Consider the following 66,232-nt stretch of genomic DNA (forward strand, 5'->3'; position numbering starts at 1 on the left):
CATGATGTAATGTGCACCACCTAAATGACTCTTCGAGACTTTAAAAGAGAAATTATGCAGCAAATGCGTTTTTGCTACATTTCTAAACTTTCTTCTGGACCTGTTTGGTTTATGATTTCTGATATGAGGAAAGCATGGGCTTGAAACTAAATAACTAATGATAAGTAATAATGCGAAAGGGTGCTAAATGCTGATAATGTTTCAGAGTTTCGCAATCTTTCTAGCTGCAAAGGTCAAGCTATTTTGATCGTAATTCTAAGAAATCTTGGCGATCATCAATGTAAACAATTCTTAGAAGTCAGACAGTGCCGCACGTCAAACCTCTTGTGATTGGCCAATGCTACATGTATCAGTCTGATAAATACGATATCTGATCACAAGACTTCATTGTTGGAGCCGTTTTCAACTCCAAAGCTTCGTTGTTGACGGCCTTTATCATGGATATACAAACCTTGCTAAACAATCTTCAGAAGAAGAAGTTTCCTGTTCTGTGTGCATCCTGTTCTGTGAAGGCTCTTTCACCTGCCCTTTTCACTGTGTCGAATATGACAAGTATCTTATAGTGTCAGACAGTCATGAACACTGTATCAAAGTGTTCAGTAGGGATGGGAATTTTCTGTACAAATTTGGAAAGCAGGGGGAGGGAGACGGGGAGTTCAATGACCCTTGTTACTTGTCAGTTAACAAAGCAGGACATCTGATGGTCTGTGATTCAGGCAATCAGAGGGTTCAGGTGTTCGAACTGAGTGGAAAGTTTGTAACAAAGATTGGAACAGAAGGTAGCGGGTTAGGAGAGTTTAATGACCCATTCTCTACAGCAGTTCTTAGTGATGGTAGGATAGTTGTGTCTGACCGGTATAATCATCGAAGTCAGATATTTCAGTAGCTTTGATATCCACCCAACTGTAACGTAACACGAATCAATTTCCTTAGTGATTAACATCTGCCATCAGTTGGTTTAGAAAACGATTTTGATCTACAGTTGTATTTGTCAACTTTTAGTCATTTGGGGGTCCATGTAAGTCTATAAGTAACAAATTTAGAATGTAACCTCACTGCAAAAGAAATGTTTATTGAAGTGTCTGGAAGTTTAGACGAAAAACAGAGATCCTTTTTAATTAAAATGTCAGGGGTTCTTAACAAGATATTACCTTACCCATGGGAAACAATTTGTTTTTAACGAGTACCTTAAGCTGAACTGTTGTAAATATCAGTTTACCAAAATTACTTTAACATTTTTTTAAAGAATTCATATTTAGTTTACTTAGCAGGTATTGTATCGTTTCATTTGCTGTAAATAAATAGTGGAACATGTTTTCCTTCATATTACAGTAAATTTGTGTAAATTTTGTTACCAAACATAGAAATAACTGCACATTGTAACCTGTATTTTTATCTGTATCTTTCACAAAAACATTGCCGGCAAAACACAAATTTGTTGTAAATAAGTAGTATTGTATATTGTGACAAAAATAATCTGTGATATTACTGATGATGAAAAGTTTGATCTATAACCTGATCATACACCCTTGTAAAAGGCAATGAAATGTGAATAAAAAGTAGTTTTTATTCTAGACTTTTAACTGGTTACTAGGTCATTATTGGGAACAGTTTTTTTTGTAGGGGCGTGATATGATTACCTTTTAATTGATTATCACCTAACTAGGTGATAGGCTTTTGACTTGGAACGATAACATGTATCACGTACTGGATATAACCGTAAATATACAAGAGTCAAAACGTCAATGAGCTATTAGCCAATTTAGATATGGTATTTTATATCTCTAAAAATTTTTTTGATTTCCGTTGAAATTTGTTTTTAAATTTGAATATTTATAGTTGCAGCCGTTGAGCAAGACTAAAGGTGCGTCACGCATTCAATCGAGTGGAAACGTTGCCTGAACTTATACACCCCCCCCCCCCCCCCCCACCACCACCACCACCACCACAACTCCCCATTCGAGGGAGAGGTCAGCTTCGAGCCAAAGTGGCGCATACTGCCGGAGCTTATCCCGGTTTCCTTAGCATTAAGCAGCTAGGAGTATTTCTACTCCTCCCTGGATGGGATGCTAGTCAATCGCAGGGAGTAGCCAGCTTCGGGCACGCTTGGGGGACCTTCGGGCTCCGGATCTAATTCGTGATTCGTCGGTTGAGAGGAAACGCTGGAAAATTCCTGTACCATCTAGGGGCTGTCATCATCCTTCCCCTCCTCCTCCCCGGCCCTAGTTTCCTTCGCAGCCGTTACTTGGGATGTCACGCAACGCTCTCCCAAAGTAACGGCTGTGAAGGAGACTACCCCGGCCTGGGTCGCCCGAAATAATAGACAAAAGGACCAAAAATAGTTTTTGTGGCCTCCGTTATAACGGTCGAATATATATAAGATCTTAGTTGTCTTGGGCTCTTGGGAACGTCACGCTATCTTGTAAATTCGTGTGAGAGGAGTGCGTTACAGGCCTAAAGAATGTTTGTCTCTGGTGTCTCTTCCTGTTTGTTGGATGATTTTACAAAATCCTTAATATTTTTTGGGGGTTTTCTGGCAGATGATCTGGTATCCCCAATACAACAGAGTGGGACCAGTATGCCTGACAGAATCAAATTTTCCTTCCTTTACAAACTGTTTCGTCACTGGACGGGCAATAACCGAGAGCAGTAAGCAAAATCAATCCCAGGTGTGAAGCTCTGCTAAGCCAGGGAAGTGAGCAATATGTAGGCTTGATAACAGGCCCATGGGTGAGCGCCAAGGTCAGGGAAGGAGAAAAATCGAGGCAGTTATTTGTATGTATGCGACCATCCCAGACATGTATGAATTCATCTTCAGTTCGTTTGCAATATACGATTGGTGCGCAACGAGCGAAGCAGTGTTTATGGTCTTACTTAGGCGCCTAAATTCTCGGTTTGATATTAACTTTTAGCAGCACCAAATCCCTTGCATTCAGTTTTCATTTCTTGCTGCATTGCCTTCAGAAAGCAGGAGCAGATCCCTCTACATAGCTACAGTGTCTCATGTTTTTTAACCGAATTCGCTGGAGCTGAGCGCTTATTCAGGTCATCCTGAATAAGAGAGTCCTAGAACGCTCTTCGCGCCTTTCATGGCTCACTGATCCTCTTCCGCCACCCCACCCCCCCCCCCGTTCCTTCACTATACTCCAATAGGTTGTGCTGCTCGCTAGCTACTCAAGTCAGCGCAGCCATCTAAACAAATACATCTAAACAAATAATTTAAACAAATACATTCTTCCATTCCTTTCCTAGCATAGTTATCTTGTAGAGTATGACGCGACGCTTATGTTTATAAATCAAGAGGCTTTGAGAGAAGCTGAGCTTCCCCTTGTATCACGTGGCACTTGTCAGAGAAGCAATGATTTTGGATTCTGCGACACAAACCGCATGCGCTGTGCTGGTTACGCTCAAAGCGGAATTGACGCATGTCCAGTTGATAGTGGAGGACCGCTGGTATGTGAGAGGAACAGCAAGTGGCATCTGATGGGCGTGGCCAGCTGGGCTACAGGGTGTGGACAAAGCGGACACTATAGAGTGTACGCTGATGTGTTGGAGCTCAAGAAATGGATAGAAAGAATAATGCTGCACAATTTGTAATAGGATGTTTGCTGAATGTTTTGTTAGGTTTGCAAAGTAATACGTAGAAACTTTAGACTAGTAGTACTATTAAAACTTTGATTGGGTTAACTTTTGTCGAGAATTCGATAAACGAAGAAAGTTGTTGACGGTTTAGTTCCAGTGTAAGTCAGTTTTGGACAACTTAGTGGTGAAATCAATTATGTATTATTACAAAGGAGCTAATATTGTCCAATAGATGGGATCTTGCCCCTCTTCTGACCTTGAGAGATCTGAACACAAAATAACAAAGTAAAAGCGTTATATTCGAGGCAGAAGCTTTTTATAATCTGATACAACAATCTCGACATCGTTTCGTTTTCTCCATAAATGTTTATTACATTGTACAATGAATAAAACATGTTTAATAACTTAGCTACTGAACGGACAACAAGTTATTTTCCACTTTGTCCCCAGCGTCCTCTCGGTAGTAGGCGAAATGTTGGGGAAGACCCAGGGACTCGGCTTGACTACCCCTTCATGAAAATGGGCTCAAAACATAAAAGTTATACTCCTGAAATTCCTCCAAAGTTGCCAAGGCACATCAACTTACTTTTCGAATTTCCGTTCGAGCTACGCGAACGGTAATCCGTTGCCTAAATATTGCGAATTTGAAAATTTTAACTACGCGTTTTATACAACAACATGCATGGCCGCGACCTTGGAAATAGATCGATCCTGTATGTTTTAGGGGCTTAGTGTTTTGGTACTGCTTGCGGCTGTTTTATTTCAAAATTTTCCCAGTTGCTATATTTATATTATGGCACCTCTAAAAGGGTTCACGAAAACAGGAATTAGTTGTCAAGAAATAAAATTGATATTTAATTAATCTCTTTTGTCTGCTAGGACGTGGATATTTTGAAATTTGCAACTTAAGAGGTTAAAACCCACATGAGAGCTACACCTCAGACAATGGATTCTATAACAGTTCTATAGGTTAAAGGGCTTTGAAATAATGTTGGACCTGCATTACTAGTTTTTCTGAGCAACTGATTTATAACATTTGTTTTGCTCGAACAAATGTTAATTACAAGATCATGGCCCTTCCCCAATGGAAATTTTTGTATCATTTGTAATTTCTTAATTCGTTTTCCGTCAGCCTAAGCTGGTTAACCGTGTTAACCTGGAAAGTCTGGAAACACGAGCATGATGTAATGTGCACCACCTAAATGACTCTTCGAGACTTTAAAGAGAAATTATGCAGCCATGCTTTGTTTACGAATGTGGTTTTGCTACATTTCTAAACTCTCTTCTGGACCTGTTTGGTTTATGATTTCTGATATGAGAAAAGCATGGGCTTGAAACTGAATAATTAATGATAAGTAATAATGCGAAAGGGTGCTGATAGAGTTTTGCAATCTTTCTAGCTACAAAGGTCAAGCTATTTTGATCACGATTCTTAAATCTTGGCGATCAATGTAAACAATTCTTAGAAGTCAGACAGTGCCGCACGTCAAGCCTTTTGTGATTGGCCAATGCTAAAATGTATCAGCCTGATAAATACAATATCTGCATGATCACAAGACTTCATTGTTGGAGGCGTTTTCAACTCCAATTAGCTTCGTTGTTGTCCGTCACGGCGATAGCTTTATCATGGATTTACAAACCTTGCTAAACAATCTTCATGAAGAAGTATCCTGTCCTGTGTGCATGACCACGTTCACGGAACCGAAGCAGTTGCCATGTTTACAAGAGCTTTTGTCTTCACTGCTTGCAAGGGATTCAACGAACGAGCGGACGCCGTGATATCATAGCATGCCCAGAATGTAGGAGAGAGATTAGAGTCCCCACAAGTGGAAATCTTAACGATCTGCCGACTAACTTTCGGATCAACAGTTTGCTGGATGTGTTGGCTATCAGAGAGTGCAGTACAGATGGCGTCAAATGTGGAAATTGCGACAAAAGAAGCGCACAGAGCTCATACTGTTTCCAGTGCCTTGGATTCTGGTGTCATCATTGTATTACTGCGCATAACATAATCCGCGCTAACAGAGAGCATAAACTGCTTGCGCTTAAAGACTTTCAAGATCAAGACATTGAGGAGGTGTTAAAGCGACCAGCATTTTGTCCAAGGCCAGGCCACGAAAAGAAAGAATTGGAATTCTTTTGTGAAAAATGCGAAGTTCCCATTTGCAACGCCTGTGCTTTGACAAAATATCATGAAGGTCACGCCAAGATACTCTTGGAAGACGCTGCAAATGAACGAAAGTTACAAATCAATTCTATGATTGAATTGCAAAAGGGAATTGTGCAACAGAAGAGAAAAAGAATCACCAAACTTGACGAAAACTGCGTTCAAATTGAAGCAAAAGCCGCTGCCGCGAAGCAAAACGTAAACAGGTTTGCTGAAAATCTGACGGCAGTTATCGAAGCGAAGCGAAGGGAAATATTAAACAAAGTGGAAATTCAAATGAAGCAATCTGTCGAGCGTCTGCGAAATCAACAATGCAAGGGAAACAATCAAGTGAAACTGATCGAGACAGAAATCGCGAAAACTGAAACGCTTTTAAAGCGAGGTCCAAGCGCTGAGATTGTTCAGCTAGATAACCTCGCAATAAACACAATCTTTCAGGAAGGACTCGGCGATGAAGGAGAACAATTCGAGTGTGACCTTGAAGGCCTTTGTCAATTCGTTTTCGTACAAAATGAAACATTAATGGAGGAAGCAATCACTGAAGGAATCGGCTCATTCAAAACACTTCTCAGCAAGACTGAAGCGCTGCAATCAAGCGCCGAAGGAAAAGAAATCAGTGAAGCAACTGTTGGACTTGAAGCACAGTTGGTGTTGACAACAAGAAATGCTGAAGGAGAACAATGTTACGAAGAGCGTGACTCGGTAACAGTGGACATTAAAAATCATCAAGGCCGTGACTGTGCAACGAAAGCACGAGTCCAAGATAACAGGGATGGCACCTACAAGGTCAGCTATTTTGCCAACGAAACTGGAAAATGCGACGTATCAGTGAAGGTAAATGATGAACATATTCGCGGCAGCCCTTACAGTGTTCAAGTGAAACCCAGACAGTACAGACCCGTGTTATCTTTTGGAAAATACGGTTCGTCTGCTGGAATGCTTTACTCTCCTTGGGAGCTGGCAGTAATTGAACGCAACGAAATTGCAGTAGCTGATGCTGGTAACCACAGGGTTTCAGTATTCAGTAGTGATGGGACTCACTTACGATCGTTCGGTAGAAAGGGTGATAAACAGGGAGAGTTTAACTTTCCTTGCGGCGTAGCTTTTGATAAGAATAGTAATATTATAGTAGCGGACACTAATAACCACCGAGTCCAAATTTTTAGTGAGCAGGGTGAGTACCTGAACCAGTTTGGCGAACAAGGAAGTCTTGATCACCAGCTTAAGTATCCTAGTGGTTTATCTGTTGACAGTGACGGGAATATTATTGTTGCTGATTCAGGTAACAAACTAATCAAAATATTTTCTCCTAGCGGTCAGTTTTTGTGTAAACTTGGCGGTGAAGGCTCTTTCACCTGGCCCTTTCACTGTGTCGAATATGACAAGTATCTTATAGTGTCAGACAATCATGAACACTGTATCAAAGTGTTCAGTAGGGATGGGAATTTTCTGTACAAATTTGGAAAGAAGGGGGAGGGAGACGGGGAGTTCAATGACCCTCGTTACTTGTCAGTTAACAAAGCAGGACACCTGATGGTCTGTGATTCATGGAATCACAGGGTTCAGGTTTTCGAACTGAGTGGAAAGTTTGTAACAAAGTTTGGAACAAAAGGGAGCGGGATAGGAGAGTTTAATGACCCATTCTCTACAGCAGTTCTTAGTGATGGTAGGATAGTTGTGTCTGACCTGGGTAATCATCGAATTCAGGTATTTCAGTAGCTTTGATATCCACTCACCTGTGACGTAATTTGAATCATACAATTTCCTCAGTGATTCACATTTGCCATCAGTTAAATCTAAAAAATGAAACGATTTTGATCTACTTGCCAACTTTTAGCCGTTATGGAGTGGGGGGAGGGGGGGGGGGGTGGGAGACCATATCAGTCTATAGTAAGTTACAAATTTTGAATGAAAGCTCGCAACAAACAAAACGTTTTGTTCATGCCCGGGAGTTAAGACAGGAAACTGAGATCTTTTGAATTTAAATGCCAGGGGGTTCTGAACAATGTATTTCCTTATTGTAGTTGATTACTAAATTACTTGTCACCGAGGTAATCTGTTTTGAACTCGTAAGCCGAACGGTTGTAAATATCAGTTTACTAAAACTACTTAAAATATTTTAAGGAATTTATATTGAAGTTTATTTAGCAAATATTGTTTCCTTGGATTTTCTGTAAATAAATAGTGAAACACGCTTTCCCTAAAATTAAGTAAATTTTTGTAAATTTAGCTACCAACAACTATTCTTAACTGTAGCCAGTTTAGATCACTTGTCATAGAAATAACTACACATTGTAACCTGTATTTTGATCTGTACCTTTTAAAACAAATTTTCAAAACATAAATTTGTTGTAAATAAGTAGTATTATATGTTGTGACATAAATAATCTGCGTGACATTTACTGATCATGACTTAAGAAAACCTGATCAATACATCCTTGTAAGATTCGAAAAGGTAATGAAATGTGAATAAAATGAAGTTTTTTCCAGAGTTTAAACTGGTGACCATGTCATTATTGGGAGCAGTTTGTAGGGGCGTGATATGATTACTTTTTAATTGGTTTGAAACAGAAGCTTATCACCTAGCGAGATGATAAGCTCTTGATTTGAAATGATATCATGTACTGGATTGTACTGGATATAACCTGAGTATACTAGAGTCAATAAGCTATTAACAAGTTTGGATATTGTTTTTCAAAAATTCATTCAATTTCCTAAAATCGAAATGGAAATTATTAGATGATTGATTTTCAGAAATTTGTTTTTAAATTTGAATATTTATTGCTGCAGTGTGCTCTAAGCAAAAAGTGAGTGACGCATTTGATCGAGTGGAAACGTTGCTAGTAAACAAATTTTCCCCACCACTTTAATCTCGAGAGAGATCAATCTCGATCCCAGGGCTTTTCCCTTGAGATTAAAAACTTAAATGACCAAGGTGTGTTAATTTTTGGCCAGTTTCGGGGTACCTCCGGATCTAATTCGTTATTCGTCGGTTGATACCGAAATCCCGGAAAATCCCGTACCATTTGCTGTGTGCCATCACCTAGAGTATTATTCAAATTTTGCCTAAACTGAAATTAAGAATAAGGCCAAAAAAAATTAAATATTATCTTACTAGGTTATTACAGTTAGTTTTATGAGAATGAGATAAGAGGGCTTCTTTACTTACCATGAAATCGCAAATCATGAGTAAAATGTCCTTCTACTCGCTTGAACTGCTTGTCAAAGCCAGCGCGTGTCACGTTGGCCGATCGATAGGCATTGTGGGATGTTTCCTCTCCCACTGGCTGCCAATTATAAATAGAATTGAGTTCAAAATAATTGTTATTAGTTTTTGGATTCTTTCAGATCAGTGGTCGATCTAGGGGAGGAGTCCGGGGGGTCCGGGTCCTCATTTTATTTTTAGGTCAAACTGAGGTCCGAATGGCCGGGGGAAATGATTTTCGAGTGTGCCCCCCTTATTTCAGGGTCTGGATAATCGCCCTCCCCCACATTAATCAATCCTGGCGTGACAGTGAAAACCAGTAATACCAAAACATCCCAAACCTTTATTATTAATCACAAATTCAAGGTATCGGTGTTACCAATACAGAAATTATAAGCACTATGCCCGCTTGTAGTAAATAAAGTTATTTTAAAGTTCTTATTTCCCATTGTCTCCGTGCAGTGTAACAGAAGATCATTGGACCAGTATGTACCCCATGGCTTTGATGTGTTTGTTGCCATTATCCGGGCTAAAGGCAGCCTCGTTGCCACACGTGTTTGTGTCGTCATGCGACCCTCCGGTCCCAAACCCGATCCTGGAGTCGCAGCTATTGCAATCATTTTCTTGATTGCCAATTATGCCAATTCTTGCTTTAGCGCCATTGGGATTTCCTCCGATAGAATTGAACCCTTCTTGGTTGCAGTTGGTTTGCAGCGAAGCCTCTGTGCCAATCAGAGTCTTCCATTTGTCTCGACCCAGGAACGTATCGCGATGCTCTCCATCGGCAATCAGCGAGTAAAGGGAGTTCGCGCTCTCTTCGAAAACGATAAAATTCCGTTGTCCGTTGGCCTCCATACCAAGGCAGATCTTGGTGAAGGGCGTGTTCCAGTATGACGGTAACTTGACTTCATTTGTGTCGAGTGCTGTTGCCCCTACCGGGAGTCCGTAGTCATTTTTGTCACTCCAGTAGGACGAATCGTAATGAAACGTGTTCTGCGTAGAAGAGAAAAAAAAAAGAAATTAACCAGACTAAAAGGATATGTTGCATGGATCTTTGTCAAGATACCTGATTTTACTTATTTGTTTACACCTCTTGCCCACCGGCCTTTCACTCGCGCGCTGTTCTTTTGAACAACGAGCAAACTCTCACCATTTAAGAGATTAAATTAAGATTTGCTACAAAATAAAATTTAAAATGTGCTCAAGCTACCCGTGCGTGAATATTCTTATGAGGCATGACTTCCACTTGCGCCTCCCCTTTCCACCTTCCCCCTCAAAAGTCCCCACGGGATGAATAGACCTCTCCTGGACTATTCAACAGTCACCCTCATCTTTAGAAACTACTACATTTGTCCTTTCTTCCCGTATATAGTTCGTCAAAGGAGTATCAAAAATAAAAATAAAATAAAATTAAAAAAAGCAGAGAAACAACATAAACGCGCTAAAAAGTGGCGAGAAAACGAGTGAAAAGAGAGAGTGCTTGTAGTCTACTATGTATTGTACCTTAGAGCCGTCTATCTTCATCACCAGTGTCCATCCTCCACCGCAGCATTCACCGAGGCCGGCGTCACTCATGTGACAGTAAACAGATATTTTCCAACATCCTGCATCGTCAAATCGTAAGGTTGGTCTTCCTGTGCCCTGAAAGATCGTAAGTAACCGATTTGACTTCGTTCTAAAAAATTCTGAATATTATCTCATACGAAAGGCGAATGAACCATAGCTGAAAATGCGACAGCCTAGTCGCTAAGAATTCTCTCTTTCTTGTTTTATGACCACTTTCGGTGACGTCACTGCTCACGATAGAGTCCAGACTCTACTCAGCTCCCTGAGCCGTGAACGCGCGGCCTAACGCCTAGGAACTAGGTTGGCGGTGAGACGGGTCAGTGAGACCCAAGTAAGATTAAAAATGACAGATAGAAAACAAAGCAAAACAATAATGTGTGAGAAGCAAGCCAGCTGAGTAAGGTCAGGATATTTAAGAACATCCTAAGAACCCACCCGAGTCTAAATTTTGGTAAAAACCCTCCTTTTAGGAGGAGGGGAGAGGGTGGAGGCGGTGAAGAGATTAGATCAACGCCCTTCTTCTGTAAGGCAATAGAGCCATTTTGAACTGAAAAACGGGAAGTTGGCTTAAAAGAAGTAACAGTCAGCAATACTTACTTGGACTTGTCATAAATCTCTTTGCACGAAGCTGCTGGCTCTGGTGACCCGGAACCTATTTCAACAACAAAAAAGAAACGTAAGTTTGCTAATCTCCGTTAAATTACTTATGATTAATTAGAGCAGTTTTCAATTGAGTGTTTGTAAAACCAAAACCAAAGTAATTACTCCGGCCAATCACAACGTGTCCTTGAAGGACACAGACAATCCAGTGAACCAATCAAAACTCGAAGCAAATACATGTAGCTGGCACGAAGCGCGGGAAAACGTGCGCGAGCGAGTCACGATTGGTTTTGGTTTTAGTTCTGATTGGCTGAGAGCCTGAGAAAGTGGCGCGAGATTTTTAGCCAATCATTGAGCATAGTAATGCAAAACCAAAGCAAACGCAATTTACTTTCGACACTCAAGTGAAAACCGCTCTAACGAGATAAACCGGAACCTATTAAAACAAAAAATCGGTCCGCGATGCGTACGTGTGGGGGCTTGATAATTTCAAATTTGATTCTTCTTTTTTGTGAATTCATTTAGTACATTCAATAACTTTAAGGCTGCTATTTATTGCGGCAAATAATCTTTGCGATTTTCAGCAAATCGCCAAATTTAGTAGCCACAGTAATTTCTACTCGCGAGATTTACCCTGTTTTGCAGTTTAAGCAAGATCAAAAAACAAGATCAAGGAGCTCTTCGAGCCACGACTGACTTTTTTGCCAAGTTAAAAAGTTCAGTTTTCATTCCTTGAAAATTTATGTGCAACAGTGATTCAAACATTGATAGCGGAATGTCTATTACATTGATATAACATATTTTCACCTAACTTTAAAAGTATAATTGAGAGGCGCACTCGGGTAGGCATCTTACTGGGAAACGATAGTTCGCGAGAGGTCCCGAGTTCGAACCCCAGAGGAGACAATTTTTTTTTCTTTTTTCCTTTTTTTTTCCTTTTTTAACCAGTAGCACTAAAATGGTTTGTTTATTATATCGCTGCATTGCAGAATAATTAACATATATCAGAACATATAGCCATATAGACTGATTCAAGTACAAATGTATTAAATTGTCCTGTTTCATCTGAAAAGCTCTTCCTTTTATTCCCAACAACTGGCAGCCACGCACGCGATTTTAGCCAACGCTCTGGTTTCTAGATAGATCCATCGTTAATGAAGCTTATGTGAAACCCGATTTAGTTTTCGAATATTCCTACATAGGCCGTTTTACGGATATTGACTTTGCCCCTTCGCATCCTATAATATATATTTTTCTTTTATTATGGTAATTGCGGAATTATCACAATAAAAAAATAAATCATTTTAATAAGCATTATAGGATTCGAAGGGGGCAAAATGCCGTATCCGTAAAACGGCCTATGTACGACGCTAGCTGGACATATACGAAAGAGATCGATTATTACATCGCTTTTCGTAAGCGTAAAAGCTCCTCTTGAATTGATGTGCAACCTGCACAGACTTCCAGCCAAACGAAATGTTGGCTAGTATGACTTCGTGAGCTGCTGTAATGACGAGCAACTACAGGAACAGCTGAAATTAAAGAAACCACACAAAACGACACGCCAAAATCCAATATAGCCTACTCGACACGCACCGCCGACCTCATCCCCAGGCTCTCTCGCAGAAGACCACGTGACGCAAGCAAACCCACGCACAAATAAATAAATAAATAAATAAATAAATAAATAAATAAATAAATAAATCCCTCAGTCGATGCCAATGTGGAGGCTTTGCCCCCACAAAAAACGAAACGTAAGTTTGCTAATCTCCGTTAAATTACTTATGATTAATTATGATTTTGGGGAAGTGACGAGAAGTCGGGATTCTACTGTGAATATGAACGAGCTCAAAGAATTAAGTGAGTCGGCTGTGTGTCACATAACACAATATTAAAAACCATTTATTGATGCCCTCCTGCGTTTAAATTTTGGTTAAAAGCATTCCGGATTTCTTTTGCGTTTCTCTACAGTTTCAAGTCAAAACCACAGGGTTTTGTGTTGTTATAAGTCCAGTTTATATGCAATGCAATAGAATGATCTTAAATTGCACCGTGGCGTACCCTCTTTAAATCAAGAAACAAAAAGACGCGAGCAAACTGTATTATAAAAATTTGTCTGAATTTTTTTTCGGAATTTGCATTCATATCATAGCTTATATTATTACGTGGGTGAAAGAAACACCGCCTTTCTTTAATGAGACGAAAACAGTCGTAAAGACGTTTTATAAAGCTACAAAAACGCACATACATTTCCATTGCTTTTTCTATGCTAAAATTGACGTTTTCACACTTCATCTAACTTTGAAGAACAGAATGAGTAAACTTACCTGACGAAGAACCACTTCCACTAGTCCCTCCACTCGCCAACAGCTTGGCTAACGTGGCATTTATCTGGTCTAACTTCGCATCTATCTGCTGGAGTCCCGTACTTCGCATCTATCTGCTGGGTCCCGCTCTTGGTCAGCTAACTTCGCATTTATCTTCTGGAGTTCATTACAAGCACGGCATCTTTTACCTTTTACGACAACATGGAATATGCTTGTAAAATTAAGCAACAGAAGAACTATTGCCGTGGACAGCTTCATTCTCCAATTCTTCGAGAAAAACCTCAAGAGATAAACTGAGCTTCGACTTTAACTTCGACGACGTGTTCTTCTTGTATATGGGCTGCTTAACTGGCCTGGTCAGTTTCTATGAACATGTTTCTGCTCGCAAAATGAACAACTGAGAATTAGTGACAGTTGTTTCCTAGGATAATTTCAGCTATCTGAGCGGAGAATTTCTGCCTTGTCGATCAAGTAAACAAACTCAAACCCTTAACCAATTCCAAATCTCTATTAACCCTAAAACCTAACACAAACATTCATCTCTAACCCTAAATCTTATCCTTATTCCTACCATAATTCAAAACCTAACCCTTAATACCCTAAAACAAAATTCACGTCTGAGAAAATAGTGACAGATGGTACCCTTAATGCCGGAATTAAATAGGCTTCTTTCGACGTATTAAAATTTAGCTTAGTGGCGAGGCCTAGAGCACACGAACAAAAGAAATTTTACAAGCATGTTTGTTCATTTCTTTTGTTTGTGTCCTCTAGGCCTCGCTACCAAGCTGAATTTTAATACAATCAAAATAAACCTATTTCAGCTAACGGGTAGAATTTTTGCCTTCATTTGTCGATCAGATAAATACATTTCAAAGATCCATCGAGGAATTTAGAGAGTATTTCTGATCATGATTCATTGCTAGAAACCAAGGCTACAATTAAGGGTGGGAAGTCATGTTTTCCTGTGTAAGAGGGCAGATTTCAGATCAGAGTTTGAATAAGTTCGGTCTCTTTAACATTCTCAAAAATGTGGACGTGGGAAAGCCTCAAAATGTGCTTGAAATTTAGAAAAATATAGTAGTAAGCATTTTGTCAAGGCATATTCCCAGTTTTGTGCTGCCGGGTCATTTCAGAGTAATCCAATGAAATGAAAAAGATTCTTCTCTCATTTCGTAGTCATTTGCATTCATTACCTTTCCGTATTATATACCATGAATGGGGCATACTTTATGATCACATCTTTATTCCCACGCCACAATTTCTAACCCCGGAGTAACTGGTGATAAAATGCAGAATAAGTTGGTATATACTGGCTGTAAACTTAGTAAAACTCAACAAAAATCTCAACCCAGATAGACAAAAGAATTCCTTTATTAACAATCTTCCACGCACACCCCCCACGCACCCCATCCCTTATTTTTTGACAGTTGACGCACCACGGAGAACCTGCTCTCTAATGCAGAAAAGTCATATCACAACCGGTTGTTATCGCACTGGTTTCTTGTCAAAAAATGTCTTAAGAATTTTGTCCCCCAAGGCTTTGAACCAAAAAATGGTGATTAACTGAACTTATAAAGTGACGGTCGTGTTCTCCTGGCGTGCGCTGCCTAACCAACCAAGTCTTTTTATGAGCATTTCTTCTGCTCGCAAAATCAACATCCGGGAATTAGTAATATATGGTTCCTAGGAAAATTCGGCTAACTGGGAGAATTTCTGCCTTGTCTATCAGGTAAATGAAAAATACATCAGCAGCTTTACAGCTTACCTAAGGGATTTAGGGGATATTTCTGGTCTGTATTTATTCCATATTGCGACTTATCTTTGCCTTTTTTCCTACGTCCAAACTTAAGAATGGCCTTTCTGTGTTAAAGACCAAACTATTTCAAACTTTATCAAACATGGTCTTAACATGCTGTCAGCGAATCTTATATTTTATCCCAAGGGAATATTCTCTTTCTTATCCTTATCTGCTCTATTATATAACACAGGAAAGACATACTTTTCACCCTAGCCTGCGAACAGGCTTTCCAGAGCGCCGGCCGGCGGGGCCGTCCGATCGCTCACCGGAAAGCCTGTCCCTTTAGTTAGAAAATAAAAGTACTTAGAATTAAGGGTACTTTCCCAGCCTCACTTACGGGTCATTCAGAGTGAGTTCGCCCTCGTGTCGTAGTCATTTGCATTCGTTACTTCCGAGTTCTACCCAGAATGCGTGCATAATGCATATTATTACTCCCACACCGTCATACATGCAGAGGTCTTTGAGAAATAAAATTTAAACATGCTGTAAACTCCCGTTTTCTGGGATTAAGCTGTGGAATAATACTCTTGCAAAGGAAGAAAATATAGGAAGCATAAAAAAATATAAAATCCTACGTACTAGACAATATTTCTCAATTTAGTTTCCAGTTTAGCAAGTTCTGTCTACTGTTCTAGTCGTCTCCAAAGATTTTGTTTGCTGTAATAGATACCAGCCTTCCCGCAGCCAGCGAGTTCCCACAGGAATAGCGGAGTTTCCTCAGGTTTTTATAAAAGGCTCAGCCCCAGCTCAATAACCTGTTATCACACTCCAACATTACGAAAACGTCGAGAAAGAAAATAAGGCAGAACAACTTTGATTTATGCTGGTTTATATCACTTCAAACTTCGTGCGCTGCCAGTTACAGCGCATTTCAGCGAGTATATCAAAACCCATTCTAGTCTAACTATAAAGCTGGTCAGTTTTCATTACTGGGCACAAGCGTAACTATAAGAGCAAGCATAAAGGCCCAGTAAAACGAGGAAACATGTTTCCAGAAATATGTTGGAAACGTGTTTCCATAATTGTTTCCTTGTTTTGCCATGTTTCCATGTCACGCGGAAACACGAAATGTTTCTGCCGTGTAGCAGAATTCCCCCAGGGGTACTCCCTATTATGGCCTATACGGGGCGGCTCCGCCTAAAAGGGGTACCTTTTTCAGGCTTCAGCTATATAAAAGGGTAGGGATTTCCCAAGTTTAGGTATTCGAAAGGGTATGGAAATCTGTCATTGACGTTTTTGAAAGGGCCTTTAATTAAAATATTTCGAACAGACGCGATTTATGGCTTTATTTTTTTTTTAATTTTTTCAGCGCTACATGAAAATGAGAAGAAAACGTTCTGTTTTAAGTCTATGCTTAATTTCAGTAAAAGGTATACGAAAGGGGTACAATTTCTGTCAAAATAGTATATTACAGCGAAGGGGTTAGAGCTAGGGGCGGAGCCTCCCCGTATAAAACTTTTTTGAGTGCCCCCCCCCCCCACCCCCCGTCATGGGAATAGAAGCAAATTTTGCTTCTTGAAAACAAAATTGACGCTATAAACAATGCTTCCCGTGTAGCAAAACCGAGAAACATTGAGGAAACATGCGTGCGCTACGGGTGTTCTTATGCTGTATTCACAGCATAAATAATATAATATAGCTGAAATCACCGCGAAATAAACATAAGCGCAACCACACGGAAAACGAACAATTTTGTTTGCTTGTTCTTTTGCTTATGCCTCGGTGATTCCTAGTGAGAACAGAATAAATAGAATAAGTGTCTTCGTTCTTCTTACGCGGCTATGCTTGTGTTTTTACTTATGCCCAGCGCAATTAAGCCTTAAAGGCCCCGTCCACACTAAAGGCCTGGAAAAACGAGGAAACGTGTTTTCAGAAACACTCCTAGCGGGCATGTTTCCCAATGTTCCCAGTTTTGCCATACGGGAAGCATTGCTCCCAGTGTCAATTTTTGTTTCAAAGAAGCAAAATTTGCTTCTTCTACACCGCAGAAACTTTCTGTGTTTCCACGCCTTATGGGACCATTTTAAAACGAGAAAATAATTATGGAAACACGTTTGCTTGTTTTGCCGGTCTATATATGCGTTTTCCTTAATGGGTTATCGCCCATCTTCGACACTGAACGCTCGGAAATGCTCATCGTTATATCAAATCGCATTTTTTAACGATGTACAGAGTGGGGACATTTGAAAACGGAGCCCTATTGTATCAGTGTCAGATGATAGGCGAACACGCATCGACAGAGACGCGTTAGTGTGGACGGGGCATAACAAGCTCAGACCCAATCATTATATGTTGCGTTTTACAAGTTTTGTTACCGTAGAAATCGATCGAGGTACTTTTTTATTTTTATTATCGAAAACTAATCGTTCTGAACTCAAAACAAAGAGTATGTCGGCTATACCAGCCGGCACTTACACCAACGTATTGATGAACATAGGTTCTCCGCAATCGGGAAGCATTTAAAGAACGATCACGGCCTTAATAACATCGGCGACCTTACCAGTAATTTTTCCGTCCTAAAGAAATGCAGCGGAAAACTGGACTGCTTGATTTACGAAATGTTGTTATTAGAAAGAATAAACCTAGCCTGAACACGCAATCGGATCTCCGCGCGAAACTATTTGTTTAAAACAAATATGTTATGAAACATCACACCTCTAACCGCATATATAACACTGTTGAACCGTTTTTTATTTGTCACTTGAAAATGATGTCAGGATGACATCGAAACGTTTGTCTTACTGTCGCTTATTTTTATTGTCAAATGTTTATCAAAATTTAGTCTTATTTTATTTTATTTTAATTATTGGAATATAGCGTTTTATTTTTTCAAAAACCTTCGAGCTAGGTTCCCCGGAATTGTTGACCCTGTTAGTTCTTAGCCTGGTTCAAGTTTTGATTGACTCACTGGGCTTTTTGTGGCCGTTGTTCCAAAACCACTTTAAAATAGTATAATATTAAAAGGATTACTTTTGCATGTGCTTGTCAGGTGAGAGTGATTTTACGAGGTACTATTTGACTTTTAACAGGCCCTTGGGTTGTTTACACGAAACTTTACATGACAAAGCATCCCTCCCACTTTCACACAATAACAATGTCTGTTTATAAAAAAGAGGCTGTCATTATGATGTTTAGATCTGACGATCTAATTTATTAGTTTATGTCAAAACTGAACTATAATATAAAGGAATAAGTTACGATTTAGATCTGAGTAATTTCTCATTTTTGATGATGAGCCATTATAAATTTTAGGTGATACCGCTGTATAAACAAACGGACAAGCAGAATACATCTGCGTTTTCCTTAAAGGAAAATGTCATTAAAGATTCCTAAAAAGTTCTAGAAAATGCTAATTATTGTCTTTTATCGTCCAAACAATTGAAGCGTACAATACAAATTTTCTCTCTTCTCGGCGATGATCGAGAACTTCGACAAAACACTTCAAATTGAAATTGCCATTTCGCGATCTGTTGATATAAACGGTGACATTTTACGTTTAACCACAGAAAAAAATGGCAGTTTAAGCTCATTTTGCTATGAATTAATTATATTAAATGGTTCATGTATTACATATACAAATCCACAACATTCTCCAACAATCTAATAGCCTAGGCAAATAGGCAATAATAGGCAAACTCGACGTAAATTAAAACGTATATACGATAAATAACCGCAATTAAATCGGTTAAACAAAAAACAAGTCATTGTTGTATTTTTGCTTTTAAAAAACTAACTCCCCTAAATCAATTAAACATGTTAAGCTATCGATATTTACAGCCAAAATAATGCAATCAACAGAAAGACATTGACAGAAAAATATTTATAAATAGCTATTTTAAATATAAATATGAAAATGTTCTACTGCCAGAAACAAGTTGTCATTCTTTTTTCAGACGAATCTCCTACAAGAAAAAAATCAATGTGGCCGTATTTTTAATTAATTTGTTATCTCTAAATGCCGACAACTGCGATGGCATAACATTTCTTCCCTGCGGTAATTCCAAATAGCTTTCCCATCTGTTTAGTTCAAAATCAAAGGCGTAAGCGGTATTTTCACCGCCATCAGCTCCAAAAACAACCATCATGTTTTGCACAATTTCAGCCCGGCACAAGGAATATCCCACGGGTATGGGAGGCAAATCAAGCCAAACATGGCCTTCCAAATCGAACGCTTCAACGTCCAAGACATCGGTCCCATTCTTATCGCACCCTCCGACGACAATCAGTTTTTTCTTCCACGCCACGGCTGTGCAACCGTAACGTTTTCGCCTCATGGGAGGCAATTTTGTCCATTTTCCTTGCTCCCCGTCGAAAATTTCGGCAGAGTTCTTTGCGCTGTTGAAGTAGAAGCCAGAACCACCCCCGGCTACCAGCAGTTTGCGCCCGATTATTCCCCCTCCAAAGTTGCAACGAGGTTCCAGCATCGGTGGTAGTGTAAACCATTCTTTCTTCTTTACGTTGTATAGCTCGACGCTGTTAAGCACACTGCCTTGATCGCAGCCTCCAGCCACTAGAATTCCGTGCTCTGTTCCCGAGGCAAAACAGCCCCATCGCCGTTTTCTCATGTGCTTGAGTACCTGCCACTCGCCGGTCACCCAGTCGTACATCTGCACGGTGTTCAGCGCCTTCCATCCACCAAACCCGCCAACTACAACGAGCGCGGGAACACCTGTGACTGCTGTAGCATAGCATGCCGTGGTTTTCACTGGCAAAGGAGCGATTTGTCGCCATTCTTTATTCGTGCAGTCGTACACTTCGACAGTCGAAGTGGGTTCGCTTCCCTGCCCTTCAGCCGCCCCTCCAATGACGAATATGTGCTCATGTAATTCAATGATGTCATATTCTCGATCGAAGTCAATTTCCTTACCGGATCTGGTCTCTTCCGTGTCCAATGTATCGACTTGAGCAGCTGTGTCTCGCAGAAATTTCGCTTGAAAATTTTCCTTCAGTTCTGTAGGGATAGCGATGACCGCGTCAAATTTTTCTCGAAGTTTCTCTCGCGCCTTCGCGAAATCAAACTCATCTTCCTTATGTTTGGGTTTCTTCTTCTCGAACAACTCTGTCTCGATGATAATTTCTGGTTCTTTCGTTTTGGACCAAACAGCTTCAGGTTTTTTCGGCGGTTCGTTTTTCTTGAACGGATCTCTTTCCTTTTTCTCGACATCTCCCCGAGGCAATGATCGAAGCCATATTGAAGCATCTCTTAATACATCGACTGCTCGATCCATGTTTGCTTACACATAACGCATTTAACGACGCGTCGTGTTAAAATGGCTTCCGCTGACTTCTCCAACAAACGAAAAACGTTTAAAAACAATTTAACACATAAAAGGCTGTTGTAATCCACTTAAGAGTTCCTCGACCGCCCTGCGCAGTTTCTTGTAGTCTTTCGTCGGAAGGACTTTGATCGCTATGCGTTGTACATAAGTCAAGAGATCACTGTATGCAAATTTTGTGTTTTTCCGTTTTCCTTGGGGTATTACACACAAAGCGATTTTTCTTGTTGATAATGTAAGAGCGGTATTTGCTTTTCAAGCATATGACGACACAACTGGTAAAATAACCAAGCGCTTTGGTAAGTTAACCGTCGGAATAAATGCGATATTTCACATTTTTAAGTTGCCAAGTGATCATATCTTTACTAAACCTCGCGCGCTATTTGCATATTGTTGAATACATATTATTTTGAAGAAAGACGTAACCCGTTATATTGACGAATAAAATTGTTAGCTTTAACAGAAAAATTTGAAGGGACACTAGATAAGGATCAAACCAAAAAACCGAATTAATTTCTGGCGCAGCTGAAAAGTTAGCAATGGAATTTATTATAGCAGCTACTTGCGTGCTATGGTGCGCATAATTTGTTCTCAGCTGTCAGAAAATCGAAATACTCAGAATACTGCTTAACATATTTTCTGTGAAAACAATCTTCTAAAAGTGTCACCTTACCTGCGATAAGGCGATTTTTTCGTGTTTGTTTAATACTTTCTCTTCGTGACCGCGCGTAGAGGAAACAATACAGCAAAAAATTGGCCCTGCTCGCAGGTTTTAAAATCTCACCTGTCTTCTAGTCATAATCTATTTTCTCCTTACAATATCATTTTGTTGTCAAGTGGACAATTGATGAGAATATCAATCTAGAACTTGGTATTAATGGCAACTATTATCCGGACGTTTCCCTTCAAAAGGAATGCTGGTCGATATGTTGACCTTGGTAGAAATGGAAGAAAAATGAGTAATAAAAGGTTACCTTATTCTAGCTAGCTTACTCGGAAGAAAGGTCTGAGTCTCTTCGGATTGATTATTTCCTACCTCAATTTTTTTCTCATTTCAGATCCAAAAATAAACGTTCGTCATGTAACGAGAATACAACTCGATAACAGCCTCATTCTCAGGGAATGGGATAATTAAATTGCAAAGGCCTTAGAGGCGATGAACAAATAAAGTTAAGGAAAAACCGTTATGTTTTCACACTCCCCATAACTCAATTCTCTTTGTTTGATAATAGATTTCCCAAACGTTTGTACAAAATGACAAGGGAATTGATATTTCATGCCTTTCAGTTGCAATGAATATTCAGCGAGCTCCCTGCAGCGACCGCACAGCGGCACGTAATTGCAATAAAAAAATAAAATGTTTATTTTGTCTGTTCCTTTTGTCTTCAAACCAAATGTGAGTCACGGATCATAATACAATCGTGCGTTTAAATATTCATTCCACAAGAATAAACATGCAATTGGCCACAAGCAAGATCAACATAATGGATACCCTTGTACAGAGAAAGTAAATGAAGACCTAAACTTTGCCACATTTTTTTATTTTCTTTCACCGGGAATAATTTTCTTCCCTCCTATTTGTTACTATGGTAACTTTTATTGCTTGGAATACTCCAACAATAAACGAACATGTTGCGAGGAAGGAAAAGTCTGGGTCGAGCTAAGTCGCCCATACTACCAGAGCTTATCCCGGATTCTGTAGCAATAAGCGACTAGGAGAATTTCTACTCCCTTCTTGGATGGGATTCTAGTACGTCCATCGAAGAGTTAACGCCAGCATTAGTTCAGGGGTACCCATTTTATACACCTGGGTAGAGAGAGGCACTAGAGAGTAGAGTGTCTTGCTCAAAATCACAACGGACTGCTCGATCCCGAGTCCACTAACCGTTAGGCCACCACCGCTCCCCTTTTAACCCCCCCCCCCCTTAAGGTCAAGTTAACTCTGTGTCGAGCCGAGTGGCCCATCCGGCCGGAGCTTTTCCTGGTTTCTGTAGCATCAGACGACTAGGAGTATTTTTACTCCCACTGGATGGGATGCTTAATGATAGCAGGGTTACCCCCAGCATTAATTCACCGTAGCCTGCGAACAGGCTCCCGAGTGGGGTTCGCGAGCAAAGGAGCGGAAGAGCGGGGCCCCGTACTCCCCCTCGGGCCCCGCTCTTCCGCTCGCTTCGCTCGCGTAACCCATGGATAGTAAAACTTTGCTCGCGGAAACTCCACTCGGGAGCCTGTTCACAGGCTAATTCACCGGTACCCATTAATACATCCGATGGAGAGAGGCACTATTAGAGTAAATGTCAGGATTTTCACAAGTTTATTTTCATTTTCTGCCATTTCATTTCACTCGTCCAGATCAGAAGATTCTGAATTAAATAAATCAATTGCTCATACACAAGTCTAGATTCGCTTCATTTAAATACTATCTATTAAATATGAAGATCTATCTAAAATCATTTGTAGTCCATAAAACCTAATATGAAAATACTGAAAACAATAACATGATCATGCAAACTAACTACTTGATAAAATGCGTTAACTGGTGATTGAATTTTGAATAAGCATTCTAGTAATCGAACATAAAAGATGATGTTTGTTAAAAATATTTTAAGGGGGCGTTTTTGTCATTTGATGCCTATGAAGTGATTTGCTTTTAGATTCGCTTAATGCAATTTAAATTCATGGGTATGCTAACATAGAGTGATGTTTTGTATGGTAGAAAACCATACTACGAGTACGTCTCAGTCGTTTCTTTTGAGAAAGCTGTAAGAATGGAAACGATCCGGATCACTCCTAGGCTCGATTTCCAGCCGTTCTGGGAGTCCGGTGCGTCATCCTCCCCCTAGATCACTCCCTACTCACTCTGTTTGATCACCTCAAGCGAGAACCAAAAACTGAAGTGAGTGGGTAAAAAAGCGTCTTGTTCCCAGTTTTCCCAAGATCAGTCGAGGCTGTTTGTGGTCAAGTAGAGACATAGTCCATTCTAATATAAACTAAAGAGGTATTTTGGCCCAAATTACGAGTCGGAGGTTCAACCCACAGTTCAGCTTAAGTGGGAAGAAGTGACAAACGACAAACCACTTTCTTACGTAAGGCTTACTTAGTTACAATGCATACAATTTTTCTTTTTGAAAAAAAGTAAAGAAATAGGACCACTTACTCAGTTAAAGCTGAAACCCTAACAGTTTAACTTTTAGGAGCTAAACGGACCATCAAGTTTTTTGTTAAAATAAAAGTATCGGAACTACTTGTTTTCTTACTCAAGATAAAAATAAAATATCAAAATAATGGCGATCATATTTTACACTTTAGAAGGCGGCTATGTTGGATTGGATTTTGATGAGATACTTCAAAAACATAAAAATAAAATAGGGTTGGTTTCTTTTTAACATTTGTTATGTACAGTTTAAAACAGAAGCAGTACTCTAGCTAACTATCTATTTAAAAACAAAATTTATATTTACTGAGATTACTGTTTGCAGTCATCTTGAATCAAGTAGTGTCGGATCCCGACGAAGCGCTCGGGTTTTCAAAAACTCTCAATCATGGGCTTCCAGAGGATCAGCTTATCAAACGATTCCACATGATTCAAGAAAGCGCCTGACTGGATATCAACAAGTCTTTTAGGGAATAAGCATATAGCGTGGTTTCAATGGTGCCGTGTAACACACAGTACTCTGCAATGATATGTCAAAAGTCGGGAAGTCTTATCCTGAAAAAAAAAAAAAAAAGAAAAAGAAAAAAAATTCGTCAAATACGCACAACAAACAAAAAATGTCTGACAGAAACATTCTCTTTTGATTGTTATCGTGTTGTGTGACGGTGATCGACAGGAACGTTTCTAATTTAGTGGTCAAATAAAATTGCCAAAAGCGCATTATCATGTTTTTAAGATACAAAATTACTGCTGGCTTGGTTATAATGCATTACTAAACGAGGCAAGATAACAAGTGCTTGATGGGAAACCTTACAAGAAAAAGGAACTGTACAGACTACTCGGACACGCAGAATGATATGTATGGTAACTATCATAATAGTGCAGAGGGCCACAGCGTACTAAGCTGTCTGCACGCATTGCGTGCCTATGACACTAGCCATTATTTTGTTATCGACCAATTTAGCCCCTTCGTATTTTGGTGTTCTTTGAGTTTTATTATGCGATTATTCGATAACTGAATAAACCTTAACAAACAAGGTTCGTGCAATGCACAGAACAGTAGTAAGTCACTTGTTAAAAACTAGAAACAGTGCAAAGGTCAGCACACTGAAAAAGAAACATCTTGTACTTACTTTTTATTCAGCGGACGTCTGCATGGGACGTTGGTGAAGTGGACTTCCCAGATGTCTTTGCGGGGGTGTGTACTGCTCACTTGTGGGAACCGTAGAGTCCTAAACAAAAATAGATGCGTTATACCTAGCTGAAGTTCATAAAAAGCACCGATTCTCTGTGTCTTAAAAAAAGGGAGTGAAAAGTATGTTTGGGCTAAAACTGTGTTGCTTGGCTTTTTTTCCATCAACCCCCAAGCGCAAGCAACATCTAAATTCTCTATACAATATCAACTCATTGTCAAGCAGGCAGGTGTTGAGAATAAAGAAATTCATCAACTACCGTAAAATTCCGCTTATAAGCCCCCTGGTTATAGGCCCATCTACCTGGAAACAAAAAATACATCCGGTTATAAGCCCCCCGGATATAAGCCCCCCTCTGCTGGATGACAGTACTGAACAGGGCTAAATGTTGCTTTACTATAACTTTTTAACTTAAAAACGTCTTTCGATCGACACTGTCGTGGCTCGTTCCGAAACGGTTTTTTTTTATTCGGGTTATAAGCCTCTCCCCTCCCCCCCCCCCCCGGATATAAGCCCCTCCGTTTATAAACCCACTCAAAACTCCTTACGAAGTCACCAAAAGTCACCAACTCCTTACGAAGTCACCAAATTCACACCCAAAGTTTAAATGATTTTAGCGTACATGTACCTTTATAAGGACACTTACCCATGCCCCAAGGGTGTCTGCTTAAAACAAGTCTTACAGTATTTTTTTTTACGCTAATAAAATATTAAGACTCATTAGTTAGAAAAAGAATTGCGAAGAAGCGGAAGGAATGGTTACTGGTCGGGGTTAAAATAAGTTCTTGCATTACTGTTACGTGACAGAAGCCAAAGAGTAGTTGAGTATACCGTGACTGGTAAGAGAAGACGTTATATGGCGTGACACGTAAAGCTAACCTGCTTAGGACTTCCGGTCAGAGAGAAGGTGGAGGATTGTTCGAGGTTTTGAACCATTTGACGTGACTCCGCCAGCAGACGATGTAGTTTACTGGTCGGTGAACTGTCCCCCTCCGCCTGGGGTAAGAACGAAAAAGACGAGAAAGAAACGGAAAGTTCATTTAACTTGCCAAGGAGCAAAGTTAGCAGCCTTGTCACGCAAGTTATCGGAACTTCTGTTAGTACATTATGAGACCTATCTACAGTATTATGTGAGTCAGCCACGTTAGCAGTTATATGAGCGTTACGCTAACCTTTTCATCGCCCCTGGAGCACTGATTTAATGATAACTTCTCTTAAGGACCTCATAGGAATTCATGCGGGTAGGTTGTGAGAATGAAGGGGCCCATCAGACAAACATTTTCCACTAAAAATACATACGAACTCTCCAGTTTTTTTTAATGTTTACTCTGTTAACCTGTATTAACGTCTACACAATTAGGGAAACAAATGCCACTCTCGGCGAATCTTTGTAGAACAGAGCACACTGAAGAAAAAGATTACCCGATAGTTTTTTCCTCCTAATCAAAGAAAACTGACAAAAACTGCAAGAGCCTGTACATGTGCTTGTCACTATTTCTATTTTTGACACGCCATACTGTTGCTTAGCAACTCCTCTGACGAAAAAACACGGGCTCAGCTATTGCACGGAGAGTGGAATTCGACCGAAAAGAGAAGCCACTTGTTCCCCCAGTCTGTTCTCACGCCGGGGCTTCCTTTCATGTGAAGAATTAAAGATAATAAATTTTTCGAGCTACAAACCTGCAAAAACAGCCGTTTTATTGCCCGTTGATTCATAATTCAGCGAAAAAATTAGATGCTTTTGCAGGCTTCAAACTACAGATCTTATAACAGTTCGGTTTCTTACACAACTCTTACCTTAGGAGGAGATGACTTTGTCACAGACACACCAGCTGAATACGGAGAATAGCTGTCTCCAGGCCTTGATGTTGTTACGGAATTTAGATCCACAGGCCTCCCAGCCGAGAATGGTAAAAAGGTACTGTGGTCCTCTTGCCTGGCGCTTGTGACTGACAGGTTGCCAATTGGTGGGTACATGTCGGTTCGTGTGTTGGGTGTGCTGAAGTAGGATGGATTTCTGAAAGGAAAGAAAATTGAACATGTTTAAGATAAAGGACCTAGCTCAAGGATGGCTCATCTTAAAAAATATGGTCGCAAAGTTTGGCGGGGCTGTTCCTCTGACCCATTATCACCCGCAAGTTTATTTTTTTTCATATTTGCCCTTTTTCCCCCCTTTTTTCTTTTGTCCCCGGTGTAATTTTTTTTTAATTTTCTCCCTCTTTTTTTTCTTTTTTTTTTTTTTTTTCCGCTGCCTTCGTTTCTATTTTACCCCCCCCCCCCCTTTGGGGGGCTGTCAAAGAGCACGTCTTGTGATAAATTTATTATATAAGAAGTGATTAACGGAACTCAACATTGAAGGGAAGGGAGAAGTGCACACCTTTGTACTCAAAGCCGAGGCTAAATGCTATTATTATCAAACCGGCTGATAGTGCCGTATTGATCAAAGAAACTCATGTCAAAAATCATTATGTCAGGTAGGTAAAGTCTGTGTTCGAGCCGAGTGGCCCATCATGTTGGAGTTTATCCCGGTTTCAGTAGCATTAAGCGACTAGGAGTATTTTTACTTCCCCTGTATGGGATGCTAGTCCATCGCAATAAATTCAGTCTGTAGACTTATCAAACGAGGCACTGATTGAATTGTTCGAGACGATTTAGACCATACTAGAAAATATTTTTTTTTTCTTTACCTTGGTGGTAGAAAGGTTTCCACATTGGAGCTAGCAAAGCCTCTTTCTGATGACATTGCGGTCTGCAATGGATCGTGGGATAGGTTGTCAAAATCGTCAGCCAAGTCACTTCCGGCTGTGGCGTGCATGGAAAGGGAGGACACTCCACCACCACCTGAAATGAAGTAGTAAGAATAACTCTTGTGAGCAAAGTCCAAGCAGTACAGCTGGGCATTCACAGACAACTCGGCAAATACATTACCGTATTTACCCGTGTATAAGTCGACCTTTTTTCACCTAAAAATCGGTCCAAAAAATCGCCCTCGACTTATACACGGGTCAAAATTTTCGACCCAAGCACCAGTTAAATAAATTCTGCACAATTAGCATAACAATTGTTTTATATGTCAACAAACATCAAATAAACAACAGTACAGGTTACGATGTCCTTTCACTTTGCTATCTTTGTCGTTAAATTGGCAGTTCAAGTCGAAATTCATTACGATTTATCCGCTTAATATAAACCTGAATGTTGCAGAGACTCACTGGCACAAGGTTTGAATAAAGAGCTGACATTTTCCACTAGTAAAGCTGGTAAATTGTAGCGAAAATTCAACGAAATGAGTATCTTGCGACTTTTTTCTTAGCCATTTATCAGCCCTCACTGCTATTGACCAAACAAAAATAGCTCCTTTGGCGCGGCTTATAGTGTTTGTGTTTCTTACGTACCAGGAATATAAGCAGACAGGTCATCATCTATGCCTTTAGAATTTACTGGACCTGCAAGACGAAACACACGATTCGTGTTAACATAACGTACGCCGCCGTGTTGTTGCATCGTTTTCACTCATTCAGTATGTTTTCCAAACTTGTTAGCCAATCAGAGCCAACGATTGTAAGTGCCAAAACAAGGGAATAAAAAAAAATGGGAAGTACAAAAAGAATCTCAAAAACAATGGAAACGGAATCAAACATTTCATATATGATGCTGGCCTGCGTGCAGACGTCTACTAGGCCGTTTGCATGTAACGGTCAAACGTTACAAAATCCGCTTTTCTTCCTGACAAGTTGTGCGCAGTCGGGCATCCTAACTAAAGATGCGTTTTGAGGCAAAGCTGATTTTCCGGCACCAGACCCTGCGACCTCGTGGACTGAATGTCGGACTTGAGCTTTATTTGATCTTCTCTAATGTTCACTCTAACAAGCGCGCGCGCTAGAATGTTATGGCGTAACGTAGCGTTTGATTTGTAAACTTTCAAATACTTTGATCACGCGCACGTGCTGATTTCCGTTAGATGGCATTTCACATTCGTTCCACTGAAGAAGGGGCAGTAGACCCCGAAACGTATGGAAACATTATACTACCATCAAGCGTATTTAAGTTCATTTTAATTATCGTTTTCAATTCACTAGTTATACGCGCTACACAGTCACACGAAATTTCTGTTAGAGATTTCTATGTTACCATCCTAACTAAAGATGCCTCAGTGTGACTGGTGCGAGCTGCGTTTGCGCTGGATGACTGTTGCATTTTTGCGGTTTAACATGGATGATGTTGCCCGCAGGACTGGATCGTACAAAAGGACTATTCCTTCTTATCTCAAGATCAGACGTCTGCACGCAGGATACTGAAATGTTGAATTTTAACCTTTTCCATGTTTTTACTGCAATTCAAAAACAACAAAATAGCCAGAACAGCGATAAATCGACATACCGTCAAAATCCATTGACCTGGTTGATGCTTGGTCCTAAGAGAAAACAAGTATTACTGTAAGACAAGGTTTGTACACTGCCTGGAGTAGCCTAAGAAAACAATCCTTTCCCCCGCTGAAACGAAGTCTGAGACACAACCAAAGGTAAGGTAAGGTAAAGTCTTTATTTAACGAGGGTAGCACTAAAATAGCATAAAAACACTAACAAACCAGTGGCCCTCAATAATTATTTACAATAAAATATAAAAATACTCAGAACAATACGAATATTAAAACTATGGATAAACTAAAACTATAAAATATTACGAATAAAAATACAAGAAATACGAGATAAAATATTAAAAAGGTAAAAAGAGTAAAAGTGTAACTAAATTACAGAATAAAATGATTTAAAAACTGCTGTTCTTTAAAAATTCTCTTCCAAAGAGAGTTCCTAAAAGCTTTAATTTTACAATTTTCGCATAGATAGGGGTAGGCTGTTCCATTCTTTACAAGCAGTCACGGTAAAAGTTCTGCCACCTTCAGTTAATCGTTTTATAACTGGATGAACAATATTAAAATTGGCATATCTTGTATTTCGTGAATGAGTCTCGCTAGTAAGCTTAAGTAAGCTTTTCAGATAGGTGGGTACATGCCCCTGTAAACGCTTGTATATAATGCAGCACTTACTTAGTTTAGCCTGTTCGGTTTACTTTCCGAAAAATTCCATACTGATGACGTAACTCTACAGAGATCCGTGTGATGTCTCTGATTCGTTGTTTATAGGTTTTGACGCGCAAGCTTCTTAATAATAATAATAATAATGAGAATATCAGGGCGAGAGAAGGCTTCTCCCGCCTTGAAAATATTCTCCCGCCTAACCTGGGAGCCACCTTGTTAATACGGCATCTTTCTTTTATCGCGAAGGAAAGCTCAGTCAAACGGTTTTATAAAAAAGATACTATTTAAAATTTGGTCACTATGTTTGAAAAGGAAACTGAACACGAAAAATGTTGGGTAATCACCTGATTATCAAAGTAGTCTCCATTGAGATTGTAACTTGTCGCATCGTAAAAGCTGTTTATAGGTTTCTTCTCTTCATCCGGGGGATTAGACTCCACCTCTGACATTTTACTACATGAAAACAGAAAAAAAAAGCATTTAGTAGAGCGGTTTACACTTGAGTGTCGAAAGTAAATTGCGTTTGCTTTGGTTTTGCATTGCTACGCTTAGTGATTGGCTTAAAAATCTAGCGCCACTTTCTTAGCCAATCAAAACTAAAACCAAAACCAATCGTGACTCGCTCGCGCACGTTTTCCCGCGCTCGTGCCGGCTACATGTATTTGCTTGGAGTTTTGATTGGTACACTGGTTTGTCTGTGTCCTTTGTGATTGGCCGGAGTAATTACTTTGGTTTTGGTTTTACGACACTCAATTAAAAACTGCTCTAAGGAAACGAGGCAAAGAAAAGTTGATTGTAACATGACTCCATGCACGGTCCCCGCCACAGATACAGGGGGACTTAACGATGACTTTCACAAAACAGTTTTATGACACGAAGACATAGCCGGGACAGCCGGACGTGTCACAAAACCTCGGTATACCAGGGTTTTAGTTCGTCTGCGACGCAGGCTTCGAGGACAACGCCTAGTGAGAAATGAATATATATTTTACTTGATAATCTCGCAATTATCCATAGGCAGTATCTCTTGGGTTAAGAACTAACTCCAGCTGAATATGAAAAGAAAGCGTTCAACTTCAAATAGAAATACTACGAAAATTTAGCCGTCGTTATTCACGTTCTCTAAAATACGCAGAATTTGGTCTTTCACGTTGTGGTTTCGCAGAAAACGGCTAAAAAATGTACTAAAATTTAAGGGGTGGTATATTTCTGCTCATTAAATCTTTTGTTTTGATGACATGTTTGATTTCGTGTTGCCGTAGTTTGCTTAGGTTCCTTATTTTCGACTCTACCCGAACATGGCACAAAAAGGTTTGGCAGCAACCTTAAGTATCAGGGGTGGAGTTCTTAAAATTGGAGCTGACACACGGTTCACCGAATAGAAATATAAATGAAGCCTTTCGTTAAGTGTTTCTGAGGGAAGCTAACGGATAGTAAACCATGGAAAACTTACTCGGTCTCTGTGACATGTTTGGACAGCATATCATGAGAGCTTTGTAACTGAAGCTGCATGTATGAAATGTCGCGTTGTTGTCGTTCACAGATCTGTCAAGAGAAAATAAACAATTAGAAAAAGCGTTGCAAAAATTACATTTTATAATTCGCGTTCCAAGCTTGTTTAGAATGCGTTGCAGACGAACTAACTGGGATTAGTTTGTCTGAGACGCCAGCTAGCCTTGTTAGACTGGGAGGAAAAAGCAAATTAAGGGCACGAACGGGAAAAAAAAATAGGGACGCAACGCCTTCGCTTCTTTTCTTTTCTGCGCGTAATTAGTTTGTTTAATAAGAACCTTTTTTTTATAAGAACGTCGAAGCGCGATACTTATGAAAAGATTATGTACATACCTGTCGAAGGTTTTGAAGTTCTGAATCCGTTCTTTCTTGTTTTGACTTTTGTAAGTCGAGTAGTTGATCTTTCCTCTTTTCTCTCTCTCCTAAAAAGTAATATTATCGTTTGTAATCTCTTTTTTTTAAAAAAAATTAAGTAGGAAGTAAAAATAAAAGTTGTATTTTGTTACAAGTGGAAGTTGATTTTTACCTGATAAGAAAAGTTCTTTTTGCAAGACTAAAATCTCCTGCTTTGTCTGAAAGGAAGAAACCAAACATTATGGCAATCATAAAGGAACATTTTATTTGAAAGTGCTAGCCTACACCAGGCGTGTTTCTCGATCGTCATGCACTATAGCTACCCCCTAACACACCCATACTGGTAGAACTTTGTAAACTGATGGTACCTTCTTGCATTCAGTAAAGCACGACAAAAATGTACCACATTTAAACGGCCCTGGACAGTGTACCTCTACTGGCTCCTAATTGTTGCACCTATTTTTTTTGCCCCTTAACTGCATGTATGTTCTTCTATTTTTGTAAGGCAACAAAGAGGTGATAGATGATTAAACTGACTAGAAAACGGTGCAACGGCAAAAGTTTCATTTGCGCCACTTTTAACGATTTATTACACTTTCTAGTAGCTCTTTCCAATATTAATTTCCCCATATGTTGGTTTTATATGGCTGAAGTAATATATCAAACACGAGAGGCAGTGTTGCATCGGGATATCCAAACACCGCTCGAGAAGAGAGTTGAAAATACGACGCGCAGCGGAGTATTTTTGACGAAATTGAGGTGTTTGGATAGCCGATGAAACACTGTCTCGAGTGTTTGATACATCTTCTCAATCGAAACAAAAACTACGGAGTAAACGGAGAAATAAAATCGTAAAAATCTATGCTAATTAAGATTGGGTTTCCAAACCACCGTCACGGTTATAATTTTCTTTGTTTTAACTTGATGAATTATTAATGAGTTTGAGAAGGCTGTTTCTCTAAAAGAGGTTGACTTGAGGCAAGTCTACATCAACAAAAAAATTAGCCTTTCTTTTTTTTTCTTACGCTCCGCACGTTGTTTAAAATGTCTTTTCATCCTCCTTTTGTGTTTGTCACACAGTCAATCATTTTGTTTTCTGACGACGTTTTATGAGAATTTTACCTTTGCTACCTCAGCTTGAACTTCATCTGCATCACTAAACTGTTTACTAATGTCACCTGGATAAAATACAAAAAGAAAACACACACACAAATGTCAAGCACGTAAAAAATATCCCAAATTTTCAAAATTCCAGAAAGCTCTGCCACGCTAGAATTATACCTCTTAGTTTTTCTACTTCATGTTTATTTGCCGTCGCCTGATCTCTCCACTGGTCTCTTTCTGTCCTCAATGAGCTTTCAGTTTTTCTTAGTTCCTGAGTGTGTAAAAACATTAGCTAATTATTTCAGTGAACAGACCACTTTTTGTGGCAGGGTATCTTCAATACACTGAAGACGTTTTTCTATATTGGCATATTGGCAAGTTGTATGCTTTTGCCAATACTACATCAGGGCTCGAGACTAACTTTTTTTCACTAGCCAAAACCTATTTTCTACTAGCCACAATTTTTAAGCATAGTCCTTCTTTTAAAGGGGGGGGGGGGGGGAGGGTGAAAACAATGTGCGATAATGTTTAAACCTTGAACCGTAAAATGTTCCTTAATCTTCATGTTTTTTTTTTCTTAGCAAAATTGGGCATTTGTTCTTCACTATAAGGAAATTGTACATGTACATGCATTTTTGTCAACTAGATTGTTTAAAGTTTCACATTCTATAATGTTGATGGTTTACTTGTATAGTTATATTCTCTGAGACGACGATTTTAATAAATGTGGTTTCTTGCCACTAATGCCTAATTTTTTCACTAGCCATTTTGGCTAGTGAAAGGCCAAAAGCTACTAACCAAAACTGGGCATTTTGACTAGCCTTTGGCTAGTTGGCTACTGTTAGTCTTGAGCCCTGCTACATGCATATGTTGTGCTTCAATTTTACCCTAGGTACAATTAAGATCAGACAGATCTCTGTACAGATCTCTGTAAAGCTAAGTACATCATCAACGTGGAAAGTTTAAGTGCGAAATCTCGGACATTTCTCTTGCAAGGTGAATGATTCAAGTAAATGGCTGCAATGGGATTTGCCTACTGAGGATTTGGACTAGTATCAGATGTGACCATTGTTGCAGTACTCTATTAATTAAAATTACATGAGCACTAAAGTGAAAGTTGAAATTTCTGTCATTAACATTATACAGTCGAAGCTCTCTTAACGGACACTCTCGTAAGCGGACAGCTCTACTTACGGCCGCCTTGTTGGAAACCCCGTCACCAGAGATACGACTTAGACTTTTCTATACTGTTTCTTTGTTTTTAAGCTCCCCGTAAGCGGACAACCCAAAGAAAATCCATGACAACCCCACTACAAGAACTCACCGCCACGTCACAACGATTTTACAGTGATTACAGTACCATATTTCAGTGCTTGTTTTGTCGTCATCCACGTCCGTCCGGATTGTTAGCTGGGCAAGCCCAGCGGCCATTTCCCCCACCCAGAGAACCACGGCGGCCAGCCCAGTTACAGACAATTTTTCCGCGTCCCGAGGGTGTCTGCTTACGAGAGCTTCGACTGTACATGATTAAAATGTGAGATGGTATATATAGGATTCTGGTTACAAGTGACAACTAACCTGACATAATCCTTCAAGTCGTTTTATCTTTTGCTGTAATTCTCCTAAGCTTACATTTGCTTCCATAATGTCATTATCCTTGAGAGGTAAAAAAAAAATGTGTCAATCAGTGCCATATTTCAACACAAAGGTATCAAATTCTCACCAATTAAGGGGGGTGGCCCTTAACTACAAAATGGTTGTTATGGATGGCTTCTAACCGTCATAATATTATCTTGGGCTCGCTAAGTATTCTGGATTTAGTTTTTGGTCATGTAAACTTGTTCTACTGAAGCCTTCTTTTATTTCCGGTCAAGACCATATTTGGTAAGGCACGTCACCAGAACACAAAAACCCTTAAGACTCACACAGCTTACATTTTCCTCTGTTGAAACCAACGCCATGGATCGAGTGCATTTAGAAGCAAAATCTGTAGCATGGATTTGTTGAAATTCGTGTTTATTCACTGAAAAAACTATGATGTCATAAAGTTTTTGTGATGTCATAACTTAAAAATTAATGTAAATTTCAACAAATCCATGCTACAGATTCACTTTCTTAGACGTTCAGCTTCTTCAATATATAAGATTGCGATACATCATACCTTAAGTTTAAGTTTTGTTAAAAGCTCCTGTTCTCTGGCTTGAAGCTGTCCTATTGTGTTTGATAACTCTCTCATGGATGACGCTAAAGCACTATTCTTCTCCTAAACATAGCAGAAATCAACAGCATTGAATTTTTTAGTGTAGCAAACAATGCTAAATGGTAAAGGACATTAAAAGTTCTGATATCATTAAAACAATTTGATACAATACATTTACAATACAATGTTTAATGTGGTCATTACACTTAGTTATGGATTTGATGCGTCCCGCAGATATGAAAGCAAAATCTGCGGGAACCTACCAGCTAGTTTACAGGTAAGCCGCAGAGGAAAAATAAATACATGTAAATAAATAAATAAATAAAATTCTTCAAACTTTAAATAGATATGCAGCGCTTGAATTTCAAATGACTCAGGTCAAATTATGTTCTTTTAGAATTGTGAATAAATTATTTACTTACTTCAAGTTCCTGCACTTGGTGAAGTGAAGTATTTGCATGTTCTGAAACGTGTTGAAGTTGAAGCTACAGCCAAAGAGAGAATGAAAAATTATTCTAAAACTATTTTAACAATAGAGTGTTTCTGTCGAGGACACAGCGAAGATGCCCCGCGGAATTGATGTTCAAAAAAGTAGCCCGAGAGGCGGGGTGCAGCAAGCTGACCGTCCCCAGCGCCAATAGCACGCGGAAAGGGAGAAGCACGCGAGGGGGGGGGGGGAGAGGGGGAGGGTCCCCCCTCCCCCCTACCCATCCCCCGCGCCCCTTCTCGGTACCCCTCTCCCTCCGCTGATCTGCGCGTGATGAAGACGACTGGGGACGAGTCAGAGTTTTAGAACATCAATTCAGGGGCAACATCAGACCAAGTTCGAGACAGACCTTCTCACCACACCCCGCGCCAACAAAATAGCTGTTACTTCAGGAAAAACCAATAAAAGCCGAAATTTAACAAACGAAACAAAACCAAAAGAAACCACCAAATGCAGGAATTTGGTTGGGTGTCTGCAGGCAGCTGACAAAAAAATGCCGGGGCGCCGGGAGGGCGGCTGAAGTGCCCTCCGGCGGACGGACACACGCATCACATGTTCAATTTAAACAAATCAGAATCGGAGAAAATTTAGTGGTGAACTATAATTTGTGATAGGGCACAAAACCTTTTGGCTAAAGTTACGTCTTTTCATTTTTATACCTGAGTATCTTCAAGTTCTTTGCCTTTATTCTTTTCCTCGGCTTCTGAAGCTTTAAGCCTTAAAATGATAAGAATGGATATTTAGTTAAATCAATAAAATTCAAATAATATATAAAATTGTACATGTCGTTGACATATAACTAATTTGAATTTATACCTTTTAGTGAAATTCAAGGTCTGAAGTTAAACTCAATTGAACTGTATAACAGTGGACATGTACATGTAAACACTACAAATTTTGGCAAACACTGCTTCAGATTTACTGCTGCTAAATATTAGAACACTTTAACTAACAAACTAGGAACTGCATTTTAGAAACAGTATATAATATCAAAGCATGTCCTTTTTAATTATTTAGTATTTTTCTTTTGTTTTTATAATAACTATTTCTCAAAGATACTAGTACACTCTGTACATAAAAACATTTTTTGTATGTAACGGTAATATTATCAATAAAATAATGAGCATTACCTTGCTTGCATTGCCTTTAATTGTTCATTTCTACTTTTTAGTTCACCTGTTGTAAACAAAGTTAAAAACAAATTTTTTTTCTTGAAACAAAATCAAAAATTTTCACAAAGAAGCAACAATCAGTTATTCCCCCACCCCCCCCCCCCCAACAAATCATTAAGTGATATCATGTTTTTGGCTGTAAAGTTAGGACTTTCTGCAGCCTAGTAGCCTGTTCCAGTCAATCTGTTGACCGGGGAGCAGCATGAAAAGAACTGGATTATTATACATGTAAGTATGGCAAGAAGGAAAAGTGGCAAGGAGTTTGGGGTGGTGGAGCATTAGAGGCTGCTTGGAGTACTGAACTTTACTCCCCCTGGATGGGATTTTCACCCATAGTAGGTTGCTCACAAAGCATTTCTGTCAGGTTGCCCTTAGGCTAGAAGTTTTCCCAACACCATTTTATACTCCTGGGTGGGGAGAGTCAGCCTGACTGTAAGAGTAAAGTGTCTTGCCTGGGAATGAAACACAAAGACTCTGACCAGGCCAGGGACGGCGGAGCAATTTTCCAAGTGGGGGGCTGACTAGTGACTTGAAGTGGGGGGGCTTAAAAGACCCTTCTCTTAAGAAGTCCCCCTGGCTCCGCCGCCCCTGCAGGCTCAATCCTGGACCTCTGGCTATGGAGACATGTATTGGGCCATGACTGCACTCCCATGTGCATCATGGGTGGGGAGAGTCAGCCTGTCTGTAAGAGTAAAGTGTCTTGTCTGGGAATGAAACACAAAGACTCCGACCAGGCTCAATCCTGGACCTCTGGCTATGGAGACATGTGTTGGGCCATGACTGCACTCCCATGTACATTAGGGACCTTCAGATTTGACTACGAGTACGACATCGAGTACGAGTACGACTTTGGAATTTCTACGCAATTGTATCCCCCAAACTATAACTCTTCCCTGTTGCTGACTAACACATAAATAAACGTTAGGGATAAGATTGGTGTGATAAGTGATTATAGGAGGCACACGAATTTGGTTTGAAAACTCGTACTCGTACTCAATCTTGTACTCGTAGTCCGATCTGAAGGTCCCTATGTACAATGTGACTGTACAATGTGTCTAATTTAAGCTGTTGTTGCCTAAGACGGAACCTTACTTACTTTCAAGCCTGGAAGATCTTTTTTCTAGAGCAAACACCTACACACACAAAAAAAATTATTTAGCTATGAATTAAAGTCATGGTTAACAATGAAACCAATTGAAAACTTAATTGCAGCAGTAATTTGTGAAGTGGAGGAACTAACTCCAACATTGCTGGCACTAACAGTGTAGTTGTACATTTAGCATAAAATGGCAACAAAAGTCCAAAATAATATTAAAAATAAAATGCTTCTTGTGACACTCACCCTCTGTCTGTCTTCTTCCCATGCTACAATCTGTTTTTGATGAGCTTGTACCATATCATTCAATTCTCTAATAATATTGAATAGACAGACAAGTAAATTACACACAGTGCATTTTAATACACAACTTTTGTTCTTAGGTATGTTCATGAAACTGAATTCATTTATTTATAAATGAAAAGGAACCCATTATGGCAATACCTGTCTCTATCTTTAAGTTCCCCTATAAGTAACTGAAGTTCACGCCTTTGTCTTTGGATTGTATCACTGTCAACATCAGAGAGCTGAAACATACAATAAATGTGACATATTACAATATTACTGTAATAAATTTACTAATAATAATTATAAAAAAATAATATTATTAAAAATTAGCGAAGGTACATGTACATGATGTATATCAAAATTTCTGAGTTTTGCTTGGTTGACAGGCCATGGTACATGTATATGAGCTCATATACCATGGACCAGTGTACTCCCTAGTTTTCAGCACAGCAGGTAAGAAAACTTTTTAAACCGGTAAAGAATTTCCGGTAAATCCCAGCCGTTTTCTAGTCTACCTACATGAAACAGAATGTTGTCCAAATGCTGGTCGAATTTTATTTCATGACAACGTTATTATGGCCTTGCAGACCTCTTTCGCCTGCTATACAGCCTACGAAAAATTGCATAAAATCTTCTGTTGTTTTAAGGAGATACATTTGCTGTCGCTTACATGACGTACTACTTCAAAAAATCAGCGGTCCTGTTTCCTCTTTGCTACGAATTGCTGCAGCTCTTTTTTTCTTTGCTTCGAATACTCAGCATTCACGAAAGCGTTGTTACAAAGTTGTATTCTGAGTGCTTCTTTTATCTGTCATCTGGATTTTGTTTTAAACCCTTACGAACTTATGAGAAGAATTCGACATCGAAAGCTGCCTTTGTCTTCACCACGCGTCAGCTACGGTCAACTAAGCAATCAACTATTTTCTGCATTTTGCATGTTTTTGAAAACTGAACTATTATATGTAAGTAATATTTCTCACTTCTGGAATTATTTTTACCTCTTAACGGCTCTTTGCCTTTGTGATTGTTTTTATTTTCAATGGACAAAGTGAAAGGACAGCAAGGATTGCTGCCGCTTCATTGCGGAATTGATCGTGGAAAATGTGCAACAACAGATGTGCACTTGCCACGAAGTGAGAAACACCTGCAAAACTTGCTCTTTCCTCAAAACCAGCCCTCAGAGATTCGGAAAGCGAAGGGAAATAAAGAATATTGAATACCGTAAAAACCCGCAGATAAGCCGCACCTTTTTTCCAAAAATTTTCGCTCAAAAGCGGGGGTGCGGCTTATCTGCGGGAACATTTGGAAAAGGTGCCGTTAATTTTCGTTAACTGATGCTAATTTATGGAAAATTATGTAAATTAAAAAACATAAAACTACAAGAGAGTACCGGTCATTGCTTTTGCAAGTTTGACAGCTCCTATACTGTTTGCAGTGTCGACAATGGCCTATAACTTTAACAGTAATATTGATACTTTTACGAGCGAGAAAATACCACGAGTATTCACGAGTAAGATGGCCAATTGTTTCTTTCTCATTTTGCACTTTGATGAAAAATTTTCGAACTGATTACGAAACTCTCTTTATGCAACAAGTTTTTAATAGATGGCTCCCAAATCTCTTTAATTTGTCAATATGATAGCCACGAAACCCGAACGCCTCCATCGCCATCTTGTTTTGCGTTCTCGCCCTAGTCCCATATTTTACGTCCGCAATGCCTGTTACTAAGCTACGAACGTTCGGCGAACGCAAGTTTTTTTTAAAAAATAGGAAAAATTGTGATGAAGAAATACCTGTCAACAAATGCCAGAAAAAGATCACCCATAATATGTCAAAGTTGTTTTATTATATTAAAGAGCTCAAATTGTGGGTAAGATGAAGTATTTTCTGTTTCAATGTTCATTGAGTTTACGTTCGATGAAGAAGACTTCCTAAAGACTCAACTTTGGATTTTTGACTCGACTTTGATTTTCTTTGATTTACTTTCAAAAAACTTTTTTCCAACATTTGAGTTGTTAAACTCAGGGTGCGGCTTATCTGCGGGTGCGGCTTATACGCGGGTGTTTACGGTACTAGCACAAATTCGTAAATGAATATTGCATTTGTCGCTGTTTATTTTCAATCTGTTATTTTATATTTTCAATCATGACTACGAAGGTGAAACGAGTGGTGTTACTTTGTTATTTACCTGTTGAATTTACAAGATATCTTAGCGATTCTAGGCGGTAAAGAGTCGTGTTACAAGCGGTAAATTTTACCGGTTACCGCCTGATAAGGAGAACACTGAATGGACCACAAAATTAATGTGGTACAATGTACAGTGTGTAGGTGTACATGTCAGCGAGATAAGCTAGTCAAGAGAGGTCAAAAATTGTAATTCTTTGGGTGTTTTAATAGTTAAAACAACAATTCCACTCACACTTGAATGGATATGAAACAGTTTTACCCACAACTTATTCGCTATCTACCCTCTCAAATCCAATGTGTACTCATTGAATAATACTGTAAAATATTACATGTGCATGTTATTACCATTCTCCCTGGATGGCATGCTAGTTCATCAGCATTATTTTTGTCACGTTGCACAGCCTGGGCAGACAGTAGTATTGTGAAAGTTAAATATCTTTCCCATGACCAACCCTCCAAGTTTATTTTTTCCTTTGTAGCCATTTGGCCACCGACTGCTCAAATTTGGTTGCCAGTTAAAAATTTAAGTTGCTAAATTAAGCTCATGCTTTCAATCCTTCTCAATTTTGGTCGCCAGGCTGGCGACTTCAGTTCCAATTTAGTTGCCAGCTCCAAAATTTTATTCGCCATGGCGACTAAAATGGTCTTAACTTGGAGGGTTGCATGAATGCAAGACAAGCATGGTCCACCCTATCCACAGACCAGTCAAAAACAGGACTGCTCAACTCAGAGTCCGGTGCACTAACCATTTAGTTTGAGAGTGTAGCAATATGCTTCATTTCCCAGTAGTCACTCGCTACTTAGGAAATCCATAAACTCACCTGTTTATTAGTAGGAGACAGGGAGCTGTTGTGTAGCCTTGGACTTGTTGCTCTGTGTATGCTTGGACTAACTGGTCGACGAACAGGACTTGTGCTACGCAATGGAGACTTGCTTCGCTGGACACGGGATGGACTTACACCTGTTGGATAGCTTGTGTTGCTTGTTCTGGATTTATAACTACTTGGTGATGTTGAAGAAAAAGATGATGATATGGGCTAAAAAATGCAACAAATTACAAAGTATGTTAATTGAATTAATATTATTAAAAAAGAAGTGTGAATCAAAGCAGGATGTAAGTGTTTGCTACTAAGCCTTGTCTCCCAGACTGATGCTTAAATGTAACATTTACATGTAGTCACCTCTGGCCAGTAGGCATCTGAGAGTGTGATTACCCCTTCCCCCCCCCCCCCCCCTTCCCCAATACACCCCGATGGGAAGCTGCTTGTAGTCCACTGCAGGTAGCCCCCTTTCTTCAAGTATTTAATCATATACACTGTAAATGAATTAACCAGATCTTTCCAACAACTGTAGGCTATCCAATCAGGAGTCTGTGTCATTGAGGACCGTAACCCGTAGCACCTGTTATGGCTAAGTTCACTTGATGTTACGGGTGAAAATGTTAATTAATTAATTGTGTTATGATATACTTACCTACAGAGTGAAATGCTACGGGTGATACCTTCAGTGTAACGGGCTGCTTAAAAACTTAATGACAGCCCTGCCAATGATGTCACTCGATGTTAAAATCAGTTTGAAACCAACTGTTCTAAGTAATAATTATATTATGTATATAACTGAGAAATAAAATCTCACCTTTGTTTTTGGAGTGCTGTGGAATAAATTGGTTGAATCATAAGAGCTGTAACCTACAAGTAAGCACAAAGAAAACAAACAGGAGTCAATTTTCTATTTGTCAAAAGTACATGTATGTACTACTCTATATCCTTAATAAAATTGATAGTGTCTAGCTCTGTGCATTGAATTCATAATCTGGGAGAGAGCCATTGGAAGGTTAGAGTCAAAATATTCCATACAGATCACACAGCTGTACAGAGCTTCATTACAGCATCTCTGATTGGTTCTTGCTCAGTAATGAATTTTCGCATACAAGCTACGACCAATCAGAGAAACTATTTCCTGTAGAGCTATGTTGTCAGTATGACATTTTATCTGGTCAAAGCTTTTCATGTCCCTTCAAATGGTGGGAGTTAAATTGAGAGCACCATCATTGCAAGTGATGTCAGTTTGTGGGTAACAGCTAATTGTTTAAAAAGGTATTTACCGGAACATACACTGTATTTGCTTGAAATTGAAGGTTAAACTTTGTAGGCTGCATGGCACTTGTTTCAACAACAATAATGAGTTGGCAACAGAAGTTGGTGCCGTTTAAAATGTGGTCGCAAGTTTGGAGCAGGGGTGTTCACAAGGTGCAGAGCCTGTTCATGTAGCAGCTTGTTTTTCACTAGTTGAACTTTAGAGTCCACAGGTTTCCATCACATCAAAATGCAAAAATGGGCTCCTGGCTTAGTTGCAGGGTCGACCCTGCAACTAGCTAGGCACACAGTTACTCATGACCAATCAATTAACCTAAAGGTCAGAGAAATACATGTATGTACCAAATTTTGATTGTTCGTTGATTTCTAGTAATTGGGTTATTCCAGAAAAAATCCACACCCCCCCCCCCCCCGACGGATGGCAACATTTTTTGACCCCCCTTCCGCCCGGATTTCCCAGATCGCTAGACCCCCCCTCCCGCCCGGATTTCCAAGCTCAAGAACCCCCCCTCCCGCCCGGATTTCCATTTTTTTTAAAGGCCCTTTAGAACTGGACACAACAGGCAATACAAACGACGCAACCTTTCTTCCAAAAGATCCCTGTTTATTATAATTTTTAAAACTGGGCTAATGTTGCGAATTTTGCTGGTCAAATTTCAACGATCGCACGTGTGTTTGTGTGACCTCCGGCACACTCTCCTCTAAAATGCCACTTGTTTTTTTCGTCAAACAACAAATGTACAAGATAAGAAATATGTAAGTCTTAAAAATTATGTAAATGTAAGAAAAAACACAGTGAAAAAAGTCCTTAATGCGCTAATAAAGAAAAACTATAATTTTAGTTGTCGGTGACAAGGCGGCCTAAATTGGCGCGTGTTTACAACATCGAGTTCGTGTTTACAAGATCGAGTTCTCGCTAGTGTGACACTTCTTAAGCTTAGCAATAAAGCCTTTTGAACTACAATAATTTTAAATTTTGTTACCTATATGGGTGTGTAGGTCAACTGGAGCTCTTGCCTTTCTTTCAAAAATTTAAGTTTTCATGCGTAATGTCCACGGTTCTTGCTTTCATATAAAACTTGTTAACATATCGATCGTAAGACATGGATTAATTCAACTTCAACTTCAACTTGGAAGTAGCCAAATAATACACAAATTGTGTATACACATGTTAGCTCTAGCCAGCAAAAGGAGTTCTCGGGTTGGCTAAAAAAAAACCAGAAAAGTGCAGCCGGACCGATCGTCTTTTCTTCACATTTTTGAGGATGTTGCAAAGCACGGGCGCGGGTGGCCTGGGTACCGTAAAAATGTTCCAGGCGTTGCATGCTCGGTCGAAAGTGTTTTTTTCCGATCGTAAAGTTGTTGTTATCCATTTATCGCGCTGGTTCTTCATGAATAGAAGGACCTATGAAGGTAAACTTGAAGCATATGAAGTAAGAACACCATAAAGTGGAAGACTACAAGATTTTTCGATGCAAACTTCTTCTTTTAAGTGGTAAAACATATCGATCGAGTTAAAGTTAAAAGTGACCCTTGAGGAAGAATTTTTAGGTTCAGACCCCCCCCCCCTCCCGCCCGGATTTCCCGAGCCATTAACCCCCCCCTCCCGCGAGAATTTCCAGTTTGCCATCCGTCGGGGAGGTGTGTATTTTTTCTGGAATAACCCATTATCAATAAATAATGATTTAAGTATGCCAGCTTAAAAAAAACAAACAGATTTTTAGTTCCTGCAATACAATTACTGTATTGCAGTCTCAAAACTTAAACTGAGAAGAGTTGTTAGTTTTCTGCACTAAGCAACCGATGTAACAAATTATTTTTGACTTCATTCAATTAAGCTCTTGTCTATATATTGTACGTCTAATTGAATATTTTGTATCCGGAGCCTCTGTTTGGTAAATAGGACAATTCATAAGGAACGTTCGTGTATTAAGAACAAATTATTAATGTATCTTTTGTTGGGGATAAAAAGAATTGAAGACTAATAAGAAAGTTGAATCTGAAGCTCCAGTTGCATGAAGGCTTGCGTTGTATATAATACATATTTTGAAACATTTAGGCTGACAGTTGCCTACAAGCCACCCGTAGTTCGATAATTGAGCTAAAACATAAACACACAACATGTGAGTACCTTTTCCAAGGTCTGCTGGAAGTTGAACTCGCTTTTTTCCTGCCATTTCACCGCTGTAACCTTTCACGGGAAGTGATCCACCAAATCGCTCCATTGATCGATGAAAAACTTTCGATTTTCAATCAAAATTCGATTCGATCGAATCGCTGATCGAACGCAGAAGTCGTGATCGCACAAATGGAACACCTTCGCCGTGGATTTCACTACGCGCGCCAAAACTTATCTCCCACTTCTCCAGATAATAGATTTTTTTCCTGACAGTCTTACAGTCCAAGATTTATCCCCGAGGAAAGAAGAATTATGGTGATTAGCTCAAAATAAAAGTTAACCGATTTTCGTTACTACAGACGCTGAAGACAAAAGTTGCGCGCGTGAACGACGCTTGTCAACGCGCATGCGTTTGTTATCTTTGGAATGCCGCTGGCTTTCAAGTTTGTCAGTTGTTGTTTTGGGAAGATAAAAACAAATATTATTCATTTAGTTTGTAAAATAAACAGCGAAAAAACAGGGACGCCGTTTTTTAGATCCTTTTAGAGAACAGTAATCGATTTTGAGAATACCAAAGGTTTTATTTATTTATTCTCCGCGAAGAAAAGAGGTCGAAGAGGCTTGGTGGTGTCGTCCCCAGGGTCTCTTAGTAATGTGATGAAGGTTTGGGTTTGGGAGAGGGAGAGGTTTTCAGTACCCTGGGTACCAGAGGATTTTTTTCTCGCACGCGGTGGATACTGACACGGGAAACCGCGCTAGAAAAACTTCTGGCACCAAGGGTAGATTTTTAGTCACCGTAGACTGTGAGTAGTCCCTTTTTTCTCGGAGTCAGTCGAGAGGAAAAACGTGCGCGCGCAAAAAAAAAAAAAATCACTTCGCACTCGACCCGCGAGGGAGGAAAAATGAGGGACTACAGACAAATTAAAGCCACAGCGTTTTTTCCACGTCAAGATATAATACGTAATTGTGGGTGGTCACAAATTCCTTTTCACGGTTTACTTTAAAACTCGATTTGCCGCTTGGGTATTAAATTAATATAACAACAAATGCGCATGGCACGGCGCACGGCTATTTGCCAGTTCATGTTTCAAGAGAAAAACACACTTCCACATTCTACACAAAAAATATCAATTCTCCACTCGCAAAAGTACCCTTTATCAGAGATAGTCGAGAAAGAGTTCAGCCCATTAGCAGGGGGTAGCAGTGGTTCATTGGAAACCGGGCAGAACGAGAAAGACGCCAAATTACATGAAGAAAAGCTGGCATTAAAGCTCTTAATTAAATGTCTACTTTAATTTGACAGCTACAAGCCAAGGCTGAAATTTCGGCAAAATGGCCATGCTTAACCTCAGGACAGAGATATAGCATTTATGCTTCGGGCAACACGTCATCTCTTGTCAAATTGCCTATACAGCAAGACAGGATGATGTCATCTCCTTTTGCTGAAGATTGACTCTTACTCACTCATCTCTGAAGAAAAAAATTGTAAGATTCGATGGATAATGGGAAGGAGGATAGAAGGTACGACCACCTTCCCATAATTCCCCGCATCTGTTGAGCTGTCATGTGACCAGATCAAACCTTAAATTTAATCAATCAATCAATCAAACATTATTTAGAGAGGGTGACACTTACTAAATATAAAACTACGGATGAGGCAACTGCGTGCACCTGTTTAATTAAAGAAATAATTCCAAATGCAAAGGATCATCGGACAGCTGAAAAGGGTAATTCTATTATCCAATATTCGGTTTGCAGCCCCTGAAGGTTAGTTTTGTCTTAACGAAATACTGGGCAATAAAATTACAAGTTTTGGCTGTCCGATCAGCCTTGTATTTGGTATTACGTTTTGTTCAATTTCGATTGCTGATTCTGATGCAAAGATCCGGCTTCAATTCGCTGCTGTTTGCCTAAGGGGTCGTTATATATCAAGAGCCAATTTCAAAAACTAGCTTGCTCATTGGGCTGACATTCATCAATCTTAATGGCAGCCAACCATGATATTACTTTACTTTACAGTTTTATGTAAGCAGCTGATATTCAAAATTGAAGTCGTAAATGAAATAATATTAAATATATACTGTTTGAACTCACGTACAGCCGTTTTTTTATATCACGTCCTCGACGATTGTAAGGGAAAATACTAGTAGAACGGTCTCAGAACAGACTACTTATTGAGCCCAGCATTAACTGGCAATGGAAAATTCTACGAGCTTGGAACATAGCCACGACAAGACCGTCCAAACTTTGTTTTGCGCGGCCGGTTCATCGGGAAATCATAAGCTTCTTCTGTCAATTGCCAACTTTTCTTTCTCCATCACAGCACTACTAGGGAACACGTTGATCCTAATCGCACTGCACAAGGAGTCTTCCCTTCATCCGCCATCGAAACTCCTGTATCGCTGCCTCGCTGTCACCGATCTCTTTGTCGGCCTTATTTCCGGACCGAGTTCTGCCCTATTTTCCTTGTCGCGGTTTATAGAGAGAGAAGGAACACGCTGGATGAAAATCTGTTTCTATTCTGCAGGTATCGCTACAGTCAGTTTTACAATTTTGTCCACCGTATCTGTGTTAACGCTGACTGCAATAAGCGTGGACAGACTTCTAGCTCTGTTATTGGGATTGAGGTACCGTCAAATTCTAACGCTGACGCGAGTTCGAGTGTTAGTTATCTGTTTTTGGATCCCCAGCATCGCTTTTGCCTCCATGTCGTTTTACAAATACACTATCGCGAAAAGCTATAGCTATATACTGATATTGCTTTGTCTTTTGGTCTCGGCTCTTTGCTACTCAACAATCTACGTCAGCATTCGCCGTTACCAAATTCAACTACAAAACCGCTATGTTCGACCGAACGGGAGAGAAATTCCACTAAACATAGCGCGGTACAAAAAGACTGTGTCTAGCGCATTCTGGGTGATGCTGGTGTTAGTAAGTTGTTATCTTCCGTATACTATAGTTATAGCTATTATTACTATTCAGGGCTCGTCTCCAATTCTTCAAAGCGCTTGGGGATTTACTTCGACTCTTATTTACTTTCACTCAACGCTGAATCCGTTCGTTTATTGCTGGAAGATCCGAGAAGTGAGACGAGAAGTGAAAAACACGATCAGACAGCTTTTCTGCTTTTAAAAATTACTCTTTAAAGATTTGTTCCACAAATTAGAGGCTTTGTTTTAGGATGGCTAAGGACTTAGTCGTTGGCTAAGAAATTAAGAGCTGGGACCCATAACCTAACTATCGATAATGCGTGCAGTGTTTTTTGTAAGCTTTTGTATTTAAGCATGGTTGAAAGAAGACTTGCTTCAAGTTGACCGCTTTATTTTTAACGACGAAGCCAACATATGGGGAAATTAATATTAGAAAGGGCTTTGAAGAAAGTCTAGGTTGGAAGTTAAACTAAGGTGAAATCGCCAGAGCGCACAAACATTATACCAGGAGCCGAAAAGGAAAAAATAACCAAAAAATGAAAATGGAAATGGATAAAGAGCTTTGCAGCCGACTCGCTTCCTCACTTGTAAATACTGGCATAACGTCACCGATGCTAAAAGAAGTTTGTTGATTTGGCATCAAAGTGATAGCGAAGCTTATATTGTGGAGAACAAGACTGTCAGTTTACAAAATGTTTTGTGACAGAATGCGGTGCACTGGTTCAACAAATGTATTTAATCACTTTAATTTCAATGCGTCACCACAAGAATATTTATTTGGGAACTAATCCAGCCCCTCCAATAAGACATTACTGGTGAAATAATCTGAAATTTAAATCTTAATTGCTGTTTTCTGTTATTTACACAAATACGCTTAACAATAACTCACTTCTCCTCGCAACTGATAAGTACAAAATTTCTACTAAGTACACTTATTAAAGTTAGAAAATTAAACTTGAGAGTTAAATACTGGTCCTTCTCCAATCATTTTCTTGTTGTAGCACTTTTTAGCATCTGTAAGTATTGTATCTAAACACGTATAAATCTGTAAGTTTCATCTTTGCTTTGTGTGGTGTGTTTAACTTTCCTGGGGGAGGGGGGGGCGATATGACCGCAGTTCATTTGCTCAGTGAAAAACGTACTGTTTGAAATTAAACGTTTCTTTAAAAAACGTTTAACCGTACCTTTATAAGTTAAGGTGGAGTAGTCGAATGGTCTTGGGAACTGCATTATTTTGCGGTCACAACGCCCCAAGACGTACCCCCAAAGCGCGTTAAATCACAAGTTTTCCACTGCTGTACTAAATGAAAGCTGAAACAGCGAAGATGATACGTTGTTCAACATTAACCGGCTATCCAAAGCCAATATTAAAATGAAACGCTGACGCATAATTTAATTAACCCGCCTACACCGGAACAGAAAATTGAAGAACAAGCCTGACTGACGGCCAGAATTTTTTGAGACACCGAGCTTTAATTCGCCACAGAAAATGTTGACATAGTCATCCAATTCATAATGCACGGGGTTAAAGCTCTCTGCTACTTGTACAAACAGAGGCTGAAAATTTAAATATCCCAACTGATTAAGAACGAGAAAAAGTATTCATAAATTCCTTGGTAGGGAGTTGAACTCAACCAGCGTTCCGAGTTGCGGAGACGGCCGGGGGAGCTAAGCAGTGTAAGTGTCGACGTTTTATAGAAGATAATGTTTTACTTGTACGCTTGCAGTGGGTAAACTGACGATTTTCATGAACTTTGCCGAGGTTGAACAATTCGGCCGCGGTAACCGAAAGTTTAAAGTTCCTTAAGCAGGTAAACAGTAAAGCAGAATTTAAGTAATATTCCATAAAGAGAAAACTAATTTAAAGTCTATAGGATTTCTATTTCTTAATAGCGACGTTTGGTTTTCAAGAACATTTCTCGTTGCTCATATATTGATTACGGGATAAATCAACTTAAAAACTTCGATCAGCGTGATACATAAGCTTGCACTTAAAGTCATTCACTGGTCTCGTGGAGGTATTTTGTTTATATAGTTAATGCCTAGCACATTCTTTTGCCAAGAGCTCGATATGAAGCTATTATAAAACGTCGAAACACTCTTTCCAGATTTGGCTTGCAGTCGAAAGTAGTTCACACTTTACAAGCAGCTGCTAATGAACTCGGCTCGTGTCGATAAAAAACCCTCCGCTTTCTAAGATAATCGAAAGCTTTGAATCAAGTATCACTTCTACTCTATAGACGGCCTTAGTTTAAACGAATTCACTTACAAGAAAAACTCTACAACTGACAGAACGTTAAAATTAATGTGATCGTTATAGGCAGAAAGCTCCAAATTAATCTTCATAAAACCTTTTCAGTTTTGGGCTTTAAATACAGAGGTTCATTGATAAAATATCTGTTCGATTCACTAGATCTTATTCCATTCAGTAACGAAAAATCAACAAATTGGTAATGATAATTTCTTGTTTTTCTCAAATCAGCGTTAGATCCCTTAACAGTGTTTTTACTTCTGTGGAAAGAAGATGAAGATTTTAATTATACTTTTAGTAATAACAGGTAAGTAATATTACGTATATACATATAATATATTGTGTAACCATGACATTGCACATTTAATTTGCAACCACATTACTCCGGCTGCCGCTTAATAATCGTTCTCAGTGCATGTACGAATGACAAATTGTCCCACACTTAGACGTTCCTCATTTTTGAGGCCAACTTTTTTTCACGTGTTGACAGTTGTTGCACTGCCAACAACAAACAGCAAAATCTGCCGTGTCGTTTTCGGGAAACCTTCGTGTAACTCGAAGGGAGTCCGATATCCTTATCATCCAATCAGAACTAACGTGAACGCTCCGAACGTTTTCCTGACAACATGACGTCATTAAAATGTGTCCCTTTGCTTAGCAACTTCCCTGGCAACCTGAAATTCTACTGATTCTATGGCATGAGTTAAGAAAATAGACTGCAAAACAGTCGTATCTCTTGCGAACGCGCTTGGTCTTCGAACGAGAGCGAGAGGTCTGGAGCCAATGTCAAAACCGTGAGTGAGACTGGGGAGAGACGCTGCGGGCGTGCGAGGCTCGCCAGACGATAGGCACTTCGCGCCTTCGATAAGCGCTTTTTCCAACGACTTTAGAGAAAAAACGACTGTTTTGCAGTCTATTAAGAAAGGGGAAGAAAGAGCTACAATATACTTACGCAGAAACACGCACTTACCAGACATGAACCACAAATTAAGGTGTATTTTTTTCTCAATTATAGTTCCCGCCTATATCCTTCATCTCCTCCGCTTTTTTCCTTTTACCCAGGAACGCTATCACAAGTTTGCAAGGAAGGCTCAGTAGTAAATGATCAACATGGTCACCAGCGCGTGTGTCGTGGCGGGAAATGGAGTATTCCTTGTCGCGTGCGGAGGGAATGGAACGGGATGCTTCCAGGAGAAAGGTGGGTATAGCCTGTAGTAAATTTCTAGTGTAAGACCCCTCCCCTCTTCCCCAGCTTTTAGCCCTGACCAAAATCCCTGCTTGATTCGCTAATGACAAACGCAATCCTCATTAACTTGCGGAATATTTTTGTATCAAAAGAGTTTTCTCACGTCAACAGTATCTTTTATAAAGCCAACTCTCTCATAATTCCCTAAAATCCTGTTATTTCGAATTCCCATCAATCTTGTCATTCAAACATAACGATTTTTTTTATACTCTTTTCATTACTTTTATTCTTTAGAATCATGAGGATAACAACAGCTGCAGTTATTTTTCCTGGCAGTCGACGCTATATTAGATTACGTAATACATGGTAGCCACTCGGCAGTGTAGCGCGAAATGTTGCAGTGCGTTGCCATCACACGTTGAAGCCATCACGCGCAATACAACTGCATGCAATGCAATGTAGCGACGTATGCCAGCTGCGACTTAAACTTACGTGCGTTCTCCCGCACGTGGCACTGGTTTTATGCTTCCTTCCACTTCTGATTGGTTTACCTAACCTTTGTTTTGCTTTGTCAGTGCTTATGTTGATATCGATTTTACAATAGTCAAATCAAAAGCCACTCGAAGGGCAAAACAAAAGTCTTTCTCTCGCTTGCCTTCCCGAGGACGTCAGTTTCTAAAGGGGGTAACTAGTATCTACGTTAACTTTCTCTTTATCTTTAACAGGCTGAACTCCGAACTCTATCGTGTACTTAGAGCGCGGGTCTATTTTACAGATCACGAACAGTGATCTCTATCTAGACCAATCTAGCCTAATAATTTTCTCCTTTTCTTCAGGTACCGTTTCATCAACGCACTGAAGGAGGCGTCCAAGCGAAGAGATTACCAAAGCCTCGTCACAACACACACGAACCAGTTCGGTAACATTCATAACAGCAGGCAGTTCCTGGCTTGGCACCGCTGGTACCTTTTGCAGATTGAGAACATTCTGCGGAAAGTGGATCCAATTGCCACGGTGCCCTATTGGGACTGGAGTTTGTGGTCCGGTGCACCCTGGCTGGATCAGGTATTTCATCCCAGTTGTGCCCCGGTTTAACATAAAACACGATATTTATACTAATAGTGCCTTTTTGGTACAAAATAGGAGTTAGTTAATGTAAAATATATTGTAGTTATAGTAAATATATTGTATTGCCTTCTCCTGGCGGAGTTTTAGAGCGCCTCGTGTAAACCTTAATCCAGCAAAAAACACAGGTCTAATTGACTTGACCCTCTCTTAAAGGGGGGGAAGCCAAGTTATACTGGCAACATTTTCTTGCAACCGTACCGCGCATCATTGGGCATTTTACCATCCTTGTTGCAAGCTGCAGCAAAATGCATGTTTGCGACGTAGGCGTAAGTTCAAATTTCTGAAACGTGTCGCCGCAACTTGCAATTCGCCGCATTGACGCTTCTTGACTTGCAGTGAAAAATTGTTGCGCCACAAATTGCAAGAAAATGTGTTCCTTTTACTTAACCTGGCTCTAGAACTGTGTTATTAGGTCTTGTTGCTCGAGCATGAAATCTATACTTTTTGCAACGCCTACAAAATCCGACTTTCCCATGTTTTCAAGCTTCTTCGCACATCTAAACTTTCTCTAGCTAAAATATAACTCTTGACATCGCAAAAACTTGTATGAACCACCGTTTAACTCTTTTCCTCCAGATCATGAGCATGTGGAGCGGTGCACCATGGGGTTTTGGAAGTAACGGAGGTGGAAGAGACGGTTGTGTGTATGATGGACCGTTTGGGAAAAACCAGTTTTCGTTAACGAACGGTGGATGCCTTAAGAGAAATTTTAATGGTAATTATTTCTGACTTTCTAAAAAAACTTCATGCAGCCATTTTGCGAAGCCTTTATTAGTAAAGGGACCCATTTACTTCAAGGCGGCGCAGAAAGAGACGAGCTTTTTGATTGCCGTCTTGGAAAAAACGTCGCGCACTGTCGGGAATGATCACAGATTAAACTTTCTCGCTATAAGATGTACCCTGGGTGCGCGCGAGAAAAATCCTCTGGAACCCAGGGTATATAAAATGCAAAGGAGCTGCAATGTTGACACGGCTTACATATAGAGAAAGTCTTTGTTAAGGTCCTGCGATGTGCTGCAAAATCGCAAAATCTTCACAAAATGACACCAATTTCGAAGAAGTATCGGCATAGAAGAACAATAATTAACAGGAAGGACTGCCATAATGTATTTTATTTTTTGGAGAACTACAACTTTGCACAAAACTGTGAAAGGTTTTTAATAGTTTTATTTTAAGGCTCAGCTAACTTTTACGATATAGGTTAATATTTCGATTTTTTTCAACAGGTAATCCCCCAGACTGCATAGCGGTTCACAAGTGCCTTCGCATCCTTTCTCATAAGTTCACCGACTTTGAGTTGACACTCCGTGATACCTTACACAACAACATGCACTGCAGAATTGGCGGGAGAGGGGGAACAATGTGCAGCAGGTTTTCGGCGAATGCCCCAGAGTTCCTTTTGCACCACGCCTTTACCGACAAGATCTGGTCCGACTGGCAGAAGAAGGGAACCAGCTATAAGAACGCCTACTTCAAGGGAACCATCAATCTGTATGGTATATCCCCCCGGCTCAGGCCTCAAAACCTTATGGATTTGTCCAAGCAGCCCGGGGGGGTTTGTGTGACCTACGAAGACCCTCCTCATGAGAACTACAAGCTGTGTCATGACAAGCTGGCTAGTCTGACCATTGCAGAGATTGATGCTATTCCCAGGCAGAAGTTCACTCGGCTGAGTAGCCTTGAGTTTGATTTGTTCATGGCGAAGAAGAGAGAAAAGGTCAAGGCGAACAGAGAAATGGATAGTCTTGAACCCAAGCACGTCTTGCCCAAAAACGCGAAGATGAGTTCGCAGGATAACAAATTGGGATTCAAAGTGGAAGATGTCAAAGAAGCGATCGAAAGTAAGAAGAAGAAGAAGAAGAGAGGAGAAGTCTGAGAAGTAGTCAGCAACAAGGCGCGTTAAACAAAAAGATCACAAGAATTGCAGTTGCAAAGAACGACTTTGGTAACAAGAATGTCTTTTAGAATTGTTAACAACTGTGTATCGAACGTAATTATGTTTTCTTTGGTTTTCTGTTTTCCAAGCTCTGTGATTGGTTCAAAGACGTCGTACAACGTGCTCTAACCAATCAGAACGAACGTGCTGTTTTTTCCACCAATCAAGAGCAAAACCGAAACGACCGCGTCTTGCTGGCGCGAGTTTTCCCACGCTTGGCACCGGCTGCATATTTGTTTCGAGTTCTGATTGGCTCATTTCGTTCTTTTTGTATATTTCCATTGGCTAGTAGTGATTACTTGCTTTTGGCGTTTTCGAAAGTCATTTGAAAAATGCCCGGCAAGAAGTTTTTGTAATTGCATGTAAATTGCATACAAGTAAAGGTTGTTGTTGTTGTTGATGTCGTCATCGTCGTTGTTTTTAGTGTTGTTGCCAAACTTTTATTGAGCAAACCATCTTTTAAGTTTCGATCCTAACATGCCTTAAAACCACAGGTGAACTCTGTGGTTTTACCTTTTCAATAGTTTAAAAAGTCTATGCGGGGAGACACTTAAAGAAGGCAGAAACTGACTGATTGTGTCCAAGCAGATGTACTACCGCCGAAACTACTGTTCCTTGGAGGAAGGAATGTATAATACCTGGTTTTTCAATGATTTTTATATATCATAAACAGAAAAATAAGCTGCTTTTCTATTTAGCTAAAAGGAAAGAATTTCAAGACATCTTGGTTTTTGTTGTAATTGTAAACGAATTAATTGGAATTGGAAACTCAACTCTAATTGTATTGAAACTAAAATTGCACCATTCTCATTGTTACTGTGACCATACATTGTATTTTGTACTAGTCATATTGGATTTTGTCTTGTGGATACGAGCTCTAAGTAACGATATTAATCCACGATCTATTGGACATTTTGTCACGTGACGTTTACCACCATACGTCGCGGGACAAAACTTCAAACGCAATTATCTGACAGAAATTCCAGGGAATCAAAAGTTGTTTAATCTGAGATCTTGATAAAGAACAAAAGCAGTCTTAATTCAAATGTACTTGTAATGTTTTCTTTTCTATATATACAACAAATTAAAAAACTTCAGAAAAAACAAAACAAGAAGACACTCATTCCTGTCATTCTTTGCATTCTCTTTATGCTCTCCTTGTTTTGTTCTTCCTTTTTCTTTTTCTTACTTATGTAGCTGTTCTTGTTATACTAATTGTAATTGCTTCTGTTTTTCATGCAATTGACAGTGCTAGTTGTTCTTGTTAGTCTTGTTCTAAGTCTTGTTGTTGTTCTTGTTCCTTTTTGTTCTTCTAATCCTCTATTTTTCTTCTTGTTCTTTATCTTATTCTGCTTGATGTTTTCTTTCTTTTCTTTTTTATGTTTCTCTTCTTCTTCTTGTTATTCTTTTTTCTCCATTTACTATTTGTATTCAAATCCTTGCCGTTATTCCTTTTCTTATCAAATTCTCTTGAGGGAAATCCTTGCACATGACAGTGAACTGTCAGTATGATCCTTGTATGTCATTGGCTCATGCAGGGAGCGCACTTATCTTAACACCTTTTTTATTGAGGTATTTTTGAAATGTTATTCGCCACTTTGCATTTTCTGAAGTTCAGTGTCAAAAGCACTGGACACTTTGCTTGAGCAGCCACAAAGGTTTGTCCATTTTACATTTAACGTTGGCCCTATACAGCTTTAGACATTTATTATTTTTAGCTAATTAAGATGGCTTCTAGTGAAGCTTTAGCAATAGTGTTAATTAAGAAAACACTTTTAGTACAAATTTGTATAGGTTTTTTCAATAACAAAGTGAGAACACTGTGACGTCAAAATTCGTTGCCATAGGAACGTCAGAAGAGGTGAAAGATACCCTATTCTTGACTGTTCAAGGCTAATAAATTGTAAACTACTTGGTGAAAGTTTTTGTTTTTGATATATTTTTGTCTAACCAGCAAACGAGACATTTTGAAAATTTTCTAAAAACCTGTTGGCAGAGATTTGAACTACGTTATTTTCTCATAAATTTAAACTGGCTCTGAACTATACCTACAGAATTTTATTACAATTTTGATATAATGTCCGTTTTGTCAGTTAGACAAAAATATGTTAAAAACAAACACTTACACTGAGTAATTTTCAAGTTATTAACCTCAGGATGTTAAATATACCAATACCAAACATTCTCTTTTCTCAACATCATTTGTGTTGCTACGACTGAATGTCAAAGACAGGCTTGTCTAAACCATTACGAGCCACCTTAAGAATATTTTGCATTTATTTTTAAATTAATATGGAATTTTTCCGCTCTATTAAGACTAAAGTCAAATATTTTCGTGGCCTTACCATTTGAAAACACAAAACAGGTTTCCCTTTTTTTAAGAACTAGCCTAGGAGGTTGCTGAATTAGCCCCTATGCTTAAATGTATCCCAGGTGAACGAGGAGAGCTGGTGCGAGGGGAAATTTAATTTGTTTCGCGGTTTCGCGCTCTTTTGTATTTTCGTCCCCAGAGCCATTGGGGTCTCTTAGCCCGTGGGGCCTTGGTAGCACGGGCTGAAAAATCCGAATGGCTCTGGGGATGAGAGAGGCCCCTTCTCCTCCCTGCCTCTTGGCTGTCACCCTCGCCCCTACTCCCTTGGTCTATTTTTTGCCTCGCCCCAAGTTTCCTCGCCACTTTTGGTCTAACTTAGCGAATTCGGGTATCTCTCGCCAAGAAATACGTCTTTCCAGTTATATTTCGGTACAATTTCGCACTAAATGAATTAAAACCAAGAAAAGGGTTTTTATAAGACACGAGACCTTTATTCGTAATGTTTGGAGGGCTACTTATCAGTCAACGTGCATTCCAACGAACATCTATTTCAGTTATAGAAACCACAGCGGATCGCTTGACCAAGGTAAGACCTAAATATAAGTTAAGTTACGTTGTTAGTAGCGGCATTCTACGTTTGGACAGCTTGGATGTCGCTTTTCGGCCGAGTTTTCTTTTCGCGCAAAATTTGCTGATGAACACGTCATCACTATGGGAGCCCGCGCACGCGACCACGCGCGATTCGTTCGATTCTATTCACACGCACGAGTCGACTCGCACGCGCAATTCGCTCGCGAATTATTATGCTCCACGTTCCACGTTTGCCTTTACGCTCCCAGCCGCAATTGTTTGAGAGGAAAGAGAGACTGTTTTAACTCTATAGATAGCAAAAAGCAGTAGTAAAAAGCCTAAACTAAGCCGTATGATTTCCAAAGATTGTGTCCTCGTTTTGTTTTGAATTTAAAAACGACTAATTATCTCTGAGTCGCGAAATTCGCGACTCGTTTTAGCTGGGATGTTATCGCCAAAATTAAAAAGGAGTATGCCGAGAAAGAAACGTTAATAGTAGTAGTTTTTCATGTAACAGAACATACAAGTGTCGAAATATCCTTATCAAATTTTTGGTCTAGATTAGCCCTTTAATGGCAAAATTGTGAACCCGAACATTTTGCTTTACATGCACTTCAGCTTACAATCGCTTTGCTAATAACAGGAATCTCTTCAGTTAGAAACTTAAATTTGTGTTTTGTAACAAGTACTGTTCATTTGGCAAAAATGTTTGCCTATCATTTTCATTCGCTTCACTTTGCAAGATTTGTGCGCAAATAAAAATCGTTAGGGTAGAAAAAACAGAATCTGTAAGTCTGAAATATGTTCAAACAGTTCAAACACTTCTACTCGAAGATGAAGGAAAGGTTTCGTGTGCTTCCTTAGTTGTACCTAGAGACTGAAAGGATGCGCCCTTTATTTAATGAATGAAACGAGAAGGATAACTGTGGTGGCAAAACTTTAGTAGGAGGAAAGGAACGAGTAGACGAGTGAGAAGCGCAGAGGCGAGAAAGCGGTCTCTTTAGTAGTCAATTGCTTCTCTGAGAAACATCAAGGATTAAGAAACTCAAGTGCATAGCTATCACAAGATGAATATCTTCGAGCTTGGATTCTTTAGGTAATCCTTGAAGTTAGGTAGTGAAGAAAAAAAAAACTCTTTTCGCATCTCTCCATTTCACTTAAGTTCTAAACAAAATTGAAAGGAGTTTCTGTGTAACGAGCTGAATAGATCAAAACAATTAGTTGGATTCGACCAAAACCTTAGTTGTGCATTTAGTGTTCCAAAAAAAACTATAGCTTGTATTTGGATAAACCAGAAACCTATAAATTCTATATGTAAAAGTAGTACGACAGAGGCGAAAATTATACTTTCCCGAAAACACCAAAAGTGAACTTAATGGTATTTTTTTTGCAGAAATGCTTGTTACATCTTAGACTCGCTAACTGGGGGAAGTTACAGAAGGCATTATTTAGTTAGGCAATAGATTTCGGGTGATTGTTATCGCATGGTATATTAAAAAACTCTAAATAAGTTTTCATATTCAAAAAACTCAAGTTTTACCAAAAAAACGTTTGGCGAAAGTTCGAGGTAACTCGGCCGAACACAGATATCTTATTTCAAAGACTGTTGTCTTGGGGACACAGGCATCCATTAATGAGGAAGAAATAAATAATGACACGTAGCGAGATAAATAAGTTGGTCTAAGTTGAATTTACAATGATTTTAGAAAAATTTGAAGAAAATTTGGCGGCCTTAAACTTGGCAATTACTGAACGAAATTACAGGAGATAATCCAGAAATCAGCATCGTCGGTAATGCGAAACGAAAACACCAGGGAAAACAGAAAGAGCTCCATGGCCAATTTATAGAGACTCGCTGGTAATGAACTAAATGAGTAGCGAATAATAAACAAAACAGACTAGGATTGCTTTCTGTTCTGAATGTAAAGGCTTGCTATCAGACTGTAGGATATAGGATTTTAACGCTGATTTTCACTCGTTTGCGATTCCCTTTACAGAAACAAGAAGCGAACCTGGGATCGACGAGGAATTCGGGAAGAGCTTGAGGTGCGAAACAAAGAAATAGCGGTACAATGGAAGGCCCAGCAACACGGTAAAGTAACACAAAATACTGATGGAGGGACATAGCCGAGTTTACAGATCAACCAACGTACGGCCACAACCGCCTCTAATCGCTCCAGTCCGCTTTGGAGGCGGCTAATGTAACCAAAGCGGTGCCAGAAAAATCGCGTGTCTCGTTCTTCTTCCCCATTCCGAGGTTTCGATTAGAAAGACGAGTTTACGTGGCAGCGAGAAAACTTTCAAAAATCTCCATTTAAACGAGACTGTCTTATCAACAAAACGAAGACGCGAAAGAGAGGATGAAGAAAAACTCGAGACACTGAGAAAGTTGGAATTCCAAAAGATGAACCACACGCAAGAATGGTTGAAAATGAATGAAAGCCTCAAGACGCGACTCTCTGTGAGCAAGTTGAGTTTTGCGGATATTAAATACTGTTCCAAGTTGGACGTATATTTATAAACAGCCGAGGACAGCGAGGAGCAAAATCAGAGGACACAGGCAAAGACGAGGGATTCGGGAATGACGAAACACTGAAGAAAATGAAGGTAAGATAAGAAGAAGCTCAAAAAGTATTAATTCGTAACAGTTACGGAGTACGGTCTTGAATATAGCAAGATTTACTACCCGGCAGAAAAACTAAGAATAATGTAATTGAAGCCGAAATAAAATGAGTATGAGAGTTGGACAAGAGATTTTTTCAGTTATATCTGACCGCGCGGTCGTCGAATCTCGCAAAAATTTTGGCGAGTAAAATAAAATTTTACTGTCAAGAGCGCACGCGAGTTGACTTGTGGCACACGAGAGTTCAGGTCAAACAAAAAAATATACTTAAGAGTTTGTCTCAAGCACTGTTATTGGCCTTCCGAAGATATTTTTATGTTAAGCCGGCGCGAAATAAACTCGCGAACGAGAGAATTAAACAGCAAGGAAGTACGAGAGCGGGTCAGAATAATTTCTATGTTGCAAGTTTGTTGATTGGCACGCGCGCTTTCTTTTCGTTGTTCACAATATTTTGATTCGCACAAGGCAAATTATTTGGGATAAACTCGTCTAGAAGAAAAGCACAATTGTTTGGTCAGATAGAGCCAAGAACGACAGGAAGACCAGCCAAGTTCGGGCGTAAAATCGACAAAGAAAATATTCGAGACTTTTCAAGATGATCAAAAAATTGTTGTAATACGAAATTATTAAAGCGGTCCAAAAACTGAACCGCAGAGCCGCTTTGTAATTTTTGTTTATTCATGGCGAAAGTGATCGAAAGTTAACTGTCACCTCCTTTTTCTTTCTTATAAATATTCCGAGGTGAAACATTTTAGTCATTTTACGCTTTAAATAACAGACTGAGGCGCAAATTCGTTTCCCCTGATTTTGTATTACTGTAACTTTGTGGAAAATTTATTCTTTATTGTTATACAGAAGAACCGTAAAAAAATAAAGTAAAATAGTTCAGTATTTTTTTGATAAATTGACGCGATTATAATTTCCGGGTACTGCAACTGTCACATTATACAATAAAATGATTATTTTAAGTCTGCTTAAAAACAAATATTACCTCAGACACGAAACGCCAGTTTTTTACTGAAAACAGGGGGATTTAATTTCGTCTTTGAAAAGTTGTGTAACATAACGCTTATTTTTCAAAAGTAAATACAACTTTTTGCCAGTGTAGATACTTAAACAAGACACGTACTAGTCCACCAGAAGGCGAAAAAATAAGGAAGAAGGAAAAGAAAAAAATAAGAAGACCAAAGCAAGCAAATATGCCGTCACATTCTTTCACGCAATGTGTTTATTGATACTGTCGTACAGTAATTCGCTACGGGAATCTTGAATTCTCGCTTCCTCGAACAATTTTTTTAAATTTATCTAGACTGTTGTACTTTCACGAACTGAGTGAAGGACTGAAAAAAAGTAAAGCAGCTTAAATCAGCCTTACCGGGTTTCTAACTCTCGCCCATAAAATTCGACGCCAAAAATCGAAAAAGGCGAGGCAGACCGAAGCGGACAAGAAGGAGAGGCAAAATTCGTTTTACGTACGCTAACTTGAAAAAGTAACACTGTTTTTAGCTTGAAATGGAAACTATGGAAAGTAAACACTGAAAAGATAGGCCATTTTCTTTAGTTTTCTGAATCGGAAGTTTACTCTGCCAGAAAAACGGAAAGTTTTTTCTTTACTGAGTTGTATGTTGCATGGGAATACATTATGGGATTTTCGTTTCATTTCTGGGATACCAGTGTGACGACAAGAATACATTTTCAATATTTGTTTCCTCTTGGTTTATGTTTAAACTCTTCACAATAGTTGTTTGCATAAGAAGTCGAAACATGTTTTTTCTTTAATACCAAACCGAGGTCAAAATATTCGGAGATTAAGTTTCGTTCTGAGGTTTCGTGCTCAGATGCAGATAAATAAAAGCATTTAAAAAAACATAGGCGTGTGACTTTTCTTTTTTCCGATTAGCAAAAGCGGAGAATTTTCCAAACAACGTAAAATAAATTAATTAATACAGGTATTTTTCAACACTGCATAGTTCAGTACGTTGTCATATCAATTGTTAACCGTTAATTTCGAATTCTTATTCAAAAAGAGACCCATGCAAGCTGTCAGAAACTTACGCAAGTCATCGTTGCATATCGTCATTTTTTTTTTCGTAAAAGGAGCGTTTTTCAACTCTTGCCTAGAATAATAATTTCAAAACTCTTCTGTGGAAGTTTTAGAATTTTGTTTTAATTGTTCGAAAGACTGTCGCCTTAGAGGTCTATAAAGTTACGAAGACGCATTGCTTATTTTTTGTAAGAATGTTACCGAACAGGAAAAAATGTCTCCGATTTCTTTGTTTGTTATACATGTATGTCTTTTTTTTGCCTACATTGACTGACTTGCTGTCAACATTGACATTTGCCGCTTAGTATGCCGTGATCAAGAGCATCTCAGTTGAATACAAATAAAATGAAAAATAAAATACAAATAAATGAAAGAAAGATCTTTACCGGTCTTTTTTAATTGATCAACATTTTTAACTAGATTTAAATACAGGACTAGCGAATCTGGATGGGCTAAAGAAAACTCGTTGCCATTAAGGCAAGGGCTCGTTTCATTTCTTGTTTATAAAACTGGCAAATAAGGAATCGATCCAGTGGTCATAACAATTGATAATTACTTTTTTTACCTTGGGTTGTTAAACATTTCAATCCCCTGACACCTCAAGAATAGTTCAGTTTACATTTTTGTTGACGCGGGAAACATGTTCGCGAGCGCAAAACCTGTTTCACTTCAAGCACGTGAACAAACAATTGCTGTCTTGAAAGAAACGTTGCACATCTCTTGTAGTCAGTTGGTAATCAACCTTCAAAGCGTTCAGAGCTCCAGCAAGAACCCAAAACCTCCTTTTACGAGATTCAGATCATGAAGTTTGTCGCTGTAGCCGTTTTCGTGGCGTTAATCTTGGCGGTTAGCGTGGATTCCGCGTCCGTCAGCCTTTCCAGCAGCCAATTGACGCTCAATGGTAACGCTCACATTCAGTTTTACGGTCCTAGAGAAGCGGTTTGGGCTGGTTTGTCTGACGGTAAAAACTTAAATGATTCATTTCCTTGATATACAAAAACCACTTTTCTCTAGTAACACTGAGTAATTTGAAGGTCTTGATTACAACGTATCCGGGTATTTTGTTAGTCTCAGTAGTGCGCGAATCAACAGTGCGTGTTTAATTAATTGCTTGATCAGGGCAGATACACAAGAGTTCTTTCGGCAAATCGCTCGTGGATCCATCATTAATTTATGAATACGAAAACAGTACCAACAAAAATGATTAAAGACTCTGTGTCACGGATTTTAGGTAAATTAAGGCTTAGGAAATGACCATCAAATTCGTTGAAATATAAAAATAACCTCTTAAAACAGCGAAGGAACATTTCATAACCAGGGCCGTAACTAGCAAGAGGCAAGACGACGCACTTGCCTCGTCTAAATTTCTACCCAAAATTAAACACAAATACGTTTTGTTAGCAAAAATAATCCCTAGTTGTACAAGACTGATTTTTCTCAAGAAATACCTCATGAAAAATGTCTCTGAATGAGATTCATAGCTTCTAGATATCAAAATTTTCTGAAGGGGAGGCCCCCAGAACCCACTAGCAAGATCTTGCCTCGTCTTTGGCAAAGGTCTGGTTACGGCCCTGATAACACAAAACAAAAGAAGGTGCTGATGGCCAAAAGTGACGAAGATTGACATGGATTGCGATCTCGGGTTTTGAAATACTGTTGGGTTGAACAGCTTTCAAAGTTAATCTTGTTTGCTTGTAACTTTAAATTATAGTGCCCGGATCGGAGACACATTTGGTTGCAATGGAGCTATGGTTTTGTCATTTGGATCCATAGAAGTAATTTCTTTGCAAACATTTAAGTTTCGTTAAGTTTCAAAACTTACTGAAAGAAACTTAACTCAGCCATGACACAATCTCTTTAAGCAGAAAGTGAATTGACCTCAATTTGTTAACTGCCTTGAAATGAGATTTCAGACGCTGCTTCAAATGGAAAAGTCTCATTCAAATTTGCAAATCAGTGTCAAGCTCAGAAATGCATTTAACAATATCCTTAAACATTAACCGTAAAAGAAACCTCACTGATTTTATTTTCACTCTTCAAGGACACCGATATCCTATCATCAACAGCGGTGACCTCATTGCTTTACGTCTGGCGTACACTTCTGGTACATATGCCCCGTACTGGTTTTTCTGTGGTACAGGTGCGTGCCTTTTTAGAAAATGTCATGGCACTGTTATGCAATCATCATCATGGTCTTCCTGCTCGTCAGACATGATCTTTAAGATCACTGCCATGAATAAGATGGATGGTCAGCCTATCAACAGTGGCGATACGGTGATCTTTACCAACAAAGCCACTGGCTTAACCTCTGCTCTCCATTTGAGATGCGACGTGTCTTCGAGCTGGAAATGTCGCATGTATTCGTAAGTGTTAGATTCAGTATCCATCCATAGTTTCACTGCCGTAAAATGCTAGGATATAAAAGCTCAGAAGATACAAATTAGCAACTGTTTATCTATTACTATTTTTAAAAGGGTTGAAATGGGTTGTGAAAAAGTATAACTTGATACTTTAAATAACTGCATAAAGAAATCATCACTATTTCAGGGAAACATTTTTAAAACCGTTTTTCAGCCCTTTTTGTGTCAAAAAAAAAATCACACACGAAACAGCCGGTTAGTTCATTTTCTGCTTTATTTAAATGTAGCTGAATTTTAGCTCTTTAATGAGTGTAAATTTTTTTTTTCAGGACAACCAAGTCGATGACAGGAAACAACTGGATGTACTACGGCTATTCCACATTTCAGATCTTCTCCAGAAATGCTGTTGATGGTACTCCTGTGCAATATGGTGACATCGTGGGCTTAAAATACCCGTTCGGTGGCTATACAGCCTGGCTGAAACGCTCTGGCAGCTACTTTTATTCCAATAGCTGCAGCTACAACAATAAGGCGTCCTGTGCAGCTGTAAATAGTTACACTGGCTTCCAGATCTTTAAACAGCTGTGAGCTATGAACAGTTTAACTTTGACAGTTTCACAGTAAAATACAGTTTAACTTGCAACTGGCACCTTTGTGGCTGAAAGATTTTGGAGAGGTTCCTGTCATAGCGTTCAAGCTTAACAAGGTGTGTTTGTGCTGCGGAAAAAGTTGTTTGAGAGCCTTAAGCTCGCAACACAAGCATAGCGTGTTGAGTTTCAACTTTATGGCAGAAACCTCTTTAGAAGATTTCATACACATGGGCGTCAGTTGCAAGTTAAACTGCATTTTACTGTTTCTTGGAAACAATAAAAGAGTTTAAACTTGAAACAAAAGTCTGACATAACTTGTGCTATTAGACAGTAAGGATGTCTTTTCACTAGCCCTATTCGTCCCTTCGCAAGAAGGAAAAGACGTGAAAAAAGTGCTATTGAATCCCTACAAAGGCAAAGTTCACTTTAATTTTTGAAAGCATTTTGTCACTATCTTCTCAACGGACTTTTCGGGGGAGATGCTTCCAAGATATAAATTCTGTACCTTATCTGAGTCCTCAGAAGTTGCAGTTTAAAAGCGTTTAAAGTCGCTTTCACATAAGCATTAAAAACTATTATGAACTTCTTCCCAAAGCGTTTGGAAAAAAAGAAAAACAAAAAGAAAAATAGATTTACCATAAGGGTTTAAAGTCGCTTTTGCAAAGTATTGAAAGTTAATAACTTCTATCCGAAGTGTTTGAAAAAAGAAAGAAAGAAAAAAAAAGAAAGAAAACAAAAAGATATACCATATTACAGGGTCCCAAAAGGTGGGTCTCCTAAAATATAAATTTTTAGCCCAGAGCCCAATGCTTTTCCCTTTATGGAGCAGGGACAAAAATGTTGATCTTTGTCCCTTGGAGCCCTGAGACACTGTACTATGAAGTGCTGGTTTGGGGTCTTTTTTCTCTGTCGAAGGCCACCTTTCTGGGCCCTTGAGCCCTATACCCCTTTGGGCCCTAAATAAGAGGGTCAAATCCCCCCCTCCCCTCCCATACCGCAGGACGCACCCGTAAAGCCTAATGTGAAAGCCCTCACCTCAGCTGATCGTTTCTGTCGAGATTTTTCAACCAACTACAGTAGGTCATGTTACTTAAATGCATTGCTTGCCTGTCACTCTTTACGCCGATAAGAGCCTTGCATTTCTCACTATGAGTATGTTACCTAAGTTTTACCAGGGCCCGCGGCGTAACTAGCAAGAGGCAAGACGAGGTACTCGTCTAGATTCTTGCCCAAAATTAAAAACAAAATATGTTTAGTTGGGAAAATAATCCCCAGTTGAACAAGATTGAGTTTTCCTAAGAAATACGTCATGAAAAATGTCTCTGAAAGAGTTCCAGGGCTTCTAGATTTCAAACTTTTTTGGAGGACATGACCCAGAACCCCCTAGCAAGATCTTGTCTCGTCTATGGAAAAGGTATGGTTACGCTATACGGCCCTGGTTTTACTTATAAGTTATACAAAATGGCATTCAGGCAAGTAAAAAAAAAATCACTCTCTCTATACTTCATTAGTTTGGAGCAGAAGAAAATCTTATCATTTCTTTCAAATAGTATACACTGGCATTGTCCATATAAGTGAGAAAGAGAACACTTGCTATTAACATGAGAAACTCACTACACAAATACCACCATTTATTCATTGATGAATTAAAAAAATAACAGTTATCTCTTTTATAATTTTATCATGTATTTAGAAAATACCATCATGTTTTTAAAAAACCTTTCATTTCCAAGATTGATCAACATCAATTTTCTCCTTACATTATCAATATATTGTCAAACA

The 66,232-nt window shown here is 39.3% G+C and overlaps 4 protein-coding genes, 1 long non-coding RNA gene and 3 pseudogenes across 8 annotated transcripts; 4 read left to right on the forward strand and 4 right to left on the reverse strand.

The window, feature by feature from the left end:
- Positions 1-5,207: 5,207 nt before the first annotated feature.
- On the forward strand, positions 5,208-8,247 carry LOC144645111 (E3 ubiquitin-protein ligase TRIM71-like; annotated as a pseudogene).
- A 1,046-nt stretch (positions 8,248-9,293) lies between these two features.
- LOC144645241 (putative skeletal organic matrix protein 5 pseudogene) lies at positions 9,294-10,553 on the reverse strand (annotated as a pseudogene). The gene is made up of 2 exons (XR_013569241.1): positions 10,458-10,553; positions 9,294-9,947 (listed from the first exon to the last, which is right to left on the reverse strand). The product of XR_013569241.1 is annotated as a putative skeletal organic matrix protein 5 pseudogene (transcript).
- Positions 10,554-10,562: 9 nt separating this feature from the next.
- LOC144645250 (uncharacterized) lies at positions 10,563-13,506 on the reverse strand. Its single transcript, XR_013569254.1, has 3 exons — positions 13,448-13,506; positions 11,118-11,172; positions 10,563-10,595 (listed from the first exon to the last, which is right to left on the reverse strand). It is a non-coding gene; the product is annotated as an uncharacterized LOC144645250 (long non-coding RNA).
- A 4,861-nt stretch (positions 13,507-18,367) lies between these two features.
- LOC144646276 (uncharacterized) lies at positions 18,368-20,840 on the reverse strand (annotated as a pseudogene).
- Positions 20,841-22,818: 1,978 nt separating this feature from the next.
- LOC144646277 (uncharacterized) lies at positions 22,819-44,890 on the reverse strand. Of its 3 annotated transcripts, XR_013569381.1 has the most exons (25): positions 44,534-44,890; positions 41,942-41,994; positions 41,128-41,343; positions 38,276-38,358; positions 38,078-38,144; positions 37,832-37,868; positions 36,694-36,739; positions 36,223-36,280; positions 35,499-35,561; positions 35,038-35,139; positions 34,455-34,532; positions 33,054-33,147; positions 32,895-32,950; positions 31,945-31,990; positions 31,752-31,840; positions 31,360-31,451; positions 30,251-30,359; positions 29,249-29,282; positions 28,264-28,314; positions 27,556-27,709; positions 26,666-26,885; positions 25,748-25,864; positions 24,809-24,907; positions 23,377-24,230; positions 22,819-23,316 (listed from the first exon to the last, which is right to left on the reverse strand). XR_013569381.1 is itself a non-coding variant. In XM_078505809.1 (24 exons), the coding sequence occupies exons 1-23, from the start codon at positions 44,625-44,627 to the stop codon at positions 24,812-24,814; spliced, it is 2,055 nt and encodes a 684-aa protein (XP_078361935.1). In that variant the 5' UTR covers positions 44,628-44,890; the 3' UTR covers positions 22,819-24,230; positions 24,809-24,811. The 3 variants fall into 3 exon arrangements, 2 of the variants coding, with proteins under 2 accessions (XP_078361935.1, XP_078361936.1); XM_078505809.1 differs by having other exon boundaries at positions 22,819-24,230; XM_078505810.1 differs by lacking the exon at positions 25,748-25,864 and having other exon boundaries at positions 22,819-24,230.
- Positions 44,891-46,619: 1,729 nt separating this feature from the next.
- Positions 46,620-48,234, forward strand: LOC144645590 (melanocyte-stimulating hormone receptor-like). The gene has a single exon (XM_078505162.1). The coding sequence runs from the start codon at positions 46,718-46,720 to the stop codon at positions 47,651-47,653; it is 936 nt and encodes a 311-aa protein (XP_078361288.1). The 5' UTR covers positions 46,620-46,717; the 3' UTR covers positions 47,654-48,234.
- An 847-nt stretch (positions 48,235-49,081) lies between these two features.
- LOC144645591 (tyrosinase-like) lies at positions 49,082-54,003 on the forward strand. Its single transcript, XM_078505163.1, has 6 exons — positions 49,082-49,128; positions 49,934-50,009; positions 50,765-50,900; positions 51,725-51,953; positions 52,593-52,731; positions 53,243-54,003. Exons 2-6 carry the CDS (start codon positions 49,976-49,978, stop codon positions 53,890-53,892), a joined length of 1,188 nt encoding a protein of 395 aa, XP_078361289.1. The 5' UTR covers positions 49,082-49,128; positions 49,934-49,975; the 3' UTR covers positions 53,893-54,003.
- An 8,140-nt stretch (positions 54,004-62,143) lies between these two features.
- LOC144646280 (uncharacterized) lies at positions 62,144-64,753 on the forward strand. The gene is made up of 3 exons (XM_078505811.1): positions 62,144-62,461; positions 63,542-63,863; positions 64,190-64,753. The coding sequence occupies exons 1-3, from the start codon at positions 62,302-62,304 to the stop codon at positions 64,446-64,448; spliced, it is 741 nt and encodes a 246-aa protein (XP_078361937.1). The 5' UTR covers positions 62,144-62,301; the 3' UTR covers positions 64,449-64,753.
- The last annotated feature ends 1,479 nt before the right edge of the window (positions 64,754-66,232 follow it).

The sequence above is a fragment of the Oculina patagonica genome, chromosome 3 (genome assembly GCF_052425735.1).
Source record: "Oculina patagonica isolate OP01 chromosome 3, crgOcupat, whole genome shotgun sequence".
Lineage (NCBI taxonomy): Eukaryota > Metazoa > Cnidaria > Anthozoa > Scleractinia > Oculinidae > Oculina > Oculina patagonica.

What these genes read in the sequence shown, in the direction of transcription:
- LOC144646277 (XM_078505809.1), bottom strand. Translation starts at nt 44,627, where the DNA reads ATGGAGCGATTTGGTGGATCACTTCCCGTGAAAGGTTACAGCGGTGAA. An exon ending in TCCAGCAGACCTTGGAAAAG is followed by an intron (nt 41,995 to 44,533) that starts GTACTCACATGT and finishes GCTTACTTGTAG; the next exon opens with GTTACAGCTCTTATGATTCA. An exon ending in GAAACCTTTCTACCACCAAG is followed by an intron (nt 26,886 to 27,555) that starts GTAAAGAAAAAA and finishes CTTTCCTTTCAG; the next exon opens with AAATCCATCCTACTTCAGCA.
- LOC144645590 (XM_078505162.1), top strand. Translation starts at nt 46,718, where the DNA reads ATGGAAAATTCTACGAGCTTGGAACATAGCCACGACAAGACCGTCCAA.
- LOC144645591 (XM_078505163.1), top strand. Translation starts at nt 49,976, where the DNA reads ATGAAGATTTTAATTATACTTTTAGTAATAACAG. An exon ending in TATACTTTTAGTAATAACAG is followed by an intron (nt 50,010 to 50,764) that starts GTAAGTAATATT and finishes CCTTTTACCCAG; the next exon opens with GAACGCTATCACAAGTTTGC. An exon ending in GGGATGCTTCCAGGAGAAAG is followed by an intron (nt 50,901 to 51,724) that starts GTGGGTATAGCC and finishes CCTTTTCTTCAG; the next exon opens with GTACCGTTTCATCAACGCAC.
- LOC144646280 (XM_078505811.1), top strand. Translation starts at nt 62,302, where the DNA reads ATGAAGTTTGTCGCTGTAGCCGTTTTCGTGGCGTTAATCTTGGCGGTT. An exon ending in TTGGGCTGGTTTGTCTGACG is followed by an intron (nt 62,462 to 63,541) that starts GTAAAAACTTAA and finishes TCACTCTTCAAG; the next exon opens with GACACCGATATCCTATCATC. An exon ending in TGGAAATGTCGCATGTATTC is followed by an intron (nt 63,864 to 64,189) that starts GTAAGTGTTAGA and finishes TTTTTTTTTCAG; the next exon opens with GACAACCAAGTCGATGACAG.